At 41.0% G+C, this 72,089-nt stretch overlaps 1 long non-coding RNA gene across 2 annotated transcripts; it reads right to left on the reverse strand.

The window, feature by feature from the left end:
- Positions 1–11,604: 11,604 nt before the first annotated feature.
- Positions 11,605–47,477, reverse strand: LOC147350428 (uncharacterized). 2 transcript variants are annotated; one of them, XR_015148843.1, is made up of 4 exons: positions 47,202–47,342; positions 42,268–42,326; positions 15,355–15,504; positions 11,605–11,911 (listed from the first exon to the last, which is right to left on the reverse strand). It is a non-coding gene; the product is annotated as an uncharacterized LOC147350428 (long non-coding RNA). The 2 variants fall into 2 exon arrangements; XR_015148842.1 differs by lacking the exon at positions 42,268–42,326 and having other exon boundaries at positions 47,202–47,477.
- Between the last annotated feature and the right edge of the window lie 24,612 nt (positions 47,478–72,089).

Raw genomic sequence — 72,089 nt, forward strand, 5'->3', positions numbered from 1 at the left:
TATTGGGTTCTTAGGTCTTTCAGAATTCTTCCCAGCTTCTCCCAAGTCTTTTAGCATTTCACTCACCTTCTGCCCTGGTCTGCTTCTTTTAGCTACTGCTTTCTCTTTTTCACTTCTGAATCTCTCTTTTGGTTGAGATGGTTATCTACAGAGAAACAGAATTTCTTCTAAAGAAAGCAAAAATCTAACTTGCAGTTGTGAAAACTATCTTACACTATTTTTGTATAATTACTTTCATTTTCTATAGTGGAGCAGCTGAGAAAAATTGCTCTAATTGTGTAATTTTCTGCAACTACTCTGGGACAAAAATCTTGGTAATTGGATTTTTTTAAACTAACAAGTTGTCACAATTGGATAGTTCTTAAACTATTTGTGCTTATGCTTCAGAAATTTTCAGTGGATGTACAGTGTATTTTAAATGTTTTGCATCAGCTTGTGGTCTCAAATTTGATTTAACTTTGAATTTTAAAATAGATTGACAACTCTGATTATACATTGTCTTCACTAAATGGACCTTTGCTAAGTTTTGAGTGTGTTCATCCCTACCCCACCCTCTGCTGTTATCATGGGAGCTAAAATCCTGGCGTATTCAGCTCCACCCCCAAGTGGTTCTGTCTCCCAGAGTGCTTTGCTGTTACTATGGAAATGCCTGCTTATTAATCTTGCTGTCCTTTTACTACCAAAGCACCTTTAACTGTCTCAAGCAATCAAGTGACGTTACCTACAGCAGGGAAAGGAAGAAGAAGACTGCTTCCCATCCTACAACTGCAATGCTGATTTTAATCAAGATTTAATCAAGGAGCAGAAGGAACTAAAGCTACTCCAACAGCTCTTTAAAAATATACAAAGCTGGATCTTTCTTGATGCATAGGCACATGCCCTTGTCCATGCCCTTGCTGGAGACTTCTGAAAATGCATACTATGTATCTTTTTTCTGTAGTTACAAATGTAAATATGCTTTTTATTTTTAAAATTTATTTATTTTTTCACCGAAGGATAATTGCTTTACAGAATTGCATTGGTTTTGGCCAAACATCAATATGCATCGGCCCATGGCTATACACATATCCCCTCCCTCTTGAAACTTCCTCCCATCTCCCTTCCATCCCAGCTCTCTAGATTTGTTACAGGTCCCTGGTTTGAGTTCCCTGAGTCATACAGCAAATTCCCATCAGCTATCTATTTTGCATATAGTAATGTAAGTTTCCATGTTACTCTCTCCATACTATGCATCTTTAGAGCTACTTTGTATTTAATATACATTACAAAATAGTACAGCAGAATCAGGAGGACAAGTGATCACTTATTCTTACAGGTAAGAGAATGTGATGCTTTGCCCCAAATGTTCTGAACAATGTATTTTGGGGAACAGTCATGAAAACTACCACAAAGAAAAATGTGCATGCCGATTTGGACAAAAACCTTATCATCTGATAGAACTGGAGGGTAGTAAACGTAAGAGAATTAGCTAATGCTGAGGAGTCAAAAATGCTTTCATAAACTTTACCTCTATTACTTTCAGATTAAGCATCTATGAAACCTTGAATTTAACTGTATGGTCATTTGTTCACAGTGAACATAGGACTTGTAATTGTGGAAGGATTTTCCACGTCAAGAAAATATTTGACAACAAATCTTGGCCACCCTGATCTGAGATGATCACTGTGGAAAGATAACTGTGGCCCTGGTAAATAATATGAGCCCAAAACCTGTTTTTAGAACTAGGTAAAATTGTGTTGGGCTTCCATGGTGGTTCAGTGGTAAAAAAAAAAAAAAAAAAATCTGCCTGCCAACGTAGGACATGCACGTTCGATCCCTGGGTCAGGAAGATCCCTTGGAGAAGGAAATGACAATCTACTCCAGTATCCTTGCCTGGGAAATCCCATGGGTAGGGAAGCCTGGAGGGCTTCATAGGGTCACAAAAGAGTTGGATGCAACTTAGCAACTAAACAACAGAAATTACGTTGTATAAACATACCTGGGGATTTAGCTGAATTCCTGCCACACAAAGAGAATCTGCTTTCCCACTGAAAATAATCAAATCATACTGAAGCTGGGTAAAGGAAGAGAGGGAAGAATCGTGGTGGGGAAATCACAAAAGACTAGATACGTCTTTTGTAAAAACCCACAGGCACAGGAGTGGTTATGACTCAGGTCAGTCTAAACAAGGTTGCCTGTTACTTGAGCACTCTGTTCTAGTGAATGAACAAAAGAATAGGGCACAAAATTTGAGGAAGTTTGTTCAAGTGTCTGATAGGAAAGAATGTATGTTCATAGCCTACTTGCCCTAAAAAGTAGATCTTGGCAACAGATTAGAATAAGAAAAAAAGATCAGATTGGCAGGACTTTTGTCGAAATTATCAGAGAAAACAAAGCAACAACTTCAGCGTTTGAATGTCACCCTAAGCTTCCAGAGTCCTGATTGGTTAAGTCTAAGTGCTGTCAGCTCCTCAATGGTAATTTTTTCCATCCTCTTTTGTATTATTTCCTAGGGTTATCACAACAAAGAACAGGTGACTTAAAACAAATTTATTGTTTCACAGTTCTGGAGGCTGTAAGTCCAAAATCATGATATAAGGAGGGTCATGCTCTAAAATGTATAGAAGAAAATCATTCCATGCCCCTTCTCGCTTCTACTATTTGCCAGCAAACCTTGGCATTCCTTTGACTGGAGATCATCATTCCATTCTCTGCCTCCATCATCACATGGTCATTTTTATATTATTCTCCCTTTGTGTATCCTTATTCCAAATTTCCCTCTACTTACAAGGACATGGTCACTCTGGACTAGGGGTCCACCCTACTCTAGTACATCATCTTAATTGATTACACCTGCAATGATGTCACCCTGTTCCCAAATAAGATCACATCCTGAGGTACAAGTTGTTAGGACTTGGACATATCTCTCTGAGGACACAATTTGACCCATAACACCTTCTCTCAGAAATAGTATCAAGAGGTACTTCCCTGATAGCCCAGTGGCTGTGCTCCCAAAGCAGGGGCCCAGGTTCAATCCCTGGTCAGGGAACTAGATCCCACAAGATTCAACTAAAAAAAAGAAAAACTAAAAAAAAATGCCACAATGAAGACAGAGGATTCCCCACGCTGCAACTAAGACTTGGTGCAGCCAAATAAATATCTTAAAAAAGAAACAGTATCAAGAAAGATATACAGCAAAATTGGTGAATAATTATAAAAGTCAGTTATTGGAAATCTTCATCAGTTTAGGCTATCTGAACCCATTCAGCTTCTTGGAGTACAAATGGAGTCATGCTTATTGAAGTTCAATTTGCTTTTTCACCCAGGAGGATATACACGAGAGAAACATGAAGACAGTGATGATGATGGCAGCCTAGCACTGAATGCTTATGATGAACTGGGTAGTTTTTTATCTACTTCATGTGTTGTTGCTGTTCAGTCTCTCAGTTGCATCCAACTCTTACATGCCAGGCTTACCTGTCCTTCACTATCTCCCAGAGTTTGTTCAAACTCATATCCATTGAGTTGGTGATGCTATCCAACCATCTCATCCTCTGTCACCCCCTTCTCCTCCTGCCCTCCATCTTTCCCAGCATCAGGGTCTTTTCCAAAGTGTCAGCTGTTCGCACCAGGTGGCCAAAGTACTGGAGCTTCAGCTTCAGCATCAGTCCTTCTAAGGAATATTCAGGGTTGGTTCTAATTTATTTAGTCCTTTTGACACTTCATGAAAAAGGTTCCTATTACCATCAGCATTTTACAGATGAGGAAACTAGGGCACAAAGAGGTTAATTTCTTAGTCTGAAGCAGAGCAGCCAGCAGAGATGCCATTTCAGCATCTCTGTTAGTTTAGCCTCACCTTCTACTCTAAAGGCCTCAGTTTGATCACATTGAAGACTAGAGCTTACGGACCTGGAGAATCCCTCGAAAATAAATGCAGTTCCTCAAAATAAATGCAGGAAGGAACTATCTAGCTGGTCTTCTACACCTCTATGTCAGCCCCCATTTATCTTCCCATATGAAAGGAAGGTACATGTGCCTGCCCATATGGGGATTTCTGGGAGGCAATACAGGCGGCATAGAATGGGTCCTCTTAATACTAAGTTTTTCAATATTTTTAGATACAGGAATATGAATTCCTTCCTGAATACAAAAAAAAAAAAAAAAATGAATCGAGGGTCACCAGTCTAAGTACAACATGCACCAAGAAAGTGTTTATTATGGTTATTATTTACCTAGATCTGGGAGAGCCAGGATGACTTATAGCAATTAAGACATCAATAAAAACAGATCTCATTCTCTTGGGATTTCTTGGATGAATTAGAAGAGCATACTGATTGGACTTGTTTGTCCGTCCATGCATTTAATTAGTTCCAGCAGACAACAAAACAAATTCTTTGCTGTATGCTTATCAAATCTTCAGTGTCCTAGGATGACTTTATGTAAAAGCAGCATTCTGCTTTTACATAAAAATTTCATTAGTGGATTTGATCATCATTGGAGCTTCAGTGTTAGGGATAGAAACACATTATATGATGTAAATGATTTCCCATAAAATTTAGAAGCTTAAAATGTGTGCATTCAAAAGTGATGAAACAATAATCAAATTAATCAATTAAGCACAAAGCTTAAATTAAATACAGTCTCCCACCTTAGGTAGAATTACAGCTGTTAGTGCCACTCTCCACATCTTGAGACATTTCTTTCTGGAGAGAGCAAAAATGAAACCTGCTTTCTGTGTGTCTGCTTTCCCTACCCACCATCTAAGGACATTTAGAATTTGATTTACATCCATGGAAGCCCACATAGCATTGCTTTTGATAAAAGGGCACAATCTGCAGTAAAAGATGTATGTCAGTAGGAAGGGTACTTGACCTCAGAGTCCATTTGTCCTACCATGAGTATATTCATCCAGAAGCAGATCTGATAGAATATTGGAATGGCTTATTAAAGATTAGAGCAGACAGCAGTTCAGAGATGAAACCCTCCAGGTTGTGGAGCTCCCTCAGATGCACTGAGCCGATATATAATCCTGCACCCTAATAGCTAAAATATATTGGTCTAGGGATGTAGGGATGAAAGTAAAATTGGCCCCTTTCACCACCACTTCCAGTAACTCACTTCGTATTTGTGCTTCCCATTCCTACAACTTAGGTTTTGCTGGGTTAGAGGTCCTCGTTCCCAGTAGGGCTATCCTTCCACCAGGGAATATGAAAAAGGTTTCACTGAGCCTGCAGCCACCACTGCCACCTGGTCACTCTGGGCTCTTCATGTCTATGGACCAGCAATTAAAGGAAGGAGGTATTAAACTGATGGGAGAAATCTTCCTTAATGATCATGAGGTGCTGGGCTTGCTCTTACATAATGGAGGCAGAGAGGAATATGCCTGGAACTCAGAAGATTCACCGAGGTGCCTCTTGGTGCCTTCCTCTTGATGGTAATGGTGAATGGGAAAGGTAGTGATCACAGCCTAACAAGGGTGTGGCACCTAGGGGGACAGATTCTCAGAGATAAAGGTCTGGATTATTCTATCAGGAAAGCAATCTAAAGCAGCAAAAGTGATGGCCAGGGGTAGGGGAGATCTAGAACGGATGGTGGTAGAGGAGGAAAAGATGACAAGTGTCGATTACAGTCCCAGAACCAGTTGCAGCTCCAGGTATTCTACATGCTTTACTAATTTTTTATATCATTTTAATGAGATTGTGGCTGACCCTGACCTTGAAGAGGTCATGCATGCCACACAGTGGCAGAATGGGCTTGTTGTGAGGCCAAGCAGATCTGAGAGTGTGAATACCGCAGTCAATATGTCTGAGATTTCTTTCAAGTGATGCCTTGAAGAGTCACTGATCCACAGAACATGCTTTTGAGAACGCAGTTTTTGCTTGTATTTAGATGATTTGGTTCTGCTGATTTAAAAAGTGTATTTCTAATGATCCAACTGTCTCCTTAAGTGATAGACACTTATTCCCATTTTAATCTCCACCCCTACTCCCCCCAACCAAAAAAAAAGAAGAAAGAATTTTGAAAGGAGCCAAAACTGTTGTCCCACTCTGGGTACTCTCAACTACTTCGGTATATCTAGAAATCACTCTGCTTGGAGAATACTGGTATCCACATTTAGAAAGCAGACTCTGGCCTCTTAGAATATTATCATTTAGAACCTAGTGTTTTCTTAGGATGTGTTACTACTTTTATACTCATTACAGGGATTACCCTAAAGTGATGGGGTCACTTAGCTGAAAAGTCAACCTTACCCTAGTGAATTCTAACATTTGAAGAGATCAGCGTGACCTTAAAGGATTACAGTGATGTCTGTCTTTCATTTAAGACTTCTGTGTCTCAGTATAATTTGGCTTGTAAATATGAGCTTGCTTGATAAGGGTAGACTGAAAAGATATTGCATTCGTTAAAGTGTAGAGCCAAAAACACATTTCTGAAAAAGGGGGAAAGAAAAAGGACATCTCTCCCCATCTCTCTCTCTCTTTTCCCATCTCTCTCTCCCCCCCCACCCCCATCCCTTTCTCTGCCTTCACCCTCCACCCCACCCCACCCCAGCCCACGTCCCCCTTCCCCCTCTACCCCTCACCCCCACCCCCCCATCTCCCTCTCTCTCTCAACTTTAAATAATTCCATAGTAACTATATATGTATGAATGTTGCAAGCCTTCATACTTCTCTGACTCAGAGCTTAGTGATTTTGGTAATTGTGAGTTGTTTTCAGAACATTACTTCTTCATTTGGCTTTTCTGGCATCAAACTGGATGGCATGTATCCATAAATATATTAATCTGTCTGTGTCATCTTTTTTAGTTTTGCTTTCTTCCTGAATATTAACTCCCTATTTTTTTCCAACTCCTTGCTCATAATAAATTTCAGAGCAAAGCAATATATTACATCTTCCACACAACTTCAAATTCACTATTTCATATCTGTCATTTGAAGATAATCAAGATTCTTTCACTGAAAATGACTCAACAGTGTGTCCTGAAAGAAGCAAATGATGGATTTCTTCTCAAAACACAAAAGTATTGAAAACACTGCATCGAAGACAGTGTCTGAAAAGTAACATTAATTACATCTCCACATACAAATAATATTTGGTTCATCTTTATTTTCTCTAAGTTCAGTAATATTCTTTTTTTCCTCTTTTTTCTTTTTTTTTTCAGCCATGCCTCACGGCTTGCAGAACAGGACCTCAGTTCCCCAACCAGAGATTGAAACCAGGCCACAGCAATGAAAGCCCAGAATCCCAACCACTAGGCCAGCAGGGAACTCTCCAAGTAATCTTAAAACCACCGTTCTGTTGACCCATTACACTCCATCCGATTTCATTTCACCACGCCAATAATTGTAATGATGATACTGGTAATAGCTGGAGTTTATGAAGTGCTCACTGTGCATCAGGCATGGCCTGGGTGCCTTGCATGTATACCTGCAACCCACCACTTCTGTACATCTCTACACCTCCACCTTGATCCAAGCCACCACTGTCTATAGCTTGAGATTCTACAGCAGCCTCCTAATTTCCTTTCTTAGCTCTTTATAATTCGTTCTCCATATAGCAGCTGGAGTGATCTTTTATATAGCATTTTAGAGCACATCATTCAGTAAGGATTGTGAAACTAACAAGCTACCACCAACAGGAAGAATTCGGGAAAGGTCAAAGGAAAGAGGCGATGTCAGTCCATGTGTCCTACCAACCTCCCAGAATCCTTCTCACTGGACTCCATATTGGTTGGGCAATGCACATGCCACCAGGAAGGGCCCTGAGTCAGGATGAATGGCCAGAGAAAAATCAGAAACTAACCCTAATACCATAAACCCCAAGACTGCAAGTCACATGGCAGAGTAGTTCTCCTGGGTTCCCTTACCCTGCTGCTCTCTGCCTGGACACCCCTTCCCAATAAAATCTCTTGCTTTGTCAGCATGTGTGTCTCCTCGGACACTTCACTTCCAAGTGTTAGACAAGAGCACACTCTTAGGCCCCAGAAGGGGTCTCCCTCCTTGCAACAGTCTGTGAGGAAAAAGAAAATACTCCAATCGTGGCATATTCAGTGCTTTTTACCTGGTGACAATATCAAAAGAGATCCCCTGAACGCATTTCAAGAAAGGGTTTGGAGCAATGATTCTTACCTTTTTGGAGGGTGATAAACAATTTTGAAAATCTATTAAAATTAAGAAATTCTATTCTAGGGGGAAAAAAGGACTCTTTACTTATAATTTCAGAAGCTCTTAAACCCAAACTGTAGTTTTGACATGGAGAGAAGAGTTTCGGGGTGTTTTCCTCTGGAGCATTAAAGGGAGTTTGTTGGCTTCTTAGCAATGTAGGCAGGTGTTCTCCCCTCCCTGGACAAGCAACTGAGCAATGATAATGTCCTAAAGTCTGCGCCTTTCCTAATCTTAAAGAGGAAGCCAACTCTTGGTTTCTAATAAATAGAGCTCAGGTTTCAAGGACCACCCAGGCCCTTACTGATGAATCTTTCACCCCTTCATTCAACAAACATTTGTGGGCACCTGATATGAGCCTGTAGGCACTGTAGCAGACTCAGAGGACACTGGAGAGCAAGGTGTGGCCCTTGCCTTGATAGAAGCCACAGACTCACAGGGAAGGCAGATACACAAAGGGATAATTTTACTCTAGAGCACCATGGAAACCCACTTTCTATTCCTGTTGCAGTAGACAGTAAGTATCATTAAATCAGCAGTAGAGCAACGGCACCCTACTCCAGTACCCTTGCTTGGAAAATCCCATGGTGGAGGAGCCTGGTAGGCTGCAGTCCATGGGGTCGCTAAGAGCTGGACACGACTGAGCTACTTCACTTTCACTTTTCACTTACATGCATTGGAGAAGGAAATGGCAACCCACTCCAGTATTCTTGCCTTGGAGAATCCCAGGGACGGGGGAGCCTGCTGGGCTGCCATCTATGGGTCGCACAGAGTCGGACACAGGGAAGGGGAAGGCTGGTGGGTAGCCGTCTATGGGGTCACACAGAGTCGGACACGACTGAAGCAACTTAGCAGCAGTAGCAGTAGCAGAGTAAGAGAAATCCAAGCCATCACTCGGTCTGGCCAAAGAATTTCTGAGAAAGGTCCATAAAACACATTTTCAAATACACTTTCTAGGTTCTGTGATATGATGTGCACAATTCACTTAATTTTACAGACCATCTGGAATGCACAGTGCTGAGGACTCAACAGATGACTTTTGAGTGAATGGGAATAAGGCTTGATGAAACTGCCTTCGAACATTTTGATCTTACCTACTTCTGAGCTGCAGAAGTTATACTTGACTAGAAGCTAGAGGCTCCTGGGGCTTTGGGGAGAGGAGAATCCTTCTTTTAGTTAAAAGCACTTTATACTAAATATAGTGTAAATGTAGAAACAGTTTGTACTATCCAGCTACATTCCCACTCTCTAGCCTCCATAAATGTGAAAAGGGCAACATTAACTGAAGAATAAAATGCTGTGAAGACGCACAGAAGAGGCCTTTAAACCCAGCTTTGAAGGAGCAGAGTACCCACCTGAAGAGTAATCGGGAGTTAGCCAGTTTTTTGAGCAGTAAGTGATAATAATATAGATTGTGTCCAGACAAATAGAAAAGCATATGCAAAGGCACAGAGCCAAAAAAAAAACATTCAAAATTCTGCACTCCACCTCTGCATCAGTGGACTGTCTTTAATCTGGGTAATAACACTGGTTGAGCTTCTAAGTTTCCAAATCAGTTGAGCTACTAGCTAACAGATAGATCCTTTGTGCTCAGTCACTCAGTTGTGTCTGACTCTTTGTGACGTCATGGACTGCAGCCCACCAGGCTCCTCTGTCCATGGAATTTTCGAGGCAAGAATACTAGAGTGGATGGCCATTTCCTACTCCAGGGGGGGTCTTCCCGACCCAGGGACAGAAGCTGCATCTCCTGCATTAAGAGAACCACAGCTCTCTCTTGCATTAGTAGGCGGATTCTTTACCACTGTGTTTCCCTTAATCTGCAACAGAAACAAATGGTTTACATTCTCTTCAGAGTATAACCTCAAATATCTTTGTATTACAATATTGAAAGTGAGAAATAGGCCCTTCTCTTGCTGTTGTTGTTCAGTCTCTCAGTTGTGTTCGACTCTTTACAACCGTATGGACTGCAGCACGCCAGGCCTCCCTGTCCATCACCAACTCCCAGAGTTTACTCAAACTCATGTCCATCGAGTCAGTGATGCCATCCAACCATCTCATCCTCTGTCGCCCCCTTCACCTCCTGCCTTCAATCTTTCCCAGCATCAGGGTCTTTTCCAGTGAGTCAGCTCTTCCCATCAAGTGGCCAAAGTATTGGAGTTTCAGCTTCAGCATCATTCCTTCCAAAGAAATCCCAGGGCTGATCTCCTTCAGAATGGACTGGTTGGATCTCCTTGCAGTCCAAGGGACTCTCAAGAGTACTCTCCAACATCACAGTTCAAAAGCATCAATTCTTCAGCACTCAGCCTTCTTTATAGTCCAACTCTCACATCCATACATGACTACTAAAGAAACCATAGCTTTGACTAGATGGACCTTTGTCGGCAAAGTAACGTTTCTGCTTTTTAATGTGCTGTCTAGGTTTGTTATAGCTTTTCTTCCAAGGAGCAAGTATCTTTTAATCTATGGCTGCAGTCACCATCTGCAGTGATTTTGGATTTCTCTTGCTAAAAGTTTTTAAAATGCTGTGAGACTGTTTCCTCGACCAGCAGTTTACAAATTCAGGGTGCTTATGTTCAAGAGCCTGATGTTTACTCATTAACAGTTTATACCATTCTTTTGTTTAGATGGGCCCAACCACGGATTTTAAAACACTGTTCTGTCAGAGTTTGCAGCACATTCAAATTACTACACTTTCCAGCCAGTTCTAATGTTTAAGTCATGCATTAGCAGGATAAGAGGAAGTCACCTCATTCACTTTATAATAGTAGTCCCTACATTACTTAAAGCACATTTTTTATGCCAAAAATGTTACTACATATATCTCATATAATCTTCATAATAACCCCAAATGGTGGGAATCATTTCTCCTAAGGTACAGATGAGGAAACTGTAGCTCAAAGATATTAAGTAACTTACCCAAGGTCAGACAGCTAGACAGTGGAAGAATGTGACATTTATGCTATTTATCGTTGTATGTAAGACTTCCAGTAACATATTCTAATCTTAAGTCTACATTGGTTTGAGTCTCTTTCATGGATCATTTTAAAAAGTTTCTGAACATTAAGTATTAAGTGTTCCTCTTACTGTAATTAACTTATATAAAAAGGAAAAAATATTGTACTACTGCAGTCTAGTCAGTAAGTACTCCTTGATTTAATTTAAATGTTTATCTGCCTTGACTCCTGCCTCAGATTATAATAAGCTCTTTGAGGCCAGGACTGGGTATCCTTTATGTCTGGTGGTATCTTAAAGAGATTCAGTGACAGTCCAACAAAAATTAGGTCATGAATTTACAATGGGATTTCAAACCACTCTTATGCTTAACATTAGGATTTCTACTTATGTAAAAATTATCTCCTTTTTGTAAATATAATAATAAAAAGAAGAATCTATATATACACTGCAAAAAGAATGGAAGGAATTATACCAAAAAAAAGAATAGTAGTTCTCTTTGGTAAGAGAATTATGGATAATTATTTTTCTTTTATTGTTGATTTTTCTACCATCAATGCATAGTACTTAAATAACTGGAATAAATTATGTTAAAATATTAGATATAAATCAACAATAATAAAAACTTTAAAAGTTTTCATTCCCCTCCAAATGTCATTGGTTTTTGTTTGGGGAAGTTCACCTTCTTAGGACTCTTCATTCTGTTCAACTAATGACAGACAACGACTTTCTCTTGAGTACTTTACACATCCCTTTATTGTCCTTTCTCCTTGGTGACTAGTGCCCAGCACCTCTTGAATTCCTTCAAATTTTCTGTGCTAGAAAAAGGAAAGTCGAGTGAATCAAATGTGTCACTTTCAAATTGGACAATTTTGCAAATAGATTACTGATGCAGAGCTGAATATATCAAACATAGCGAATGACACTTTTGTCCAAGGCTACAGGCTTTCCAAGTTGATGACTGCAGCAACTAAAGTTGACACTAAAATGAGTTGGATAATTTTAAAAGCAAAACAAAGATTAAAATAAGAGAAGTGGGCACCCAGGAAATATCAAGAACAAATACGTTTGTGGTGTTTGTTACCGTCATGGTAAGTTTTCTGTCATTGTTATTGTGGTTGCTATTTATCATTACCAATGATGAATACTACTAGTTAACTTTTTGTGCAAACTGCTTTTTTATCTTTTTTGCTAGTGTAATTTCTATTATCAAAGTCAGGGCTAATGCATGTCAGTGGAGGCTGGGAAGTACTCTTCCAATATGCCCTGTATTTGTAACTTAAATGTCCCACGTCACCAACTAAGTTACAAAATAAGGTCACATTTCTTTTCGTGTCCTAACGAAATGATAGTGATGCTAGACTCTTAAATGCCCACCATGAGAGGAAGACAAAACTTCCTATAGGCTTTTCACGCCCTAAGTAATTCCTGGCACTCTGTACCACTGGTTCATGTTTCATGAGTTAGTCCTAGTGCTTACCTGTCCCTTTTCCCACTCTGCCCTCCAAGCTGTAATACCCAAGCTTTCATGTCTCATTGTGTCATCACAGAATGTGCTCACCCAGGCTGCTCACTCTGTACAGACTCTATCCAAGCACAGACACTTTTCCCTTTCTTGATAGCCTTAAAGGCACAACCAAGACTAGTCAGCAGGTTGGCCACAGATACAGTGAAAGTTTGGCACGTACAGTAGTGAGTGCTAAGAACAGCCTACTATTGCTGCTGCCACTCCTGGAGCTCACAAAGCCCAAGGCCAGTTTCAGAGTCCCTGCCTTGCTCTCAGGGGTCTCCAGTGTAACGGTGGGGTCAGTTCATCTTGAACACCTCTTCCCACCACCTTTAATGGAAATCTCTAGACCACTTTCTCCAATAGTCGTGGGCTCCTAGTCCTCCGGCCCACATAGCAAAGATGGTCCTTTCCTCCAAAAAATTCAAGGCCTACTCCTGTTCCACAAGCATGTCAGAGTGGAAACAGCAGAGACGTTCAGGGAAACCATTCATCCAACTTATAGGTTGAAATTAAACCTCCATGGCTCAGACAGGGCTATCATAATACAGAGAGCACATTTCCAAAAAGTCTGTGTTGTTCATTCTTGATTAACTGCGGCAGGTACAATGCTACATAGTCCCCAAATTTCATTTCCTTTTCCTCTTTGTGAGGATGCAAGAAGACAGTGTTTCCCAGACTCCTTTGCAGTTAGGCTGGAACAACATATCTAATCTGGCCGATGGGCTACAAGCATATCTTTTTCACTAAAACAGTGAAAAAATCCTTGTACAACCCTCTATCATAGTGGTCATAGAAACTAGGTTATCCAGATATCAATGGCCGGGATGCTTGAGTGACTTCCAGTAAGGGAGTCACCCTACAGAATTAAAGTTATCTTGGAGATGTGGTTGAAATAAAAATTTACAAAGTCTTAATTATTTCATAGTGTGCTGGGTTCAAAGACATATGGAGAGAAGATAGACATGTTTCCTGACCTCATGAGCTTAAGAAGTAGTATTTCAAGCTAAGGAGTTTGGAACCTATCTTAAGAGCAACCATGAGAGCTTGAAGGATTTTAAGCAAGGATTGACATGGTCCAGTATTTATCTTAGATCTCTATGAAAGACATATGAAAAAAATATTTAGGAAAAAAATAGTAGCAACAGTAATTCAGGGGAGAGCTGGTTATGGCCTGAACAAATAAGGTAGCAGCCAAAATAAGTGGAGTTTGAAGATGCAGTGGGTGCAGAGAGAAATAGATAGGTATGACTAGTACAATCCACATGTACATGAAAATTTAAATCCCTCTTAGTTTTTTGTTTCAGGAGACTGCTTTATAAGAATCTGTACACATTTTTACAATTTACTAATAATGTTTCAAAATAACCATAAAAGCCTTAGCTCTGAATCTGCACTTCTGCCCTCTCAGCACTACAAGGCCTCTGATGAGGACTGCTCTCTAGCGTTCAGAGTCCTTCACTAGACACTTGCATCTTCACAGCTTAGAAAGCTCCCTGCCTCTGATACAGGAGGGCCTGCAAACTCAGAATGGTGGGAAGAACTGCATATGGGGCTATCAAGAATTGCATGATATTAAAAGAGAAAAAAGTATCTTCCTCTCTCCTCTTCTTATTAAACAAAAACTCTTTAGCTCTTCCAATCAACCAACCTCAGCTCTCTACTTCAACCCCTTATCTTTCTTTAAAACAGAGTGGACCTGACAGGGTGAAGCAAGGAGAAGAACTGTGGCAGTGTGGGGAGGGAGGGAGGGAGGGAGGAAGGGCGTGAGTAGGGAAGATTGGGGGAGGGGGTGCGGGAGTTGGGGGGAGAGGGCAGGAGTGAGACAGCTGGAACTTGACCATGGGGAGCACGGGGCAGGAGTGTCAGGGCTCACCTTCATTTCACTCTATTTGTGCTCCCACCCAAAACCTGGTCTCATCTCCACAGAGGAGTGAGACAGGAAGCAAGGGGGGAGCCAGGCCACTGTGCCAAGGGAAAGCCAATCCCCAGCAGTAGATCAAAATGCATAATAAGAAATTTTAAAATAACAAAAAAAATTAATTTTAAAGACCATCCCCAGAGGTGGAAGTAGAATGGGAAAGAGCCCCCACTTGGCCTCCAGACCCAGCTGACAGCAGTGACACCGGGCGCTGCTTGGTGAAGCCACCACCATTACACTTTCTTTACTGTCAGCAGGTTAAGCGTGGACAGGCCTTTAAGGATCAGCCTGGGAGCCATCCTTCTAAACATTCTTTCAATTTAAAAAAGATGCATCACTAACCTAAAAGCTGACTTTGTAGTGATAAAAACTTAGGAACTGGGGCTGAATAAGCATATTATATCCTATGATATAACCTAGAAAGTTTGGAAACGAAATCAATTTCATGGTAGCTTGTCTATTTGTCACGTTTCTCATTTCATAAAAGGAAAATACAGGCCCCCCATAAGGGCAATGACTTCAACTATTTGAGTTCTATATAAAAAGATGAGCTTCCTCTGTATACATATTCTTAAGAATCCTGATAAATTAGACACTGACTAATGAGAATTTTTCCTTTTATTTTATATATATATATATATAATTTTTTTTTTGCTTGCAAGGGTGGGTGACATGGGATTCCTTTAGATATTGACTGAATCATAATCAAAATATATTTACAAAATTTACATTTATGAATAACTTTTCAGGAACATATTTTCTGAAGAAGTGTGTGTGTGTGTTAGGCCCTCAGTCATGTCTGATTCTTTGCAACCCCACGGACTATAGCCCACCTGGCTCCTCTGTCCATGGAATCCTCCAGGCACGAATAATAGAGTTGGGTTGCCATTTCCTTCTCCAGGGGATCTTCCAAACCCAGGGATCAAACCCATGTCTCCTACATTGCAGGAAGATTCTTTACCAACTGAGCCACCAGGGAAGACCTGAAGAAGGTACAATAACAAAATGTTGCTGGGTGTAGCTCATCTAGAAAAACATAGATCTGATTTAGCAGAAAAGACAGTATATCTGATTTCTACATTTAAGTGCAAGAGATTTTTAATTTGGCTTTTCTTCCCTTTTTGACAGGTTTGGGCTAAAATCTGGAGAACTGCTCAGCCAGTGAGTCTGGACTGGCTAGTGATGAACATGAAGCACTGGTTGAGTGCCTGTCCATAACAGGTCCAATCTAGGGGCCATGGTCTGCAAAATTAATAAGACCTACCCTCAGACTTCCATCTAAAGAAAAAGTTAGACTCTAAAACAATTAATTATAACAATGTCCAATAAGACCATTTCTAAAGGTACAAAGTAGAGTAGCAGAGTATTTATTTTGGTGTTTTGTTCTACAAATAGGAGAAAATGGGACTAAAATGTCTTAAATGACAAGAAACATTCTTTTCATCTGGAAGAAGTTCATGGTAGGCTAATTTGCTGACTCAAAAACTCATTAAAAATCCAAATTATTTCTGTTTTTTCACATAGTCTTTTTTGGCATGTTGACTCTTATCCTCATGACTTGATTCAAATCATCACAAAATTGCTGCCACAGTTCCAGGCATCACATCCTCACACACAAGCAGAAAAAGAAAAGTTTCTCTTACATGTATTTCCTTTAATAAAAAAGGAAAACTGTTTCAGAAGTCTCCCAGCAGTTAGTCAGTTCAGTTGCTCAGTCATGTCTGACTCTTTGCGACCCCATGGACTCCGGTACGCCAGGCTTCCCTGTCCATCATCAACTCCCAGAGCTTACTCAAACTCATGTCCATCGCATCGGTGATACCATACAACCACCTCATCCTCTGTCGTCCCCTCCTCCTCACGCCTTCAATCTTTCCCAGCCTCAGGGTCTTTTCCAATGAGTCAGTTCTTAGCATCAGGTGGCCAAAGTATTGAGTTTCAGCTTCAGCATCAGTCCTTCCAATGAATATTCAGGACTGATTTCATTGGCCAAAACTGTACATCCATTGGCATAAACTAATCACTTGGAGGAGAAATATGAGTCTCTGATTAACTTCAACAAACCATAAATCACCTCTTAGAGCCAAATAGGATTATCCCCAGGGCACAGGCTACAGATTCTCTGATCAGGAAGCAGAAAAGCAGAAAGAGGGGGAAGTAAGGGGAGTGGGGAGAAAGAGGAATAAGAAGTATAAGAAGGGGAAAAAAGGACTTGGTTGTTCAGGAGAAAGATATACAAGCGGCCTAAATGGCAGAGCATCATTCCTGCCTGGAGGCATCAGGAAAATCTTCCAAGAAATATTAAAACAAATATTAAAGGCTGAGGAGGAGTCAACCGCAAACACAGGCCAAACCCTGTGCCTCCATACACTCCATCTAAATTCAGACACTCTTCTTTGTCAAGGCTCAGCCAAGAACCATGTCTGTTTTTTATCTCGAAAAGGGAGAAGGGGCTGCCAACCTCATCGAGCTATTCACTGACTGAGGTTCTTAAGCCATGGTTGAAACCCCACCCAAATCTGTCCACTGCAGAAGAGTGAAAATTGTTTTCTCTTTTAAATATAGAGGGAATTAATAATGACTTTTAAAGTTTTAACTTCATACAAAAAACTCATTACCTCTCTAATTGCTAACTAGTGGCAACAGAGAGCAACAATAACAAAATGAATAAATATACAAAGATAACAGAGTGGGCATTTGGTGATGCTCTCATTGACCATTCTTTAGAGAAACGAGGGCTCATAGGAAGGCAGGATAACTCAGAGCTCTGTGAGCCTGGCAAGTGCTGAGGAAGAGCCCATCAGAAAAAAAAAACAGAGAGAAAGTAAAATGCATACAAAGGCCTCATGTTGTTCCATTTGAACAGAAAATGGTACAAAGATGAAAACAGAGGAGGCACACGGCAAAGCCCAGTAACCTACAGCCCTGCTAAATAGAAAACGCGGAGCCTCACCACAGGGCAATTCCATAAAGCCACTGTGGATGCCATTTTGCTAATTGTGTTTGCTATGACACCAAGTACCGCTTAGCTGGGCTCCCAGAGTGTCACCATAATGGCAATCACTTGCCAGGAGCGAGAGTGATTTTTATTTGATATCCATACAAAGCAGAAGCAAATGAATTACCATAATGAGAAGCAACATAATGATGTGGAGATGTACAAACTGCCATTGTGTTTAATAACAACAAAGCCTTCCCTTTTGAATTAAATTTGCAGGAAGATTCTTATTGAAGCATCATTGTACTGAAACCAAGTTGTTTGAGGGAAAAAAAAAAGACTCGCCAAAGTATTTCAGGCCTATGATCACTAGAAAGGTTGTTAGGAGAATATTTTTCAATTTTTATTCTCAGTAAAATTGACTTAGTTGTAGCACTACACAGCTGCGATTTGTGGAGTAAATGGCAAAGCTAAATGTGCCGAAACCCAACATGTTCCCTGAGCAACAAAGGGATGGAAGGCAAATGTTACAGTATTATTGACAACATTGGTAATGCTTGTATAAGCATCTGCTTCATAAAGGGGGAAAACCTACATTATAAACAAAAGGAGTTTCCAAACAAGGCCTGCCAGCTCAAATTCTGGCTTTGATTTGAATTTGTACTTGTTAGTACAGATTTGCCTCTTTTTACCTTATCCCTCCAAAATAAAAATTTCTCTGATTTGCATTATGGAAACCTCCCCATGACTGACTCCACTTTTTATTTCTCTATGATTATTTTCTGTTTTTCTGATATTCACCTTTCCCACCACTTGATTTTCAACATGAATGAAGAAGGTATTGTTGAACAGCGTGACATTAATTTAAACCTGTTTCCATGATCATCCTGAGGGTACTGTCCCCTTAGACAGAGGCTGGTGTATGAATGCAGTGTGTCCTTCCCTATCTCGCCACACTCCAACTCTTTCAATGCTACCATTTATATCCATTTACAATAGAACATCCTGGTTTCATTAATGCACAAACCCAGAGCCAAACCACGGTCTGCATTAGATTGGGCCAGCCCTGGGCAAAATCTGAGGTTGAATGCTACGGGACTAGAAATCCGGAGCCTTGGGTTCTGGGTCAGCTCGCCACTAAGGGTGAGGGAGGCAAACCAGCTTCTCTGTGTCTGGCTCAGTTTTCCCAGCTGTAGAAGAGGCACGATATCTGCTCCACTCACATTCACAGGAGTGTCCTGAGAGTCAGATCATATTCAAATGCTTTGTAAACTGTTAAGACTATGTCGGTGAGAAACAGCAGGGATCTTTTAGTAAGCCCAAACCACATCCAGAGACTCTTGTAATTGATAAGAATCTATATTTTGGCTTTTGTCCTTTTACCATCCAATAAATATTTATTGAACTTCTCTAACATTATTATTATTCTATAATTTGTTGATGCAAGGCACAATCCTTACTGCTATGAAAACATATGTATATACCATGATGGTCTGCTCTGCAGGAAGCTATACAAAGTAAGAGAGAAGAAACACTGCATAAAAAGACAAGAAACAGAGTTTGTACATAAGCACCTGGGAGCTCCCCAGGTGGTGCAGTAAGAATCTACCTGCCAATACCGGAGACACAAGAGATGTGGGTTTGATCCGTGGGTTGAGAAGATCCTCTGAAGTAGAAAATGGCAGCCATCTCCCGTATTCTTGCCTGAAAAATCCCATGGACAGAGGAGCCTGGTGGGCTACAGTGCATGGGGTCACAAAGTGTCGGACACAGCTGAACACACACACATCAATGGAAGGCAGTACAACAGTGATGGAAAGTACAGGCTTCGGCATCACAACTTCTGGGCCTGAATCCTGGCTCTATCATTAACTCACCATGTGACACTGGGCAGCTTACATAACCTCTCTGTATATCAGTTTCCTCATCTATAAAGTGGAAAGCGTAATAGCTATCTTATGATCTACTTGTGGGGAATAAATGTGTTAACACATCAAAAATTCTCAGAACAGTACCTGGTACATACATAGGATACATTTTTAATGTTAGCTGAACATCAAGACATCTTATGGTACAATTACTGAGAGGGTGAAAGAGCATTAAAGACTATGGTCAAGAGTGGCTCAGGAGTTGACCTAGGGATTAAAGGTTGGGAAGGTTCAGTGGAGGCAAAGTGAAGGGGATGAGGAACTAGATAGTGGGAGTACTCTGGACAGGTCAAATGGCCTGCATGAAGGTCCCAGGCCTGGTTTGTATGAGGTGCCATTGGGCCAGTATGAAGAGAAGGGTCAGGGTTTCCAGGGGGAGACGCTGGGAAGCAGGAACACTGAAATCAGGTACTCTGAGTGGGGTAAGAGCTCATCTCTGCTTACAGGACCACAGCCAGAAGCTGGCCATATTTCAAAGCTTCTAGCACACCTTGTTTCTCTACATACAGACTATAGTTTGAATTTACCTTTGGAAGTATACTGCTTTTGAATTTTGGAGAGGAAAACAGACACTTTAACAGGCTTTTTGGGTCCTACAAAGATAAATCTAAATATACTCTCTCTGGAATTATAAAGTTCTTCATATTGAGATGTTAAACTGTTTTGCATAATAATGTTGAGGCCATCCCGTCAGGCTTGCATAGAATTCACAGGATTATACCTATAGACACCGAGAAAGGGAAGGAGGGAGAAAAGGACAAAGGAAGAGAGTGAGAAGCTAGTTAAAAAGTATGGACACTACTGTGGCAGGAGTGGGTAGGAACTTAGGTTCTGCTGTGCCCTCCACGGTTTTCAGACCCTGTGCCTTAAGCAGATGAATATCTCACTGCAGTAAATGGAATTCTGAAGTTAAAAGAAAACACAGAACAGCTACTTCACCTGGTGTTCTGCTGAGGAAATGCTGGACCTGTTCCAAACTCGAAGGGCCAGCCAGGCTCTACTAGGCTTCGTGAGAAAGGTGGGTCCATCTGCAATGTGGCTCTCCTCCAAACGGTTTCCAAAGTTAAGTCCTTACACAGATTTTTCCTTACACACTGACTTTAGAACCTAAATCTCAGGAAAGATCCAGCTCCACTGTACAAAAGATTGTTTTCCATTGGGTAATTATCCCAACAGATTATGACCATAGGGGAGAGGGGCTAGTGGAGAGCAGGTATGAGGAGGAATACGGACCTTCTTCAAGCCTGTCTTTTGAGGGCTCATGTGCTATGACCCAAACTTCAGCTAGGGAAGACAGCTAACATCAGTCTTAGTGAAGCGAGGTAATCAGGCCCCTGCAAAAAGGCTGCAGACCAGGAACCGAGGTAGGAGAACCACTGGGGATCCTGGAAGGCCGTGACCTCTGACTCTGGAAGGATTCAGATCTAGTATTCAGAGTTCAGGGGTAGAGACTCTACATTATAATTTCTTCTATGATTCCTTACTTTTTAGTGGACTATTTGTTTTTAATCATGAAGCATGATCTAGACTGTTTTGGACCAAGTGGTAAAGGATCCCAGAAAGGAAGCTGGAGCAAAAGCCTCGGGAAGCCAGAGTCAAGAAAATTAGAAAGTCTGTGAGGAGCTAAAGGGGTCCAACCCTAGGACTGTTGCCTATGATCAGGAAGGATGCTTTTCACTGAAAATATTCTACTTTGGTGAATACCTGTCCTACACACGCATGTGTTAAATGGGAATCACTGTACATTTTCCCTGAGCAAAGCAATGAGGAAATTCCTCTCAGAGGAGGCAGGACTAGGCTCCAAGAGAAGGTGTTCCCTTTCCAACAGGAAGTCCTTCAGGAGCGCCCAGAGCCTGCCTCGTCATCCCACAGCACTGTGAGCCCCTCTCGCTCCACTTGCTGCCCATTGTTGTAACTGCCATTCTATTTCTGGGAAGAGAGGACCAAAGTGAGAGACACTATGGACAACAGATAGGACTCGATTACTGATGAGATGACTGTGGAGAAAACCAAACCAAGCAACCTGCTCATTTCCTTGTCTGCTTCCTAGCCCATCCCTCCCCACACACGCTCCATCCCAGTGAAATGTGTCATTATTTCCTAGCTTGAATTTCACACGCCAACAAAAAAATTAGAGCTACTTTATAAACACTGGTCTTACCATGCCAGGCAATTGGCAAGAAGTTACAGGAGTCTGCAGTCTCTACTTGCTTTTTATTGCAGACAGCACATTCCTAGAGACCATGTCATAAAGTGGATCACTGAAAAGCAAATTACATTTTCCCACAGGAACAATGTTATAATTAGAGGCTGTATTCCTGACAAAGGACTTGGCTTCAAGTAAATAGTAGACATGAACAAAAATATTTCACAAAAGCAAAGATTCAAGAACTATAAATCCTTATAGTTGTTTAAAATAATAAAATTTTCTCCAAGTATATAAACCAGGCAGGATTAGAGGGAGTACACACTGATTATTCAGGGACTCCAATGTACCATAAAGTGTACATTAAAACATAACTACTGTGTCATAAATTAGAACCTGAAACTAACTTTAATATAGTCATTACACACTTAATTAACAATGGGAAAGCAGTGAAGTACTGTGGTTAAATGTGGCATTGGATGTTAGGAGATCTAACCTGCACACTTACCCCTGTCTAGGCGGTAAGAGCTTTGTAAAGTCAGGAGCTGGACCAGCCCACGTGGGTAGGTAGGACATGCATACAGCCTGAATCAAAGTCATTTTTACAATTAATTGTCCAGGTTTGGGTTGTCACTTTGAAATAGTAAATCACTTTCTCCAGGTTTCTGTCTCTTCATCCAAACAAGGAGCTGAACTATAAAATCTCTAAGGTACCTATCAGCTCCAGAATTCTAGGACTGCCATTTAGCTCTCTTAGAATTCAGAAGAGTTTCTGGCTGTGCTCAATTGTCACCTTGGTGAAACTTAATTTGAACCTCTAGTATTCATCCCCTTCTGTGGTCCCTAGCCACATCCTGGGCTTGGCCACATGAATGACTTTGGCCAATGGGACTCTGTCAAGCAAAATACAAGCAAAGGCTTAATAAATGCTTGCACAATAGGACTTGTTCTCTTGAGACTCTCCCACTTGGAACCCAGGTACCATGCTCTGAGGAGTCCAAGACTCACAAAGAAATCATATGCAGGAGAACCAAGAAATCTGGTAGACTTCCCTAGCAGAGCTTCCAGTCAACTGCCAGTACCAACTACTAGTCATGAGAGTAAGCATCTTGGACATTACACCCCAATTGAGCCCCTAGATGACAGCAGCCCCAGCTAACACCATGTAGAGCAGAAGAACCTCCCAACTGAGCCCAGTCAACCCACAGAGTCATGACAGATGGTAAAAAAACAAGTGTTTTAAAACACTAAGCTTTGGGGTGATATTATACAGCAATAGCTAGCTGAAATTCTAGGAAACAATTTAAATGGCTTTGAGCTTTTGTAAAAAAAAAATTGTCCAAGGAAGATTTAAAAATGTATATTTTCCTCTATATGAATTTTCCTAAATTGAGAAATATTCAAAATATTCCAATTATATTAAAATAGACTCAAAATACCTTAGTAGTGCTCAATAAATATTTGTAGCAGATTAATATGTTTCCTCTTCCTGAAAAATATTTTTCCTCTTTACTTTCTCTTGAGAAAGTAGAGTTGTTCAATGCACAATCAAATAAAGGTCACAAGGAAATGATATGTGCTATTCAGTCATTCTACTTGACACTTTGTCGACAGCTCTCAGAACACTCTCTCACTACTGATAATCCATAAAAACGATTATCAAGCAAAGCAAAAATTTTAAAATAGGACTGCAGCTTCATGTCTGGTAAGCTAGAATATACTTTTTCCTGATTAAAAAAAAAAAAAAAGCTGTTGGCATTCAGGGTTGGGAATAAATGGGCAAATTCAGACAAAAATGTAGGTTTTCCTAAAGTAAAGGGATGAGACTCACAACTTTTCAAAAATGACTGAAACCTATCAGGGGTGCCCCAGATCAAGGATCAGTGAAAAAGACAAGGAGTCTGCTGAAATAAAGTCAGCATGGGACTGAGAGTCCCAGTAGAAAGGAAGGGGGCCTGCCCTCTATGAAGTCAGGGAGTAAAAGGAATAGTGGTTCTGAATCTGTATTGTGCTCTGGGAAGCAGCGGTGTGAGTGAATAAAAAAATGTCTGTCAAATTGGAATACCTGCTCAACTTTGGCATGAAATTCCTCTGGCCAGTCATTAATAAGGGGTGAAGGACGATCTTTCCTCAAACCCTAAAAAACCAACATGGGGGCAGGACTGCACGGCGTTTGAGGCTTCAGCCACTTCCCTCAGACACAGCCACAGTGTTTTCCCAGAAATGATGACTCAAAAGATTTTTTTATTTCCCTGCTTTTGTTGTGTTACCAGGATCTGCAGCTTGGCAATGCATTAGCTCAAACAGAAATAAGTTCCCAGTGATCATTACATGTTTTCACTCTTAGAGGGGCATGTCTCAGCTCTGGCTCTAGCAGCAAGATAGGTCCTTAGGATACCAAGGCTCCTAAAGTTTATCCCAGGAGGGTAGAACCAAAAAAGCTGGACACTCAGTTGAGTGAGATGGCTCAAGCCATTTAACTGGAATCCAAAAAAGAGATATGGTTTTATACCATACTTCTAGGCTGGTAAAGTAGGTTGCATCCATGTGGGACATTTTGAAACATCTCAAAGATTATCTATGACGTGTATAAGTAGTAAGTAATATTTAGTGAATGCTTCAGAGTGTGGCCAGGTACTGTTTTAGATACTTAACATACATTGGTCACTGAATTCTCATATATAATTATGAGGTCGGGATCTTACAGAGGGAATGAGGCACGAGGAAGTCACTTACCTTTCAGATACACAGCCAATAAATGGCGAGGCCAGAGTTCAGATCCAGTGTGCTCTGAACTAAGCCACATGCACTTCCTCACACCCCCAGCTGAGGCCTTGCTCTACCGAATGTTAGAGGGCAGAGCACAAAGGAAGCTTCACTGAACTTGAAGGTGAGGGAGAACAAACTGTATTTACTGCTCTGCAGCAGCTATGTCAGAGACCTACTTTCTCTGTATCTTTCATTATAATTAATATACTCAATAATATCATCCAGTGAGGATAAAACCTGTTTTTAGCACCCAACCAAACCTAGGACCAGAAATCACTTGTCAATGTCCTCACTGGAGCTTGTCACAGTATCCTGTGTGTGTGTGTGTGTGTGTGTGTGTGTGAAGTCACTTCATTCTTATCCAACTCTTTGTGACTCTATGGACTGTAGCCCACCAGGCTCCTCTGTCCATTAAATTTTCCAGGCAAGAACACTGGAGAGATGGCCATGCCCTCCTCCAGGGGATCTTACTGACCCAGGAATCAAACCCTCATCTCTTATGTCTGCTGCATAGACAGGTGGGTTCTTTACCACTAGCACCACCTGGGAAGCCCTACAGTGGATTAAATCGTATTAGGAGTGTGATTAAATGCAGTAGGAGCGTGGTCCTGCCACAGAGACAAAGCTCAGAACGTCAGCTCTCCACTTCTCCTGGCTTGGTTCGTTAGAGCTCTGAAATACAGCTCCTACATTTTTGGGGTTCTGCGTGTGTATTGTTAGTATCAATTAGTGGCAGTATTTGCTATTGATATATCACTTGATAATTTTAAGTCCTTTTCTTCGGGTGTCTGTGCATGGCTGGTCTTTACAGCCATAGCTCTGTTTGCACTGACATCGCTTGCCCAGAATTATTCCTCCTATGGGTTAAATGATTTGCTTATGGCAGTTGCAGAGGTGCGTGTTAGAGAATACATGATAAGCAATAAAGAGAAAGGAGAGAAAAGGCACCACAGTCTACTGTTTAGGGAAGTCGGTGGAAAGCTCCAAGAACCAGAAGCTTGATTTTACTTGTTTCTGTTTATGATCATAAAAGTATTATTATTAATAAGGTTATTTTACATTTTATGATCCTTTTCAGCTGGAGAGATTCCAAAGGGCTTTGTGAACTTTGCATGTGGCTTCACTGTTCTCATGTAGCCATTGCTCTTTCTTCCCTTACTAACAGCAAAGGCGGTGATGGTAGCAATAATCAATAGATAAAACCAAAATGCAGACACTGCCATCTCTCCCAACTCTGCCCAGTGTTAAAAGGGGGTTAATCTTTGCCCCCATGATCCATTTTCTAGGCAGGAAAAGGTTTTAGCAGCTGAGCAACCATTGGTGAGGGCTGAATTCCTGCCTGTTTGGACCACTGGGGACAATTAGAGCAAAATGAAATTGCTAACATCAATAGGGGAAAGGCTGCAAAGAATCCCAGCTAGAAATCTAAAGATTTGCTCCTATTTGTTACAGTGAAATATAGATTTTATTGCCCTAAAGACACTAAAACCGTAATGCCAACTCTGAGAATGTGAGACACAAAAGAAACACAGGGTAAGGCCCTAAAGAATGAAATTTAGAGGAAATGAGTAGAAGCTTAAAATAGAAAAACCGGGACATGTGTGATGAAAACCAGGGAAATCTCAAGGCTAACAGCCACATTAACAACTCTGATCGAGCAGCATAACCCAAAGTCCCCAGGCCCCAAGCCCCAGAAGCCCAAGCACCTGGCTGAGAGTACGCTGTCTTAGGGGCTTGTTTCCCATTTGTTATTAAGTACACTTCTTGGTGGACCCAGAATCCATTTCTTGAGTATCACGATCTTCTGCTTGAATCAGAAGGAGATTTTTACTTAGCTGGAAATTTTTAAGGCTGTATTTGGTACAATACTAGCTATTGCTAGCTACCAGAGAAGTTCATGAAATATGGGTTTCTTTATTCTTTACTCCCCCTTAAAAAAAAAACAGTGGGTTAGATTCTACACAGTTTGGTTGTACTGTACTTTATTTTTAATTATGTAACATTTATAGCATTTGCCACGTGCCAGATACTGTTCTAAGTGCTTAACAATATCACTCAAATGTCATAATGATGCTATTACACAGGTACTGCTGTTTTGTAAAAGAAGAAATTTACAGATAAGGAAACTGAGGCACAGAGAGGCTAAGTAACTTGCCTACTGTCACACAGCTAATGAATGGTGAAGCAAAGATTTAAACTCAAGGAATCTGAGTCAAGTTCATGTTTTCACCACTCTGCTATTCTGCTTCCCTTATACGTGCTAAATTATACATACAAATTTTGAGTCGCAATTTTCAGTGGAACACCAGGAAAATGTTATCAAAGCAAAGGACAATGAAAAATTATAATTTAGGAAAATGGCGTTAATTTTTAGGTTGCTTACATCAAAATCTTAGTTTTAAAACCATTATCTTAACCTTAAATTCTAAGACCTTTTTTTCCTAAAGGAAGGAGCCATGCATTTATCATGGTGGTGGTTCAATTCTTTTTTAGAACTTCAAAGAAGAGGGGTTAAAGGTATGAAGGGTTTGACATACACAGGAGGATGGACCAGAGTGATGAGCACTTGAGTTCAAATCCTGGCTTGGCCACTTACTATTCATATGAATTTGACCAAAGAACTTAATCTTTCTAGGCCCCAGTTTCCTGATCCATAAAGTGAGGATAATAATATGCCCACCTCATAGGCTATTGTAAGAATTAATTAAAATAGTACATACAAAGTACTTTCAGTGCCTGGCTCATGAAACCTGGCCATGACACTGAGAAACTGGACAGTGGAATATAATGAGAATTAAATAAAAGATCTGAAACAGAGTCACCTCTCCTATGAGTTCTCTGGGGGAACTTATTTAAGGTGCCTGCATCAACGAGAGCAACAGGAGGGCCTGCCCACCTTTGAGGTGTGATCTGCAGTTTAATTTCTGAAATCCCCTCTAAGGGCCCAGCTCAGCCCAGCCGGCCCCTGCTCCCCTCCCTGTACTTCATTCAGACCTCGCTCGGGGCCACAACCCTCACTGGCCACCAGAGTGGAGCCGCTGCTCAGGCTGCCAGGTAGTCCACTGTGAGGGCAGAACAGCTTGGTCTAGAACCAGGGCAGGGATCCGTCCCGGGACCAGGTATCTGGGAGGAGCGGCATGTAGTTCTGCCAGAGCAATACACTCCGTGGTGAATTCTGCCCCTCTGGGAAGGGGACGGCAGCCTGAGGCCTCCAGACTGAGCCCCAGGGATGACTGCTTCTACTTTTGGTTGCTTCTCTTTTCCTTTTGCTTTTAGTTACATAGGTCATGCATGCCTGCTAAAGAAGGACTGTGAAATGATACAGTAATATGGTAAAAGCTCTTCCTCATTCCCACTGCTTATCACACTCCCCAGAAAAAAAGCCCAGATAGCAATGCGGAGAGTTCCTGGTTGTTCTGGACTTCCCAGGTGGCACTAGTGGTAAAGAACCTGCCTGCAAATGCAGGAGGCCTAAGAGATTCATGTTTGATCCCTGGGCCAGGAAGATTCCCTGGAGAAGGAAATGTCAAGCACTCCAGTATTCTTGCCTGAAGAAGCCCATGCACAGAGGAGCCTGGTGGGCCCCAGTCCACGGGGTCACAAAGACTCAGACACAACTGAAGCAACTGAGCAAGCAAGCACACAGCCATACAGTGCTCTCTTTTTACCAAAAACAAAAACAAGGAGTGGGAGGACTATATTGTTGTCTACAGTCTTCTTCACCTTGTTTCTTTCACTTAAAAAATATCACATACACCTTTCCAAGACAGAACACATAACTCATTTTTACCAACTGCATATTCATCCATTGTGTGGAGCTTCAAATTTTACTTACTCTTTGCCCCAATGACAAGCATTTTGGTTTGTGTTGTTGTTGTACAGTTTGATTTTTTTTTTGCCATCATATTCATTGTTCCTGAAAAAACCTTCATACAAGTATACAAGTATTTCTGCAAGAAAGATTCCTAGAAATGCAACTGCTGGTTCCTAATATGTGGGGGGGGTTTTATTTTAATATGTGCTCAAAATTTAGAAGAACCATTTCCTAAATAAAATGCAAACACCTGCACTGATTGCTATCAAAAAAAAAAGGTGACTGGTGAGAATTTTACACTTCAAAGGAAGAGCACTGATGAATATTTCTTTGTTTTAACATGATGTTCTTCTTATTTAAATAATTTTCTTAAAACATCCTGGTTTGAAGAATACAATATTAAGATATACCATGAAGCACATCACAGTTTGTAGTTAAAACTTAGGAGATAAATAAAAGGAAGACAAATAAACCAGTTCTAACGTATTCTGCTCAATAATGATATGTGCTCAAACCTCTTCACTGCCTGATATTTCCTGCAGTCGATCTCACTGTCATTCTAAGTGGTTAAGTCCCAGATCACCTTGAATCAGCATCTTTAGACATGTAGGTTAAGCAACTGAATTTTCAAATGTTTCCAGGTGATTCTGAAACATGGTGAGATTGAGAACATAGCTACAGTCCTCACTAATTTGGTAATTTCTGAAAGTTTAGCAAAAAATAACAATCTTTCAGTGGCATTGAAATGGTTTTTAAAAGTTAAATAACAAAAGAATAGCAAATTCTCTAAATTTTAAATGGATTGAATTTATAAAAAGAAATGCAACTTCAAATATTTTTTGTTTTAACTAATTATCATGCAATAAATAGTTATTTACATCACATAAATTAAAGAGAACAGAGTAGTGGTTACCAGGGAGGTAGAGGAGGGGAGAGGACAAAATCCCAAAAAAAAGGGTAAAGGGGAGCAACTGTATGGGGATGGATGGAAATTTTTGGTGGTGAGTATGCGGGAAGGTACAGAGAAGTAGAAACATAGTGTTGTACATATGAACTTATTTAAGGCAGTAAACCAATGTTGCTTAGTCACTAAGTCATGTCCAACTCTTTGTAACCCCCGGACTGTAACCCGTCTGACTCCTCTGTCCGTGGGATTTCCCAGGCAAAAATACTGGAGTGGGTTGCCATTTCCTTCTCCAGAGGATCTTCCTGACCCAGGGATAGAACCTATGTCTCTTGCATTGGCAGGCATATTCTTTATCACTGAGCCACCAGGGAAGTCAGAAAGCCAATATCTATTGGTAATAAACCAAATAAATATGTTGTTATTCAGTCACTTAGTTGTGTCTGACTCTTTGCGACCCCATGGACCGTGGCATGCCAGGCTTCCCTGTCCTTCGGCATTTCCCAGAGCTTGCTCAAATTCAAGTCCATTGAGTCAGTGATGCCATCCAACCAACCAGATCTCTGTCATCTCCTTCTCCTTCTATCTTCAATCTTACCCAGGGTCTTTCCCAATGAGCTGGTTCTTCAAATCAGGTGGCCAAAGTGTTGGAGCTTCAGCGTCAGTCCTTCTAATGAATATTCAGGATTGATTTTCTTTAGGATTGATATTTGATCTCCTTGCAGTCCAAGGGACTCTCAAGAGTCTTCTCCAACAGCACAGTTCAAAAACAATTCTTCGAGACTCAGCTTTCTTTATGGTCCAACTCTCACATCCATACATGACCACTGGAAAAAACATAGCTTTGACTAGACGGACCTTTGTCGACAAAGTAATGTCTCTGCTTTGTAATACACTGTCAAGGTTTGTTATAGCATTTCTAAGGAGCAAGTGTCTTTTAATTTTGTGGCTGCAGTCACCATCTGCAGTGATTCTGGAGCCCAAGAAAATAAAGTCTGTCACTGTTTACATTGTTTCCCCATCTATTTCCCATGAAGTGATGGGACTGGATGCCATGATCTTTGTTTTCTGAATGTTGAGCTTTAAGCCAACTTTTTCACTCTCCTCTTTCACTTTCATCAAGAGACTCTTCAGTTCCTCTTCACTTTCTGCCATGAGGGTGGTGTCATCTGCATATATGAGGTAATTGATATTTCTCCCGGCAATCTTGATTCCAGCTTGTGCTTCATCCAATAATGTATGTACATACACACATATACACACACATATACAGTTGCTGTGACTATACCCAGAGCACAGTGTCTGTGACAGGCAGATGTATGATTCTAGAGAAATCAAACAATAGAATAAATTGGAATATTGAAGAGAAATAAGAAGGGCAACAGAGCCAGGCAAGGTTAACACATACAGTGTGAGCAAATAGAAGTTTTTGAAGACAAGAAGCCATGGAAAAATTCTTTGGAAGGCCAGGTTCTCTCTGAGCTTCAATTTTTAGGGACAGATTGGCACTACCCAAGGGAGAGGCAGATAACAAGACTTGGTAAATGTTTATTATTAGGGTGGTAGTGCAATTGCATCCTAAGAAAAGACGACATAATAAGAGATTATCAGCACAGGAGGAGGTCAGGCCAGCAGCCAGCTCCAGCTTTTATCAAGAGCCAGCAACGATTCATAAAGTCACAAAAACTGACTGTGGAACAGGGACTTGGAAGGGACAGATACAGAATTAAAACCCAAGTCCTCCTCTGCACAAAGTATGAGTGAGGTGACATCTATCTTTTTCTTCCACTAGAATCTTTGTGTTAAATGAAAAGTCAGCTATTTTAAACCAACAAGGGAGATTTCATGCCAGCGGGTGCAATGTAATTGCTTCTTTTCCTAACAGTTAATTAGCACTCCACATTTCAAGTCAGTTTATATCCTGATATATAAAATCCAGTGATTCCTAGGTGGTTAAACATTTAGAATTGTATTTTCCAATTGTGTTATAAAAACAGCATTCCACACTTCTCCAACCTTTTGACAAGATTAGGGTGTGGTTCAGAAACTTACATTCAATTTAGTTCAGTTCAGTTGCTCCGTCGGGTCTGACTCTTTGCAACCCCGTGGACTACAGTATGCCAGGCCTCCCTGTCCATCACCAATTCCCGGAGTTTACTCAGACTCATGTCCATCACATCGGTGATGCCATCAACCATCTCATCCTCTGTCGCCCCCTTCTCCTCCCGCCTTCAATCTTTACCAGCATGAGGGTCTTTTCCAATGAGTCAGTTTTTCGCATGAGGTGGCCAAAGTATTGCAGTTTCAGCTTCAGCATCAGTCCTTCCAACGAATATTCAGGACTGATTTCCTTTAGAGTGGACTGGTTTGATCTCCTTGCAGTCCAAGGGACTCTCAAGAGTCTTCTTCAACACCACAGTTCAGAAGCATCAATTCTTTGGCACTCAGCTTTCTTCACAGTCCAACTCTCACATCCATACATGACTACTAGAAAAATCATAGCTTTGACTAGGCAGACCTTTGTTGGTAAAGTAACGTATCTGCTTTTTAATATGCTGTCTAGGTTGGTCATAACTTTTCTTCCAAGGAACAATCATCTTAATTTTATTGCTGCAGTGATTTTGCAGCCCAAAGAAATAAAGTCTGTCACTGTTTCCATTGTTTCCCCATCTATTTGCCATGAAGTGATGGGACCAGATGCCATGATCTTAGTTTTCTGAATGTTGAGTTTTAAGCCAACTTTTTCACTCTCCTCTTTCACTTTCATCAAGAGGCTCTTTAGTTCTTCTTCGCTTTCTGCTATAAGGGTGGTGTTATCTGCATATCTGAGGTTATTGATATTTCTTCCGGCAATCTTGATTCCAGCTTGTGCTTCATCCAGCCCAGCATTTCTCAGCATGTACTCTGCATATAAGTTGAATAAGCAGGGTTACAATATACAGCCTTGACGTACACATTTCCCAATTTGGAATCAGTCTGTTGTTCCATGTCCAGTTCTAATTGTTGCTTCCTGACCTGCATACAGATCTCTCAGGAGGCAGGTTCGGTGGTCTGGTATTCCCATCTCTTTCAGAATTTCCAACAGTTTGTTGTGATCCACACAGTCAAAGGCTTTGGCATAGTCAACAAAGCAGAAATAGATGTTTTTCTGGAACTCTCTTGCTTTTTCCATGATTCAACGGATGTTGGCAATTTGATCTCTGTTTCCTCTGCTTTTTCTAAATCCAGCTTGAACATCTGGAAGTTCACGGTTCACGTACTGTTGAAGCCTGGCTTGGAGAAACTTACATTACCATACGTAAAACAGATAGCCAATGGAAATTTGCTGTGTGTCTCAGGGAACTCAAGCAGGGGCTCTGTATCAACCTAGAGGGGTGAGGTGGGGAGGGAGATGGGAGGGAGGTTCAAGAGGGAGGGAACATATGTATGCCTATGGCTGATTCATGTTGATGTTTGACTGAAAACAAGAAAATTCTGTAAATAAATTAAAAAAAAAAATAGGGTGTGGTTATGAGGCTTAGAAAATCCATTTGGTAAATACCCACAGATGCAGTCAACCACATTTTGAAGAATGGAGCAACACCTGGGATCCTAAACCTAGAAAATCATGATCAGGACAAGAAAATAGACGGTAACCTCATGGATTTCAACATCCCTGATCCTGGTCAAGACCAAGCTTCAGAGATTCCAAGATGGAATAAGTGAAGAACTCAAAACAAGCTAGTCAAAGACTCTGCATTCAACCTAATTTGAAGAATTCACCCAAAACCAAAGGACTCTGTGTAATATTAAACAAAGCAACACAGAAATAGAAATATCCAGTATGATTTTCCAACAACCATCAAGATAGTGATAGCGACCCTTTCACTAGGAGAGAAAATATTCCTGCCTATAGCTCCTTCAAGGATATGTGTTCTGTAACAGCCTTGCTACCATGACATCAAAGTAATAATTCTAATGGTAAAATCACACTTATTGTTTCCCTGAAAGGTTCTCAAAATCTCCTGGGCGATTGTGCACATTTTGAAACAAAATTCTAGGTTCACTACAATATTTTCCAATAAATATACATCACCTTGACAAAGTCTTGGAAGCAAAACACAAGAATAGAATAATGCTGTCATAAAATGCTTAGGAATTCCTGAATTAGAAGAAGCTAGTTAGTATTTCAGAGAGCACCAAAGTTAAACCCTCTTGGTGGAGGATATATGTGGAAGGAAATATACACAGTAAAGTTACATAGACACCTGCTTCTGGGAAAGAAACAAAGTGGCTTGCAGGAAGAAGAAAAGTATCACCACAGAAGCAGAGAACTTTGAAGGTAAAAACAAAGGTGACTCTGATGTACAAAGCAGGAGGGATCCCACAAGTGCACACAGTAAAAACCTGTTATAATATTTACTAAGACATAGAAAAAAGAAAACAGACAGTGAAATTCAGCTGGTGTACATTCTAGACAATTCAGCTATGCTACTCAGTATTGATTTCTAGTTTTTATTCCAAGACACTTCAGCTTCTTTGTGGTGAGAGCTAAACAGAAATTAAACTAAAAATTGGACCAAAAAAATTTTAACAAAATCACACAAATAGTGATTGTTTTTGCTCCTTAACCCATGCCCACACTGGTTTCAGTGAATGCCCCATACTTGTTTGCTGGACTAATACCCCAGGAGAAAAATTAATCTGGATTTTTTTTTAACTGTTCCTCTAATTTGACTAACCATAAGGCTCGTTTGCAAACATCAAGATCTGGATTGACTTTCCAATCCTCACAGTTGCCCAGACTTTCAGCATCCCAACAGTGAGTGTTGGTCCCCTTTCAGGTGAGAGCCTACCTGATAATACTTTTCTGACTCTCAGACCAGATTCTCATTCGACTTTTGTAGGATGGAGAAGCCAATGCAGGAGATATAAGAGATATGGGTTCGATCCCTGGGTCGGGAAGATTCCCTGGAGGAGGGCCTGGCAACCCACTCCAGTATTCTTGTCTGGACAATCTCCATGGACAGAGGAGCCTGGGGGGCTACAGTCCACAGGGTCGCACAGAGTTGGACATGACTGAAGCAACTTAGCACACATGCATAAAGTTAATTAGAACATGATGTGGGTAAAGAATAGGAATAGAAGACAAAACACTCCAGAATCTCATTCTGCTCGTCTCCCTTTAACATCAAATACCTGGTAGCTCAGCGGTTAAAGTGTCTGCCTGCAATGCGGGAGACCTGGGTTTGATCCCTGGGTGGGAAGATGCCCTGGAGAAGGAAATGGCAACCCACTCCAGTATTCTTGCCTGGAGAATCCCATGGACAGAGGAGCCTGGTGGGCTACAGTTCACAGGGTCGCAAAGAGTGGGACACGACTGAGCGACTTCACTTTCACTTTCACTATAGATTTACAAAGATGCTCTGTCCTTCTGGGTCAGGGGAAAGCAGCTACTCATCACCAACCTGGACTGATAATGGAGGAGCAGCAGTGACCAGCCTGGGCAGAGGACATGGCTTGAACATAACATCCTTCCTCTCTCACATCATTGCCTTTCAGGGTCCTCCTGTTTCCAGAATGGTAGGGTCCCACATGTTAATTCCCACTGGGTTTCCAGCACAGCCAGCCAGACTTTATTGGGGAAAGGCACAAAAGGGACTAGCAACTATTTCAATCTTATCCTCCAAGTGAACATTCTTTTATTCCCTTTCCTTTTGCATTATCGTTGCTACGGTACTTTAAACTTCTCCCATCATTAAGCCTTCTGAGTGAAATATTGAACTGATTAATGTGGCATTTTCCACTAAACTGTTTCAGGAAATGTTGCACCTTACCAGTGGGATGCTTTTGAATAATGTAATCTCCTTAGTATAATTAAAACTAAGTTCTGAAGTTAGTACCTTTTCTCCCTGGAGGCACTCATCAAAATGTCAAGTGTTCCTTCTAGTAGAACTGCAATCCCATAATACAAACAAATATATTACCCACCGCTCCTCACCAGCAAGAAGCCCTCGCTGCATTTTTTGTCACTTCATTTCTAACCTGAGCTAGCAGCGTAAGAAGTATGTTCACGAAGCCACTGTGACCCCAGTACTCAGAGCAGCATTCCACGCTATCTTCCCAGTCTACAATTACTAATATTTCTTTTGACAATTTGTCTTCAACAGATGAACTTTTTGTTGTGTTGTTATTTACGTGTAAAGAACAGTGTGGCTCTAAAAATCACTTGCTCTCCTAAGGCTTTCCACTTAGTTTCAAAGGGAAAAAAAAAAAATCAGGGACACAGTGCCCTCTTCTGGCTGAGAAGCAAGACGACCGTGAAAACCTGAATAGCATTTTCCCGGGTTTTCAAAGACTACTTGGTATATGGTGAATAAAAAATAATCAGCACTGTTGTTGAAGTTTGCAACCTTATTCTCTCTAGGGACAAGATAAGGTCCAGCTCAGAGGGCTGGTCCCAGATGCCCAGCTTTTAGGAGCTCTGGAGGGAGGAAGATAGGTGGACCATTCCCCAGGGAAGATTTGAAATTAATGACAGAAATTGGTGTCAAGAGACCCATCCTTCTCTGGAACAAATACTGAATCCAAGACAAGGATAAGTTCATTTTAAAAGTTCAGGAGGCTTCTCTTTGAATAGCTATCAGAGAGAAGTTGGTATTTCTTGCTAATTACTGGTTTTCTCTAGAAAAATCTGAAAAGGCTTGAAAGGTTTCCAAATAGCAGTCTATTATTTTTCTATGATTATAATTACTCTAATAGTTTGCTTCCCCAAGATCATATTAGAGTCTCTGCCAGAGCCCACACTGGCCTTTGAGGAGCCCCAACCCCAAACGAAGGGGCCCTGCCAGTCTCCATCTGGGAAGAAGATGGGAGGAAGTGACAAGGAAAGCACAGACTGTAGGAGACAGAAGGAGCCCAGCAGGACTTTGAAAGAGAAATATTCAATGCTGGAACGTGCTTCTTACCAAATTTCATTCTCTAGAAAAACATGCTTCTTTCCAGTCTGAAGGCCAGGCTGGCTGCCACTTCTCTTCTCTATGCCTGCCAACTAGTCATTAGCAAACAATGAGTGACAGGGCGTCTGAAACGAAGAAGGATATGGGCATGCAGCGGCAAAGGGAATGATGGGAGGGGTCACAGAGGAGAAATTAAGTATCAGCTGGAGGCCGCCCTCTTCACTAGGAGCTTCAGGATGAAGAGAAAGGTGAGGTCAGCAGAGCTGTGGAGAAGGCAATGGCACCCCACTCCAGTACTCTTGCCTGGAAAATCCCATGGACGGAGGAGCCTGGAAGGCTGCAGGCCATGGCGTCGCTGAGGGTCGGACCCAACTGAGTGACTTCACTTTCACTTTTCACTTTCATGCATTGGAGAAGGAAATGGCAACCCACTCCAGTGTTCTTGCCTGGAGAATCCCAGGGACGGGGGAGCCTGATGGGCTGCTGTCTATGGGGTTGCACAGAGTCGGACACGACTGAAGTGACTTAGCAGCAGCAGCAGCAGAGCTAAGGAATGCCTATCACACAGCTCGGCAGAGGCCACAGGATGTGTATACAGGGACACATGTACACTTGGGGATGTGTGCGGCTTGGGGTGTGCAAGCCATGGCAATGGCTGGGGGCAGAATATTTTCTATACCTGACCAGTGACAAAAATTCCTCGAGTGAAAAATTCCAGAAAGTAGTTTTCAGAAGACCCAAGTTAAAGCTCTTTGGATGACAAGTTTTACAAATCCTCTTCAACATAACTCAAGCAAAAACAAGAATTAAAAGACTCCTGCAGTGCCTCATACTCTCCAAAGTCAGCAATTACAACGGGGGCTGGCCGCTTGTATGCCTGGAGCCAGGAACTAAAAAGCAGTTAAGAAAAGAGTCTCTGCTGCCTGCCTACCTCTATTCCTCCAGGGTCATGTGGCTTCTCACCCCCTATTTCTTTCTTTTCTAACTTCTGCTTCCTGTATATACAGCTGGGGGCCACAGTCTCAGAGATTAATTGTTCTCAATTCCAATGACCTATAAAATGCATAACTAGCATCATTCATTCCAATTCTAAATTTCAAGGAAAGACAATTTGCTCTATCCTGCTTAGGTTCACCTGTTTCCTAAGCAGCCACGAAAAAAGGGAAAGGTCATGCACCATAATCATGGCTGTTAGGATTCACCCTGGGAAGACAGTTCCTAGAGAAGAGGATGATGGACTGGAAAGAAAATCTAATGATAAACATGTTCTCACTTTGACTCTTTAGGGCCTTCAAGCTGAAGTGGTTTTATAAAATGGCTAACTAATAAGCAATTTTTTTGGAAAAAAAATTGGCATTTTTGCCTGTTTCTGGAAGCTTTTGAAAAGGATAAAGGGAGGAAGGGGCACTGTATAGTATTCTACTATACAGTGGAACAATAACTGACTTGGGAGCTACTCCTGGCTCCACCAAACTATATGTGAACTGATAATGTAACTTCCTAACACAGTTTTCTCATCTGTAAGAACTGCTAGTAGTTACCTGTCTATGTTACAGGGTTGGAGAAGCAGGAGATGTTCACATAGGAGAGAGAGGAATTAGGAGAGTTTCAGTGTTCCATTGCTTATAACTATAGGTTACATAGAGTTTTGGGACTACATTACAGCTGCCTACAAGAAAGAAAAACATGGGAGTTGTTCCAATCACCATCAGCCTCATCTGGAGGAACTAAGCTGTAAGTTTTTGGAGACTTAAAGTTTTCTAGAGCTGAAGCAATTGCTAAGAAAATCATGTATTTAATAACAAGAACTAGGTGAAGATTGATATCAGTGGGTGAGACAAGGAAGCTCCCACTGACACTCATTGGGTCAGAAATGTGCAAATTCAAGGCTGGTGTGTAGGATGTAACCCTTTGTTCAGCAAAGTGATTCAATGAGACTAAAGTAATGCTTTATTATATTGATTTAAGGTTTGTTACTCCCAGGGACAGGGTGATAATCTGCCCAGTCCCTCTGGATTCAGCTGACTTTCCCTGGCCCCGTATTTCCTTTCTCCCCCGACATTCTTCATGCATCCCTTCTTGAAGATGCATGCTCAAGAACAATGACTTTCCCAGCAAAAAGACCATTCTTTTGGCAAGTGTATGTTCCCCAGTTTGTTGTGAGACCTGATTAGATAATGGATATAAAAATGCTTTGAAAACTGTAAAGCACTACACAGATGTAAGTTACTATAATTATGATGATTAACAGTGTCATAAAGGGAAACCATTAAATCACTCACACAAATTGACACATGTATCCAGTACCTAAAAGTCATCAAGCAGGGCGCCTAAAGCAATTTGACCATCTTCCTCTCCTTCCAAGTTCCTTTCCATTAAGCTTTTGCGGGTTTGTGCATCCACAAAAATCAGAAGATATATTTGGCTCCAGGCTTTTGCTCTCTCACTGAATGGAGGAATGCCTCCTTTGATTATTCCAAATTCAGGAGAGGGAAAATGTACATCCATCTTTGGGACACATACCATGCTGCCTACCAAGTGTTCCAGAGAAATGACAAATCAGAGCTGAATTCTGGTTTCTTCTTCAAGCTCCCTGCAGCCAGGATTGGGAATGCAAGTGTTGAAGAGGTGAGAGAAAGAGCAAAAGAGACAGAAAGGCAGAGATGAGGACAGAAAGGGGCACAGTCAGAGACAGGGACTACTCTGTGTTCAATGGGCCTTCTTATGGCTCTACAGAAAGTAAATGAAAGAACAGCAGTCTTTCCTGCAGCAGAGTGTTATGAAGGGCCCTGAAGTACAACAATCTTATTCCAAAAATAGGTAAGCAGCACAGAAGAGTCACTGTCAGCTAAGAAGGATTTAGTTCAAAGATTGCCATTTTTGAGCAGTAAACAGACATCCAAATTGAAGGACTCTGGTGAAGGACAATGAAGGCTCTTCTAGTCAATTCATGTGGGTGTAGGTAGAAATTGGAAAACAGTCTGCTTAAGTGAGTATAATAAAGTAGATCCTTTGACAATATGCAAAATTTATATTTCATGAAATAAAAGCTGATGGAACTGAAGGGAGGAAAGCATAATTTGTTACTGGATATGAAGAAGATATGAAGACTGGAAAAGAGAGGTCTTAAGCATTTTGGGAAGAGATAATGTTTGCCAGTTCCTAAATGTTAAGTTTGCAAAGTCAAAACTCAGGAAATCTTTTCCCTTGGAATCCTTATTTGTAATTAGAGTTTGCTGATTAATAGAATTCTTTTTTTATTTTTTCATTTTTATTGGAGATAGAGTTGCTTTACAATGTTGTATTAGTTTTTGCTATACAACAAAGTGAATCAGTTGTAAGTATTCATATATCCCCTCCCTCCCACCGCCCCCCATCCCATCCAACTAGGTCACCACAGAGCACCAAGCTAAGCTCCCTGTGCTGAACAGTAGTTCCCACTATCTGCTTTATATCTGGCAGTACACATACATCAGTCCCCAACTCCCAATTCATGTCTGCCCAAGTCCACATCTGCAGTTCTTAAAATGATGGCCTTCTATTCAAACTCACTAGATTCACAGTCATGACCACTGTAGACCCCATGTCCAAAAAGACATACCTCTTACTAAGATTAAAAACAATGATGAATAAATGGAAAAACAATCTTAAAGAATCATATTTTGAAAAATAAAAACACATGTACTTTACTGTACTTTTTAATTGGACTTTTAAATATTAGGATTATTCTATTCCTTATTTTCCTTATAGCTTCTAAGAACGTAACTCATAGCTCCTTCTCACAGGAGTAGTGGGGAAATGATGAAGTTCAGAGTCAGAAGATCTGAGTTTAAATTCTAGTTCTATCTAGTTGTAAGACCTAGAGAAGTCACTTAATATAACCAAGTATATGAAATCAGAGTGATGGTATACCTCCACACTACTTCAAGGAGTGAATAGATAGTGAACAGGCTAGATAAGAATACTGGATGCTTGGGGCTAGACCACTGGGACGACCCAGAGGGATGGTATGGGGAGGGAGGAGGGAGGAGGGTTCAGGATGGGGAACACATGTATACCTGTGGCGGATTCATTTTGATATTTGGCAAAACTAATACAATTATGTAAAGTTTAAAAATAAAAATTAAAAAAAAAAATTAAAAAGTAAAAAAAAAAAAAGAATATGTATGTTTAAGAGTGTTATAAACTATGCAAAGTCTTACACAAGTAATAAATTTTAGAGATCACAGAATTACAATTGGAAGGAAACTTAATATCAGCTTGTCCTAAGATTTTTAAGTCCTTTAAGATGAAAGAACTTAATTATTGCAAGCTGTTATAACAAAGTACCACAGACTGAGTGACTTGTAAACAACAGACATTGATTTCTCACAGTTCTAGAGACCGGAAGTCCAAGATAAGGGCATCAGCACGGTCAAGTTTGGGGCTGCAGATGCCAATCTTTTCATTGTATCTTCACATGGTAGAAACGAGCAGGAGAGCTCTCTGGGGTCCCCTTTTTAAAGGTACAAATAATCTCATTCATGAGCGCTTTATTTTCATTACCTATGTACCTCCCAAAGGTCCCACCTCCAAAAACCATCATTTTGGAAGTGAGGATTTCGACATATGAATTTTAGGGAGAAACCAATGTTCAGTCCATAACATAAAAGTGAAAAAAGTGTTAGTCGTTCATTTGTGTCTGACTCTTTGTGACCCTATGGACTGTAGCCCACCAGGCTTCCCTGTCCATGAACTTCTCCAGGCAAGAATACTGGAGTGGGTAACCATTCCCTTCTCCAGGGGATCTTCCTAACCTAGGGAGCAAACCTCTGTCTCCTGCATTGCATTCTTTACCATATAAGCCACCAGGGAAGCCTGTCCATAACAGACCTTTTCTCCAAATAAAATCATACGTAACAAATAAACAGCAGAGCTGTTCTTTTAAAGCAAGGAAGGAGAGGGTACCAGATCTCAGCTACATTTATACCACAACCAACCCCAGTCCCACAGTCCAACTGATACTGCCCCAGGGGAGAATCAAGCATTTAGGTATTATTCAAAGCACAAATTTAAAACTCACTGATATTTCCCAACCTCCTTAAATTTCAGTTGAGGAAAATGAGGTCATGGAGTGGGTTACAATCAGTTCTTCTATGAAATATGTGTCTAAAACACCAACCAGTTTATGCATGTTTGACATACAGGGGACTTATATCAGTAAAATATGGATATTATATTAGGTTATATAGAGATTTTTCTTAGGCAAGGGTAGCCAGAACAACAGGAGGAAATAAAAGGAAAAGCTCTCAACTCTGCTGCACTACAGGCAGGAGCCCTTTCAATTCTATTTAAAAAATAAATAAATATGGGCATACCTTGTTTTATTGCATTTTGCTTTATTTTGCTTTGCAGATACTAAGCTTTTTACAAACTGAAGGTTCGTAGCAAGTTTGTGTTGAACAAGTCGGTCAGCGCTAGTTTTCCAAGTGTTTGTTTACTTTGTGTCTTTGTGTCACATTTTGGTGATTTTGCAATAATTCAAATTTTTTCATTCCTTTTATATTTGTTATGGTGATCCATGATCAATAATGTTTAATGGTACTACTGATTTGACTTATTTTTAGCAATAAAAGTATTTTTAATTAAGGTATGTACTTTTTTTTTAGATAGTGCTAATTAAAAGACGCTTACTCCTTGGAAGGAAAGTTATGACCAACCTAGATAGCATATTCAAAAGCAGAGACATTACTTTGCCAACAAAGGTCCGTCTAGTCAAGGCTATGGTTTTTCCTGTGGTCATGTATGGATGTGAGAGTTGGACTGTGAAGAAAGCTGAGCGCCAAAGAATTGATGCTTTTGAACTGTGGTGGTGGAGAAGACTCTTGAGAGTCCCTTGGACTGCAAGGAGATCCAACCAGTCCATTCTGAAGGAGATCAGCCCTGGGATTTCTTTGGAAGGAATGATGCTAAAGCTGAAACTCCAATACTTTGGCCACCTCATGCGAAGAGTTGACTCATTGGAAAAGACCCTGATGCAGGGAGGGATTGGGGGCAGGAGGAGCAGGGGATGACAGAGGATGAGATGGCTGGATGGCATCACTGACTCGATGGACGTCAGTCTGAGTGAACTCCTGGAGTTGGTGATGGATAGGGAGGCCTGGTGTGCTGCGATTCATGGGGTTGCAAAGAGTCGGACATGACTGAGCAACTGAACTGAACTGATGTACATTTTTTTTAGATAATGCTATTGCACAAACAACAAACTATGGTATAGTGGAAACATAATTTTTACATGCACTGGGAAATCAAAAAAGCTGTGTGACTCACTTTATTGCGATATTCTCTAAGTTGCTGTGGTCCAAACCCACAATATCTCCAAGATATGCCTGCAAAATGAGGTACCAAAAAATGGTTTTCAGACTGGGGTAGGAGGCACTCCTTTCTGTAACCACCTTAACAGTAGTGTCACTAGCTCAGAGTTCCACTTCCAATTACATTATCTCAGTGTTCTCATGTCAGCGTTTCCACTGTGTTGTTTCTGTGCTTTTTAAATATCTCTTAGTGGCCTCTGGCCATGCAAAATGCCTGAGCTTTGCCAACAATCTACAAGGATACTGTATAAGTCAACTCAGGCTGCCACAACAAGCTTTTCAGGCTGGGTGGTTTAAGAAACACGATGTAAACTGATTAGAACCAACTAGATCCAAGATCGGAGAAGACAATGGCACCCCACTCCAGTCCTCTTGCCTGGAAAACCCCATGGACGGAGGAGCCTGGTAGGCTGCAGTCCATGAGGTCGCTAAGAGTTGGACACAATTGAGTGACTTCACTTTGACTTTTCATTTTCATGCACTGGAGAAGGAAATGGCAACCCACTCCAGTATTCTTGCCTGGAGAATCCCAGGGACGGGGGAGCCTGGTGGGCTGCTGTCTATGGGGTCGCACAGAGTCGGACACAACTGAAGCAACTTAGCGGTAGCAGATCCAAGGTGATGGACTAACCTTCCACTTGACCTTGAGCCTCAGTATATGCTCATTGTAACACATCAGCAGGCTAAATGATACTCCCCAGGTACCATGATGGTTCCAAGAATGACCACAAAAGGTCAAAAAGTGGATGGTGGCCCAATTCCTGGAAATCCCCACGCCTTCCCCAAAATACTGGGCTACTCCTCCCACTCATTAGCCTATGAAATTACCCACCCCTATAAAAACTGACAACCCCATAACCCTGGGACCTCTCCTGCCTCTCCTGCCTCTCTTGCCTTCTGAGACAGCCGAAACTCTGTCTATGGAGTATGTTTCCTCCTTGAATAAACTTTCTTTCACTTTACTGTGGCTCACTCTTGAATTCTTTCCTGGGCAAAGCCAAGAATCCACACTTGGCGACCATCCCAGGGGCTCAGATGTGACCCGGGATATGTCCATCCTCTCACACCCCACTTTCTTTCCTGCAACATCACAAAGTTGGTATCTGGTGAGGCCTCTCTTCCTGGCTTACAGAGGGCCACCTTCTCACTATGTCCTTACATGACCTTTTCTCTGTGTGAATAGAGCACTCTCTGGTGTCTCCTTACCCTTCTTAAAAAAACACTCATCCTATCTGACTAGGGCCCCACGCTTATGACCTCATTTAACCTTAATTACCTCCTTAAAAGTCTATCTCCAAACATGGTCACACGGTGGTTTAAAGCTTCAAAGTATGAAACTGAGGCAGGGGGTAGCCACAATTCAGTCCATAACAGACATCAACTATGTTTCTGTTAGTGTTCCTCTTACTGTTGCATCAGTTTTGAGTGGTCTAAATATTTTCCATAGGGTTGAAAAGATATTTTTAAATGCCTAATGCTGGCAAAGATTTGAAGAAATAGTCACTCTCTTAGATTTCTGGTGATAAAATAAAACTGGCCCAAAACTTATGGATGGAAATTTAACACATAGCAAAAGTCTAAAAATTCTGCATATCGATTCAGACATTCCATTTCTGGCCATTTATCTTAAAGAAACACCAAAGCTCAGCTTCCAGGATATTTACCAAAACATTAGAATTTGGAAAAATTGGAAAGTACTCTAAATATTTAACAACAGGGGAATGGTATAGCATACGATGAGGTTTTCCTGGTTGTTCAGTGGTAAAGATTCCATCTGCCACTACAGGAGACGCAGGTTCAACCCTGGGTCAGAAAGATCCCCTGTAAGAGGAAATGGCAATCCACTTCAATATTCTTGCCTGGAGAAACCCGTGGACAGAGGAGCCTGGTGGACTACAGTCCATGGGGTCACAAAGAGTTAGACACAACTTAGCAACTGAACAACAACATGCATGCATGGTTAGTTGTGTCTGACTTTGTGACTCTATGGATTGTAGCCGACCAGGTTCTTCTGTCCATGGAATCCTCCAGGCAAGAACACTGGAGGGGTTGCCACTTCTTCCTCTAGGGAACAACATACCACATGATAAAATTTTACAAAGCTATTAATATAATAATGTAAAGCATGGAACATGGAAATACATTTAATAGAACGAAAGTAAATTAAAACTATGTAAATGATAAAAGAATATAAATTATGAATAAGAATATATATGGGATCCTTTTTTATTAACATATTACACTGCAGGTTATAGGTATAGGAAACATTAAAAAATTACCTCTGGATAGTAAGATTAAGACTGACATTTATTTTCTTCTATTTACTCTTATTTTCCACAATTAACAAGCATCACATTTGTAAAAAGGAAACACACACATACACACGTTTGTGTTTAAACTGTTAGAAGAATGAGAACTAAAGGTAAATTACAACCTTTATCTAAAATGTTCATGTACATCCATCACCCATTTCTTAGAATTCTTTGCATGCTATGAATTCCCTAAAGAATATTCTCCTTCTTTCAGATGAAGAAGCAACAGAGGGTTTATGAAAACAAAAATTTGTTTCTAGTAAACAGTCCTTACTAGACAACCAATTATCATGTATTCCTTTAGTTTCCATGTTCCCAACAATCTGGAAAAGAAGGGGGAGAACCAACAATACAGCTTAACAGTAACATTTTCCTAACAGAATATTTTCTGCCATTGTCCACAAGTTCAGTAGCTTGAGAGGGCAAGGAACATCCTTAGGAATGATCTGAAAGGTGATTTTAAACATCAGCATCATTCTTGTCAAGCAACGACAGTGTTTCCTTGGGAGACTTGAACAGTTCCTTCAGAGTGGTTCAGGTCTCTGAGGCAAATATGTATCCAGGCTCCATGGTGGAGAGTATTTGCCAGTGAGAATATCAATTCTCAGGTACACAGGCAGTATGTGTTTTGCTACAAATGTTTTCCCAGTAAACAAGAATGGAGCCATCAAGAGAAAGAGAACGCTAATTTTAAATCAATTAAATTCAAACAGAAATGCTTCCTTTGGGTGTAGTTGCCTTTTAGTAAGCATACTAATTTTGGAGACTTGTGTTATTTACCCACAAATTGTTTCTGAAGTAACTTTGGTATTGAGAAGTTGAAGTCAAACCCATCTCTCCCACAGCTCTCTCTCAATCCATCAACTATTGAGGGTGGAATTTAATGGGGCCATTCTTGTTTATCGCCTTTCTCCAATCAATACAAATGCACACTCAATCACTGTTGCATAATACAGCATTCCTGTGCACTGTTCATTGACAGGAAAGGGGATGCCCAGAAAATCAGGAATCACGTGGTTCTGTGGGACCCTCTTCCAGTCCATATTAGGACCACTAGTCAGAAGAAAATGTATCAAGATCAGCTCCTCACCAGGATGTAAGTCTGGGCAGGAGAATGGCCTCTCCTGCCCAGACTAATCTGGGCTCTGACCAAAAGGAGGCAGACTGCCCTAGACCTCATTTTAAAATATGCCTCTGGCCTTGACTGGCCTCAACACTCAGGCCACAGGAGAAGAAAGAGATAACAAAGTTTGAGTCCCTGCCAACCCAGCTCAAACAAAAAGAGGATCACAGTCTCAAGCCTACACAGAGAAAGTAGTTGTATCACTTTCAAGAAAAGAAAAAACTCTCAAAGATGACAACCATAGTCCATTGCCTAGCCTCTGAAACAAAGAGATCTAAGGCAGTACATGGAGAAGGAAATGGCAACCCACTCCGGTGTTCTTGCCTGGAGAATCCAGGGGACGGCGGAGCCTGGTGGGCTGCCGTCTGTGGGGTCGCGTGGAGTCGGACACGACTGAAGCAACGTAGTAGTAGTAGTAAGGCGGTACAAGGATCCCAGCAAATGGTTGCTCACCTTCCAGTGCATGGGTCACTTAACACCAAGTGCTTGGGTTTAAATTTGCTGTCATTGTTTTTTATTGTTGTCTGGGGTGAATTATTGGATTGAAAGCAATTTGGATATTGTCTCCTCCATGGGGTTCTGCAGCCAAAAAGTGATTGATGAAAAACAGGGGTTTGGGATGAGTGATTCCAACACAGCCTTCCTCAAAGCAATACAAATGATAAGGCTGTTACTTGGGAAAACAACAGCCGTAAGAGTGATTTCTTTGTCTCCGATGGGGAAGGGTGGGCATAAACACTAAGTACAGTTCATGACATTGGGGAATGACAGATGAGAGGATGCTGCAGTTTTGTTTCCTCATAAGGATTTCTCAATGTTTGCGAAGCCATATTTTTATACAGTCCAGGAGGCAGCAAAATAATTCGGCTGTAGTCCTTAACATTGGGACAGGACTTTAAATTTTACCAAACACTTCAATACACATTATCACAATTATCCTCCAACTCACACTGTGTTTAGAGAGGTAAATGACTGGCCTCAGTTTACCCAGTCAAGAATATTTCCTCAGATACACCTCCATGCCCACTCACAGAGTGAAAATCAGAAGTCTAGATATCTGTTAATTGTTTCTAACCAACTATTTAATGAACATGTGTTACGTATCAGTAACTTTTCTATGCAATGGTATTATTAATAATAAAACAGCAATACTTATTTGAAAATAAGTATTGTATGACTGAAACCTGGCAACATTTTCTAAATCTTGTCAGGATAAATTAAAAGCCACAAGCAAATTTCAAACCTCCAGGAAAAGTAATTTCTCAGCTCCACTTGAACCCAACAAAAAAAGCAACTACCAACGGAAAGACCGTCCCTACACACACTCAATTATCAGCCACAGTCCAGATACAAGGTGATCCAACTTAACGTTTTAAAGTGAAGAGAAATAGTCAACAGCAAAGCCCATTAGCAATCCCCAGAAAATAAAAACAGAATCTGGTAGTAAAGTCTAACCTCTTTATCCTTTGTGCTTCAACTACTTCCACTTGCTCATAGTGGGGTCACATGCAGAAGCCTCATACCCAGCACTTCAGAACTCGTCAGCTTGGTGAGCTACCAGGACGCCCAGATCCAAGATGGCGCCAGCAGCAGTGGGCCGTGTGCAGAGACGCTTCTCCCGCACTGCAATCTGGAGCCTGAGTAGCTACAGCTGCGCAAGCGCTGGGGCGAACTCTGCCCCCTCTCACACACTCTGAAGTTATCCTTATACAGCAGCCATGTCCCCACCCCACCACAGGCCTGCGGGAAGAACATTTGCTCCAGAGTGGGAACTCCCACCTCTCCATCCTCTGCACAAAGCAAAAAACCTTCCTCTGTTTCGGAACCAGACCTGGCCTTGCTCTATTGGCTCAAACAACAGGCAGGGTGGGGGCGGGGGGCGAGGGTAGCAAGAGGACCTTTGTTGAGGCTCGACCTGGAAAGGTTGGTAATAAAATCTCACTTTAATCTTGGACTTCTGTTTATAGATATTTCTGCAAAAATTATTTACAAATAACAATACTGGTTTTCATTTGTGGGTTGTATTGGTGACTAACAAGGGCTTTTACGTATGTAATCTAATTTAATCCTCATTCTGCCCTTAAAGACAAGTAGAGATGAACATTCTTACCACCTGACACTGGAGCCCCACTGGGAAGGTGAGCACTTTAAGAGAGAGATGGAGTGTGGCCCTGGGAGTATACATTACACTCTGAGTTGGCAAGCCTGAGCTTGAATAGTCAGGTCTACAACTCGCTGGTATAAAGGTCTTGAAGTAAGCTTCTGAATCTCCTTGATCACCAGAAAAAATCTAGTGAATTTAATGAAACAGGCTAGTTACTTCCTCTCTCTCAACCCTGCATCCATCCATCTAAATCTGTGAAGCTAAAGTTACAAGTCTACAACTATTTTTCCCAGGCTCCCTTGCCCAAGACTTCCTATTTTTTTAGCTTTTATTTTTCAATTGGTGAAAAATTGCTTCACAATTTTGTGTTGGTTTCTGCTACACAGCAAGGTGAATCAGTCATAATTATATATATATATCCCTCCCCTCCCTCCCCTCCCCCCTCCCCTCCCCCCTCCCCCTCCCCCCTCCCCCTCCCCCCTCCCCCCTCCCCCCCCTATTAATTTCTCCTGATAGGAAACACTGGTGCAAGATCAGAAGGTAGGAGCAGAGGAGAAGCTGTTCTTCAGTGATCTGGCAGCATCTTTGGAGGTGGCTATCTCCCTTTGTGAGTCTAGCTCCTACAGTGGGGCTTCTCTTTATGATTCTAGCCCAGCAGCAACTGATGCTCCAGGACTCCACAAACCTGACCTCCTCCCTTTTGTTTCCCCCAGCCCTTGGAAATGGGACTGATTCCTGAAGTTACTAGTTTCTGGATATGACCTCTTCTTTTTAATTGTTCTCCCAGCACCTAATTCTATTTCTTCCTATAACTCACCCAAAACACATGTAACCAATTTCTTGTAGTAAATTTGTTTAAACTATCTAGAATGGGTTCAACTTTCTGAATGCACCCTGAGTGATACAGGAAAGAACCCAGCACAAGAATCACCACTTATTTAATGTGCAAGCATCAAAACAATTAAAATTAGAAAGACTTGCCAACATTATATATTGGCTCCACATGCAGAATCCACGCCCATTGCCCTACACTGGAGCTTTGTGTTAGGAGTGTTGGCTGTGTCTCCGCTCACAGAATGCTTTTAAGTATCTGGAAGTTTAAGATTCTTTTAATGATGCATGCACTAATTTAATGTAATTTCCAAAACAGGGATGATAAAAATACTGACCTACCGCTTAGAACTGGTTGGAACAACTAATTAGCTCTCATAAAAACACTTCAACCACCTAAAGTACCTCATAAAAGTTTATTATGAGTAGTAATGCTAATAGTTAAACATATAATGATGGGCATCAAATGGGCATGCTCCACAAGCTCATGGTGTTTTAAATTCTCTTTACGATCTAGCTGTTGTCTAGCAGTTCATATGTTGAAAGCTCTTCACAGCTGTAAATTAGTTAATCCCCATGACACTCACTCCTGAGAGATAGGTCAGTATTATTTTGTATTACTATGGCAACAAAATCCTATGTAAATGCCCACTGATAGAAGTTGGAGATGAGAAACAAGAAAGGTTAAGTGACTTGTTCAAGGCCACACATCAAGTACGTGGCAGGGTCAGCTTTAAAATGCAAAGGTGCTGACCCCAAAAGGCACTCCAGTCTACCTGATCAACGCTAAGGGAATTGTTGACTTTCATTTGCTTAGGAATTCAGCGAAACAGAAAATATCAATATGGTCTACATCTGGGAACAAAATATAAACAATTATAATTTGCAGGCATGTAATTAGATGACCATATTTTGTTAGTCCATCAGTAGCAGGCAGGGTAGTATGAATTCTGAAGACAGAGCATTTGGTCTCATAGCCCAGCTCAGCCTTGGCCAGAGACTTGCTGCCCAAATTTGGACAAGCTTCTTCACTTCTCTGAACCTCAGTTTCAAAGACTAAGATTAGAAAAAATGAAGTTAATGATGGATTTCACTTTATATGGGTACTGTGAGGATTTAAAGTACAGCACCTAGTGTGGTGAGCCACACGGTCCTCAGAGGTCACCTCTCACCGTTGGACACGACTGTTGGGACGGTTGACCATCTTTGTGCCATTAGTTGCACAGAGACGATGTCACTGAGACAAACAGAGACGCCTTTTTGCCAGTCGGTGACTCTCAGTACCCCCATTCTATGGCATATAGGTTAAGGATGGGTTCTTGTATGTCTTGGGAGCCTCTCTCAGACTCACCCCTTGGCTACATTCTCAGAAACTGAAATATTTTGACCCTGCAAAAGGCCTGGCCACAATACAAACTGGGGGACCCAAAAAATGGCCTCTGAATGGCACACTAGCTTTTGCCAAAAGCAGGGCAAGGACTCAGAATTTCCTTATGTTCAGTCCTTCATGGCCCTCAGTCAGAATCCGGACTTGAGGGACTCATCATGCTGCATGTGTCTTTCTGTTGCCTCCCTATCTCCTGTCCCCCTCTGTCTCTGCATCAGATTTCCTAGATGACCCCTACTTGACCTTTCATATCCACATAATCTCTAGGAAAGAATTCTGAGGTTCCCTTTGGTCCAGGTCTTTCTCCTATATTCAAAAGCCTGAAGGATTAAAAACTCCCCTCTATGCTTCAAAACCAGATCTTTTTGCATATCCAATTAAAAACAACTAGCTTGTTAAAAAGACTGCCTAAGGAAAAGCTTGAAGTTAACCCTTTCCATGTCTCTGAAATACACAGCCCACTTTGCCTGAGACCTTGGCCTTGGGCAAATTAGAAGTTCAAAAAAAAAGCGGGGTGGGGGGGGTGGTCAAAGAGACATTTTAAATATCAAGCAGAAAACTGTGAGATCTCTTTCTGTCTGTCTGGATTTATGTATGTCTCAGTGTGTGTGTTTTGGGTTTTTTTTTTTTAATATTGCTGAAGTTGTAAATGAGTTCTAATTTAATTTGCCTAAAGAAAAGTAAGCTCTTACAAATCAGACAATTCTAAATACAAGAGAAATTAACCTAAATGAATATCAGATTCACGTGAACTGGGAAATAGTCAATATTAAATATTGTATTAATGTTTTTTTCCTAATCTAATATAGACATGTCTAAGAGTCATTAACATTAAGCATAATATTTTCATTGTGCCTAGGTTTATTATAAGTTAGATATTGTTATATCTGTTACAAGTTTGTCAGCAAGGAAAGTACCTCAAGGGAAGAAACTTTTCAAAAAAAATGCAAATGAGATATGAGCTTTTGGATAAACTCTATTAAGAATAATTATACTTTGAAATGTCTGTCTAAACAGTCTCTCTAGATTTTGGTAACCTGAATTTCTAGGGTAGTGCTTAACTAAGTGATGGAAGTTTATTGAATAGCTAGGTCATTTCCAAATAAAATAAGATCCTGAAACATTCGCTACTTAACACTAACTTCTTACACAGAAACTAAAGAGATTTTGGACTACCAATGAATAATGTTTGATGCCATCCTGAGATGTTCTCTAGAATTCTTTTTAGAAATTTTCACTGGTATTTATGTTCACCAATCTATAGAATGCTAATATAAAGGTCAGTTTTTGGTTGCTTAAGGAAAATACGATGTGTGTTTTCAGTAAAGAAGGTATGAGGAATGAAATTACATTTTATGAAGGGAAAAGGAAGTAGGTCTGCCTTACAGATGGCTGTTTCAGGATGGGAGAACAAAGTAATGGGTACAGAAAGTGATAAGGTTTGATGGAAAGTGCACCCCAAGGAAGGAGTTCTGTGCATAAATACAAGCTTTCTTGAGATACTGAACTGCCTTTGATAATGGATTTTAAGTTTCTTTACCTCTGAAGTAATGTGTTCTATGTTCTTTGAAATCTTCTTTGTTACTTTGGCTAAGTGAATGTATAGTTTCACAGTGATCTATGTGATTCTATCTGACTGTTATAAACCCTTTTGATATTTATCGACAAAACTTCCTAAATAACTTGACTTCTAGCTAACTTTGGGATGCTTCAGAGGACCCCTGAGACATCCCAAAGAGCCATTAAACTACCTGGGTTCATTGGACATTCAGTTACATGGGAAGTACTGTGGAAGTGGTGATAAAATCTTCTCAGGTTATACTGTATGGTTGATGTAACTAATATAGATATCCTAAAATTATGTGGAATTCATATAGATCTGATATGCCCTGATAAAATGTTGTCAGTTATAATTCTAGTTACCATGTTAAAGTGTTACAAGTCACAGCAGTGACCAGGTTACTTTGTCAGTTGCAGTTTAATTGGATTTTAAACATGCCTTCTATGGTTTCACTCTGATGCCTCTGCAAGAATACTGCTACTTCAAGATTTATGGAAAAGACTTTCCTAAGATTAAGCGATAAACAAATTTTGTTTGTTTGTTATCTGGTAAACTGGTAAGAGATTGGAATTTAGTCTACTCGCTATGTTAAGAGAATAAAGCTTTCTTAGGATGAAGCTTTCGACAACAGATTATGAATTTCTTTGCCTTTAAGTGATTTATATTTGTTTTTAAAATCTTTTGTTACTTTGGTAAAGAAGCATTATTTAAAATTATGGTACATGTAGATGAAGTTCATTTTGCTTCTACAAAAAATAAGCCCTCATGGTTAGACTTTTGCTATTCTAATGTCCTTAAAACATGGCAACAGTCCTAAATCGAGGAATTAAAAATGGGTGAACAATAGCTGTAAATCAAAGAGTCAGGGCTATGGGAAATCCAGGATGTTCGCATGGCTTTTCCCGGCTCCCTGACAAACTTCATTTTTATTTGATGGGTTAAAGCCTTCCCTGGCTACAGGGTTAATGCCCTCATAATGAAAAAATCATGTTTCACTGAGTATTAAGTTTTGTTAATTGTTAAACTAAGATTCTAGGATTGTCAATTAAGGTCTAGTGTTTACCAAGACTCACTTCTGAGATATTTCCTTGTTGTTATGTTACATTGCTAAAAGATTTAATTAAGTTATTAAAAAGGACACTCTGTTTCTAAAGCTTATCTCAGTAACCAGTCTTTAGATAGAGATCAGATGCTCCATGATGTATAACCAGGAGATTAACACCAGGCTGTAGTTATTTAACAAACGAAGCCAGATGACCTGGGGTATACTGGGCTCTACCTAATGAAAGTTCTTGACTTATAATCCTTACTCGTGACCTTACTAATGACTGCTAGCTGTAATATTTTCTATGATGCTTGTTTCAGAAAATAGTTTCTTATGTTACCAAATGTGTGACTGAGCCTGTGATAAAATGCTGATATGCAGTTCCATATGAAATCAATGATTGTAATAATCTAACTCTAGATATGGGAAGAAGCAACAAGAGGGAATATTTTCCTGGACCAAAAGGCTAGTAAGACAGGTATGGTCCAGAGACTTCTGCTACTCACAAGGCCTGGTCCAATAACAGCACACTGGCCTGTCAATGGAATCTTTGTTAAACCTGGGAATGAGCCTTCCCAGCACCTTGGGACACAATGGCCATGAAATGCCCCCAAAGCATGGTCAACTATGTGGTTGTGAAGGGACCCTGATGACTGGAAGTTAGCACTTGCCAGCTGCCTCTACAAGGATTACTTCATGACCACTGCAAGCTGCTGACTTCAACATCCCCTGAAAGGAATTCAGGGTGGAGCTCAGAAATAAGGCACTCTGTGCTCTGGGAAAAACCCACAAGAACCAGCCCTCAGATAGTCAGATAAGCTTTCAGGTAAAGATTTTATGAGCCCAAATTCTTGCCTCTTCTCGTGCCTAGAGAAACACTAATGTCACGAACCAATGTCTGGCCCTGGTTCTCCTGGCTAGCCCTTGAGCAACTTTTTCTACTTCTATTAATCTTTGGGCCACATACCTTTAACTTTCTTGTTAAGTTTGTTTCTTCTAGAATACAACAAATCTCCAAGTGGTAGTATAACAAGAATATTCCCTGACCAACAGACACCTTGACAATGCTGAAACAAGTCACCTTATCATTCCATAGACTCTCATCTCCTGCTGTAAATGCACCCTGACAGAGAGCAGGCAAAGGAAACCCAGAGCCCCATGATGCCCCTGTACAGCCTGAAGAAGCCAGAGCAGTCATCACCCCTTTTCCTCTGAGACTGGGTTCCCAAATACCTGAGAAGGGAAATAGGTAGTTAGACATGAGCAGGGTATCAAAAGGGGCCAAAGAACTGGCCCTAAAAATAAAGAGAGGGAGTAGTGTGGTGACCCAAGGATGAGACAGCAGATAAAACCAAGGAGGGTCTTGGAATGAAGGAACAGAAAAACCAAACCCTTATCGTCCTTCTCTCTCCCATATTGTAACTATTAATGGATTTCAGGTCCTCCTGAAGAGTATAACCTGTCTCTCCTCCTTCCCCATAGAGAGAAGATATCTGCCTTACTCTCCCCCCGCCCCCACCACTCAGTATATGTGCCTCATCCAATTAGCAAATGACCCACCAGACCCCTATCCCACTCCTTGTACCCTGGGTATAAAAATGGACTAAGGACCCCTGTTCAATGTCAGTTCTCCCTTGAGCTGGCTCACTACTCAAACAGCGTCTCCCACTCTAATAAACTTTATTTCCCTCTCATTCTGTCTCATGTCTGGAAATTCTTTCTCAGCCTGTGCCCAGACCACAACACTTAGAACAAGGTCAAGTAGATAATAAGCATTCAGTGTCAGCTATCGTTAGATGCCTAGGCCCTATTGCTTTCCTATAATGTATCAAGGACAGAGATCTTTAAGACACAGACTTTGCCCACAAAGAGCTTGCAAAAGAAGAGTTTTGTACAATGTGTAACTTGCCAAAAGACACAGGGAGCATGGGTGACATGGGACCATAAGTGTTCAAGGCTACATGTTTCGAAGCAAATGATGTAATTCCTCAATTCTCTGATAGGGAGTGCTCAGTTTGCTCCTTCCTTCACCTGCCCTTGGATTCCTGTTTCCTTTTAATTAACTTAATTTACACTTCTGTAAAAAGACAGAACACAAGTCACTAAAAGGTTCCACGTGTTTGAGAAAGTGCCAAGGATACTGAGAGGGGTGCAGGGTTATTTCTGACTGAAGTATTTTTGGCAAGAGAGGGTACTTAAATTTGGTTTTCAGAGGTAAGTCTGGTTTTAAATCCTCCAGACGGCTGTGAGAGTTAGCAAGGGAGGTTAGGAGGGTGGGTGAGGGGGAGTGGGTGGATAGAAGGAACAATGGGATGCTGCTGCTGCTGCTGCTAAGTTGCTTCAGTCGTGTCTGACTCTGTGCAACCCCAGAGACAGCAGTCCACCAGGCTCCCTCGTCCCTGGGATTCTCCAGGAAAGGTCACTGGAGTGCGTTGCCATTTCCTTCTCCAATGCATGAAAGTGAAAAGTGAAAGTGAAGTCGCTCAGTTGTGCCCAACTCTTTGCGACCCCATGGACTGCAGCCTACCAGGCTCCTCTGTCCATGGGATCTTCCAGGCAAGAGTACTGGAGTGGGGTGCCATCGCCTTCTCCAACAATGGGATACTGCTGCTAAGTCACTTCAGTCATGTCTGACCCTCTGCAACCCCATGGACTGCAGCCTTCCATGCTCCTCTCCATGGGATTTTCCAGGCAAGAGTACTTGCCTGGGGTACTAGAGCTTAGCAAATCTTCCCTGGTGGCTCAGAGGTTAAAGTGTCTGCCTCCAATGTGGGAGACCCGGGTTCGATCCCTGGGTTGGGAAGATCCCCTGGAGAAGGAAATGGTAACCTGAATCCCATGGACAGAGAAGCCTGGTAGGCTACAGTCCACGGGGTCACAAAGAGTCAGACACAACTGAGTGACTTCACTTACTTAGAGCTTAACAAAGGAAGAATGGAAGGATGTTAATTGAAATCTCTTATGATCCAACAGCTGCATTGGCCCCTTAAATTATTTCACAAAACCATCACAATATTGTAAAGTAATTATCCTCCAATTAAAATAAATTATTTTTTAAATTATTTAACAAAGGTCACATAACTGATAAGTGTCCCTGCTGGAACTCAAATCAATTCACCTCTTCCAACCTTGAGGCAATGGAAAAGAATCCTTCGTAACTTTGAGTGGCAAACATGACACAAAGTGGAACTTTTGCAAAATTGCTCTGGGTATAGTATTTAGAGAGGACTGAACAGACAATCCAAGAAAAGCCAGGGAAGGGAGTTTACAACATGTGAAGAATAATGAAAGCTGGGTAAGAATGATGATGTAAGATTGAAAGAGAAAGGAGTGATGGGAGAGTTGCCCAGTGATTATCAGCTCTAGTTACATAATATTTAGAATCATCTGGAGATGTTTTCAGAACTGCTAATGCACATGCATGAGTGTGTGCCCAGTCGCTCAGTCCTGGCTGACTATTGGTGACCACATGGACTGTAGCCTTCCAGGCTCTTCTGTTCATGGGATTTCCCAGGCAAGAATACTGGAGTGGGTTGCTTTCCTTCTCCAGGGGATTTTCTCGATCCAGGGATGGAACCCATGTCTTCTGTGTCTCCTGCATTGGTAGGCAGATTCTTTACCACAGGGAAGCCCTACTAATGCACATGCATGCGTACTAAGTCACTTCAGTTGTGTCTGACTCTTTGTGACTCTATGGACTGTAGCCCATAGAGCTACAGTCTGTCCAAGGGATTCTTCAGGCAAGAATACTGAAGTGAGTTGCCATGCCCTCCTCCAAGGCATCTTCCCAACCCAGGGATTGAACCTGCATCTCTTGTGTCTCCTGCACTGGCAGGTGGATTCTTTACCACTAGCGCCACCTGGGAAGCATATCCTCATTGACTATTATATATACAGTAGGTGGAAACAAAAGAATACCATTTATTTGAGTTTATACTAAAAAGAAACCAGATAAAGAAGCTTAAATTAGAAACAGGGAGCTAATGGCACTTTTTTTATTGTAAAAACAGATATCATAAAAGTTACCATCTTAACCATTTTTAAGTATACAGTTCAATAGTGGTATGTATACTTACATTTTTGTGAAACATAACTTTAGAACCTTTTTTCATCTTGGCAAAACTGAAATTCTGTACCCATTGAACAACAATTCCCCTTTACCCCCAGACTCTAGGAAACACCATTCTATTTTCTACATCTGTGAACTTTAGACACCTCATGTAAGTAGAATCCTATAGTACTTGTTCTTTTGTGGCTGGTTCATTTTACTTAGCCCAATGTCCTCACGGTCCATCCATGTTATAGCATGTGACAGAATTCCATTCCTTTTTAAGGCTATTGTGAATGATATATATCTCATTTTATTTGCCCATTCATCTGTCAGACATCTGAGTTGCTTCCACCTCTTGGCTGTTGTGCATTGTGCTGCCGTGAACATGGATATGCAAATACTCTTCAAGACACTGCTTTCAATTCTTTTGGATATATACCCAGAAGTGGGATTGCTAGATCATATGGCAGTCCAATTTTTAAGTTTTGGAGGAAACACCATACTGTTTTCCATAGCAGTTGCACCATTTTACAATCCCATTACAAGAGTACAACTTCTCTATATCACTGCCAACGCTTTTTATTTTCTGTTTTATCAATAGTAGCCACCCTAATGGGTGTGACTAATGGCATTTTTAAAAGGTATAAGGAGATAATCTCTAAAACAAATGTGTGTGTGTGTAATTTTATGGGGAAGCAAATGAAACAATTTGCAAAGAATTAACTTCCAAGATATACAAGCAACTCATGCAACTTAATACCAGAAAAACAAACAACTCAATCAAAAAGTGAGCAGATGACCTAAAGACATTTCTCCAAAGAACACATACAGATAGCTAATAAACACATGAAAAGATGCTCAACATTGCTCATTATTAGAGAAATGCAAATCAAGAGCACAGTGAGATATCACCTCATACTGGCCAGAATGGCCATCATCAAAAAATCTATAAACAATAAATCCTGGAGAAGGTGTGAAGAAAAGGGAACCCTCTTGCAATGTTGGTGGGAATATAAATTGATATAGCCATTAGGGACAGCAGTATGGAGATCCCTTTAAAAACTAGGAACAAATCTACAGTATGACCCAGTTATCCCACTACTGATAATATACTCTGCTGCTGCTAAGTCACTTCAGAGGAAACCATAATTCAAAAAGACACATGCACCCAACGTTCATTGCAGCACTATTTACAATACCTAGAACGTGGAAGCAACCTAGATGTCCATCTCAGATGAATGGATAAAGAAGCTGTGGTACATATATACAATGGAATATTAGCCATAAAAGGAACACATTTGAGTCAGTTCTAATGAGGTGGATGAACCTAGAGCCTTACAGAGAGTGAAGTAAGTCAGAAAGAGAAAAAAAAAAATACCGTATATTAATGCATATATATGGAATCTAGAAAGATGGTACTATGAACCTATTTGCAGGGCAACAATGGAGATTCAGACATAGAGAAGAGACATGGGAGGGGGGCACAAAGAAAAGGGTGGGAAGAATGGAGAGAGTAGCATGGAAACATATACATTACCATATGTGAAATAGATAGCCAGTGGGAATTTGCTGTATGACCCAGGGAGTTCAGACCAGTACTCTATGACAATATGGAGGGGTGGGATGGGGTTAGAGGTGGGAGGGAGCTTCAAGAGGGCAGGGACATAGGTATACCTATGGCTGATTCATGTTGATGTATGGCAGAACCAACACAATATTGTAAAGCAATTATCTTTCAATTAAAAATAAATATATTTAAAAATAAAAGCCTATATATATGGTCAGAATGGCCATATATATGTAAATATATATATAATTCTATATATATAGATGGGAAATATATATATATATAAAATTCTAATGCCAAAGTAATTTAAAAATGAAACATTATGTAAAGAAGCATAGCAAATACAACATAAAAATAATAATAACAAAATAACATGGCAGAGTTTAGGCTAAACATATCAACTTTATCAATAAAGATGTATAAGGCTTAACTCGTTTGTGAAGATTCTCTATCTGGATCACAAAGAGCCAACTAAATGCTCTATTTAAGAAACACTGTTAGGGACTTCCTGGGTGGTCAAGTGGCTAAGACTCTGTGCTCCTGATACAGAGGGTCCAGGTTCGATCCCTGGTCAGAGAACTAGATCCCACATGCTACTATTAGAACTTGGTTCAGTCAAATAAATATATTAAGTACTTTTTTAAAAGAAAGAAACACACTTAATACAAAATAATTCAGAAAGGCTAAAAATAAAGAGCTGGGCAAAGATATTCCAGGAAAATGGAAACAATAAAAAAGCAGGGGTGGTAATCCTGATGTCATCACAAATATTCTTGGTAGAAAAGTAAAATGTGTTGTATGTTAAATTCCTGATTTGATAATGGCACTGTGGTTATGAGAGAGACAGTTTTTATTCTTAGGAAATACATACTGAAGAACTCTTGGGGTGAAGAACTTACTCTCAAAGGGTTCAGAAAAAAATAAAAAGAGAATGTTAAAGAAAATGGTGCAAAATGTAAACAATCAAGAGTATATGGGAATTATTTGTACTTTTCTTGCAATGTTTCTCTAAGTTTGAAATTGTATCAACCTAAAAAAAAATTTTTTTTTAATAATATTGAGACCTGACTCCCCAGAATTTCTCACATTCTTAGTCAGAACTGTGGTACTTTTTAAAGCTCTCCACGTAATTGTAATGTGCATTCAGATTTGAGAGCCAGTAGATGAATCCAGCCATGGAACTTGATAACTGACTGGATGAATATGGTAATAGAAATGGAGAAATCAAAGAAGACTATGGTAGGCAGGAAAATGGCTCCAGATTCTTTTACCTAGAACCTGTGGATATTACCTTATATGGCTAACGGGACTTTGCAGATGTGATGAAATTAAGGAGCTTGAGATGGAGATTATCCTGAATTATCTAGGCAGACTCTATATGTAACCACAAGTATACTTATCTGAGGAAGGCAGAAGGAGATTTGATCAGAGAAGAGGAAATAGGAATTTGACAGCAGAAGCAAGAGACTAGAACCACGCAGCCATGAGCCAAGGAAGGCCTGAAGCCACCAGAAACTGGAGGAGCCAAAAAACCAGATTCTCCTAGACCCTCAGGAAGGAACCAGACCTTGATTTTGCAATTTGATTTTAGCCCTCTAAAACTCACTTCAGAGTTCTGGCCTCCAGAACTGTCAAAGAGTAAATTTGTGTTGTTTTAAGCCATTCCCTTTGGGTAATTTGTTAAAGCAGCAAATAGAAGACTAAAGTGAAGACTTAAAATGTTTTAAAGGTAAAGGGACAAAGATGTGCCATGAAGGAGGGTCTGACTTTTCTAGCTCAAGAAGGTGAATGAATTTTACACCTACTCATTTTCTGAACCCCGAAAAAATGGGAAAGTGTATAATTAATGGATGAGACATTTCAAGAAATTCCTGGAAGATGGGAAGAGGATGGGAGCATGCTGATACATGAAACAGTGATATAGATCCACATCCCAAAACATCTGACTCAGGAAGCTGCAGAGGAAGGAAAACCTAACCTGCCCAAAGTATGCCCCCATAAGGCTCTGAAAAGTTGTTGCTGAATCACGCAAAGATGCCAGACGGCAATCACCTTGGCCTCCGGAGGAGAAGAATTCAATCCGGGGCCAGAGACAAGGTTTGATCGCTCAGAGCTTTTGTATAATAAAGCTTTATTAAAGTATAAAGGAGATAGAGAAAGCTTCTGACACAGACATCAGAAGGGGATAGAAAGAGTACCTGCTTGCTAGTGTTAGCAATGGAGTTATATACTCTCCAAAGAATCCAAAAAATGTCTGGAGGTTGTAAAGGCCTCACCAGACCTACTCCCATAATTTACATTTTAAGATAATAGAATTAGCCAGAAGGTTTAATCCAGAGACTGTCCTCAGGCAGGATACATAATCCTAAAGAATGTAGAGGGAACAAAAGTTTGTCCTTTCTTCCTCCCTGAGAATTCCAGACCCATCTCTCCTTGGTGGCTCAGAGGTTAAAGCGTCTGCCTGCAATGTAGGAGATCCGGGTTGGATCCCTGGATCGGGAAGATCCCCTGGAGAGGGAAATGGCAACCCGCTCCAATATTCTTGCCTGGAGAATCCCATGGATGGAGGAGCCTGGTAGGCTACGTTGCAAAGAGTCGGACACGACTGAGCGACTTCATTTCACTTCTGTACTTGGGGACCCCCAGACTTCTTATCAACCTACCTAGGAAATGACTCTCTCAGCTCCAAGCTCAGAGTGGGCAGTTAAGCAGTTAAGAAAGAGGGGGACGGTCAGGTGTTGAGTTAACAAGGAGATCATTTGACGGTCTAAACACAAAATGGGAAATCCTTTGCATTCCTATACACTAATAATGAGAAAATAGAAAGAGAAATTAAAGAAACAATTCCATTCACCATTGCAACAAAAAGAATAAAATACTTAGGAATATATCTACCTAAAGAAACTAAAGACCTATATACAGAAAACTATAAAACACTGATGAAAGAAATCAAAGAGGACACTAACAGATGGAGAAATATACCATGTTCATGGATTGGAAGAATCAATATAGTGAAAATGAGTACACTACCCAAAGCAATCTATAGATTCAGTGCAATCCCTATCAAGCCACCAACGGTATTTTTCACAGAGCTAGAACAAATAATTTCACAATTTGTATGGAAATACAAAAAACCTCAAATAGCCAAAGCAATCTTGAGAAAGAAGAATGGAACTGGAGGAATCAACTTGCCTGACTTCAGGCTCTACTACAAAGCCACAGTCATCAAGACAGTATGGTACTGGCACAAAGACAGAAATATAGATCAATGGAACAAAATAGAAAGCCCAGAGATAAACTCACGCACCTATGGACACCTTATCTTTGACAAAAGAGGCAAGGATATACAATGGAGAAAAGACAATCTCTTTAACAAGTGGTGCTGGGAAAACTGGTCAACCACTTGTACAAGAATGAAACTAGAACACTTTCTAACACCATACACAAAAATAAACTCAAAGTGGATTAAAGATCTAAACATAATACCAGAACTATAAAACTCTTAGAGGAGAACATAGGCAAAACACTCTCAGAAATACATCACAGCAGGATCCTCTATGACCCACCTCCCAGAATATTGGAAATAAAAGCAAAAATAAACAAATGGGACCTAATTAAACTTAAAAGCTTCTGCACAAGAAAAGAAACTATAAGCAAGGTGAAAAGACAGCCTTCAGAATGGGAGAAAATAATAGCAAATGAAGCAACTGACAAACAACTAATCTCAAAAATATACAAGCAACTCCTACAGCTCAACTCCAGAAAAATAAATGACCCAATCAAAAAATGGGCCAAAGAACTAGACATTTCTCCAAAGAAGACATACAGATGGCTAACAAACACATGAAAAGATGCTCAACATCACTCATTATCAGAGAAATGCAGATCAAAACCACAATGAGGTACCATTTCACACCAGTCAGAATGGCTGCGATCCAAAAGTCTATAAGCAATAAATGCTGGAGAGGATGTGGAGAAAAGGGAACCCTCTTACACTGTTGGTGGGAATGCAAACTAGTACAGCCACTATGGAGAACAGTGTGGAGATTCCTTAAAAAACTGGAAATAGAACTGCCATACGACCCAGCAATCCCACTGCTGGGCATACACACCGAGGAGACCAGAATTGAAAGAGACACGTGTACCCCAATGTTCATCGCAGCACTGTTTATAATAGCCAGGACATGGAAGCAACCTAGATGTCCATCAGCAGATGAATGGATAAGAAAGCTATGGTACATATACACAATGGAGTATTACTCAGCCATTAAAAAGAATACATTTGAATCAGTTCTAATGAGGTGGATGAAACTGGAGCCTATTATACAGAGTGAAGTAAGCCAGCAAGAAAAACACCAATACAGTATACTAACGCATATATATGGAATTGAGAAAGATGGTAACAATAACCCTGTATGCGAGACAGCAAAAGAGACATAGATGTATAAAACAGTCTTTTGGACTCTGTGAGAGACTGAGGTGGGGGATGATTTGGGAGAATGGCATTAAAACATGTATAATATCATATAAGAAATGAATCGCCAGTCCAGGTTCGATGCAGGATACAGGAAGTTTGGGGATGGTGCACTGGGATGACCCAGAGGGATGGTATGGGAAGGGAGGTGGGAGGGGGATTCAGGATGGTGAACACGTGTACACCCGTGGCAGATGCATGTTGATGTATGGCAAAACCAATACAATATTGTAAAGTAAAAAAATAAATAAATAAATAAAAAATTTAAAAATAAATAAATAAACACAAAATGCGTGTATTAGGGAGTGTCATCTCCCCTTTCCTCTCCATTCTTTCTACATTCAGCCTAGCATCCTGACAAAAACTGAGATTTTTAAGCAAAGTCTTTAAACTGAATAAATACTGATTGGAAGAAGCTAAATTTCTGTGTTGAATGTCTTGCCCAGAGATTTGTCCTCCTCATGGTGGCTCAGATGGTAAAGAATCTGCCTGCAGTGCAGAAGACCAGGGTTTGATCCCTGGGTTTGGAAGATACCCTGGAGAAGGGAATGGCAACGCACTCCAGGCTTCTTGCCTGGAGAATTCTGTGTACAGAGGCTACAGTCCTTGGGATTGCAAAGAGTCCAACATGACTGAATGACTAACACTTTCACTTTCATTCTGACCTGAGGAGCAATTCCTGGCCTGCTCAGCCCAGAGCTAAGCCACAGAGAATGTACCCAGGACCTGTACAGTGACCAAGCAGAAGACCTTCCTCCATAAAATCTTCTGAGCAGAGGAAATCATTTTCTTTTCAATATAAATGGGCAATACAAATCCATTAGAAACTCCGGGGCTGGGCGAGGGGAGGCAATAGAAGCAACAATCAAAAGATGTTTGACAAATTCATGGCTCACTTATGAAACATTCTACGACTTTAGGCAATTGTTGTAATGTAAGGGAAGAGAACTTTTTTGACCTTGAAGCTACAACAATTGTATCTTAAGTGGCCCAGAGGGTGTTTCATTGGGCTCGTAAGGAAGAAAATGCAATCCTAACATACAATTTTGGCTTTGCCATGAACAATATTCACATGGTTTTAATAATGCCAGTTCTATTCTTTGGTTTTCAATCTATAGCAAAAGTTCATAAGAGTTCATTATGGTTTCAAGACAGTTTTAAATGTTAACCATGTTAACAAAGTAAGAATTAAGACATGGCTGAGATGAGATGGGAGCTGGCAAGGGAAAAATGGAATAGAGATAAATAATGAAAAGGATAAAATGGGAAATAGAGATAAATATAGTACCTAATATCACAATGTTATCTAACAAAATAACTAAAAAATAATACAAAGATGAAATACTCTAAGGATAGAGAGATGAGGTAAAATACAAGTGAACTAAGTCTTGGTCTTCCATGGTTAAGTTTTAACATATATTGCCTAATTAAAAAAAAAAAAAGATCAAGAAATAGAAGTATACTACTTAGAGGTACGGAGCAGTCATTAGGAGACTTGAACTCAAAGGCCTCAACTTAAGAGGTCACTTCTGATGAATGGACTGGGATGGAGAAAAGAAAGTTGAAATATTACTGCTTTTTATCCTACACTCTCCTATGTGGTTTTTCTTTTTACCACATGCATGTATTTCCCTAATAAACATAAGTTTTAAAATGATAAAGTACTAGGGATATAGTAGATCCTCAATTATTGGCAGGGAAGTCAAGATAGAAGGGCTTTTGAGATGGTCAAATTGCTGAAGTCAGACTCTGAGTGGAACCGGTGAGTCTTCTGAGGAGAGATTTCCAACAAGATGCAGAGCTTTAGAGAGCAGTCTAAGCCAGAGATCCTGTTGGGGCCTCATTCACACAGACCAGCAAACTTTTAAAGTGACGGTAAGCATGAGCGCTGCTTTAGTCCCCTTGGCTCTTTCCCCAGACAGGCTTCTGATGGCACTCCCCATGCTGCCCATTCTCCCTACACACACACGCACACACACACATGCACACACACACACACAGTCTCTCTCTATTGTTCTACAATGTGCAAGGCCCTTCCCAAGTGTCACTTTCTTGAAGCCTTTTCCAATAAGTTCAGCCCTTACCGATCTCCCTCTTGCTGACCTCCATGGGGCTCAATACTGTCACACTTGATAATAGCCAGTAGGTACCCAATGCTTGTGGGGCTGCTTCTCAGGTGGCACAGTGGTAAAGAATCTGCCTGCCAATGCAGGAGACCCAAGAGATGTGAGTTCAATCCCTGGGTTGGAAAGATCCCCTGGAGAAGGAAATGGCAACCCACTCTAGTATTCTTGCCTAGAAAATTCCGTAGACAGAGGAGATTGGCCAGCTGTGGTGCACGGGGTCACAAAGAGTCAGACACAACTGAATGACTGAACACACACACACATGCACGCACGCCATAAAAGTGAAAGCGAAGTCACTCAGTCGTGTCCAACACTTTGTAACCCCATGGACTGTAGCCTGCTAGGCTCCTCCGTCCATGGGATTCTCCAGGCAAGAATACTGGAGTGGGTTGCCATTTGCTTCTCCAGGGGATCTTCCTGACACAGGGATCAAACCCAGGTTTCCCGCATTGCAGGCAGATTCTTTACTGTCTGAGCCACTAGGGGCTCACACACACCATATGCTTTACTAATTGTCTGGGTGTCCTAACTCCTTCTTCCCAACCAGATCATAAGTTCCTTTAAAGGAAGAAGCTCTGACATTCATCTTTTGCTCTTCTAGAGAACCTAGCTCAGTGTTGTGATTCAAATAAGCACTACAACTCTAATTATAGCAGAAAGTGGTATATGGAGTTCTCATTTTAACTGAAACAAGTGAGTTGCCTTCCCTACCTCGCATCAAGCTCCGAAGTGGGTAAACAAACACTTCACTCGTCGGGTTTGTAGCATGGTCTGACTGCTGGGACCCTGCGCAATGCCAGTCACCCTTTTTTCTCTGAGACAGGCAGCCTGGATTGCTAAGAGTTGGGGACCTGTGGAAAAAGAGGCACCGTACCACAGCTGCCTTTTGTTCCGGCACATACTGCCCCTCCTAAAGAGCAGAATTGTCCAGAGAGCAGGCGTGAGTCCATACCACAAAGGTCAGAGTGGGGCACGATATATGACTTACCATTGCTGCCTAGAGAACCGGGCTCCTATGGGGAAGCGCACAGGCAGGACTTAATGTGATCTAGAGGGGGAAGGCAGTTTTCTGGACATCTACTGGCCTCACCTCCACCATCCCTCCCTGGCCCCCACCAACTCTGCATACAGATACCACTGCCTAAAATATAAATTCTTCCAATTATTTTAGTGTCTAAGCCAAGGTCACTTCCGTTTATTCATTTTAGCAGACTTCTTTCAAGCTCAGGTCAAGACCTCTGCTCTCAAAGGAAGCATGCCAACGTTTCTTCCCCTGTTGCCCTTCACATCATGGCAACCACTCACAACACGTGTTTATCCAGAAAGCCCCAGGCAGCCAACATGCTCAGACAAGCCGAACAGAAAACTCTACTGTGTGCTGGAAGATGAAGTTTTTGGCGTGCCCTGTGGCCCTGAAAATAACAATGGTTTTGCTGTGACGATGTGTTTACCTTCAAAGCTTTGTTCCCACAAGAGTACAGAAATACAGACTCACACATACTCCTGACTTCACTTCTTTTCTCCCTTGTTCATGAAAGAATTCGCAGAAGACAGGACACGCCTGGTTGTGTCCGAGTGAGAATAATTGTATCACTCTTCCTCTGACTTCCTTCGTGATTTTGACAGAACGGTCTGATCAAAAGGGACACTTCCAAGGCAATAAAGAAACCAAGAGTCAAGTTGCTGAGAATGATTAAATCACACCTTTTAACCATTCCTTCTGTGTTGCCGCACTTTTCCCCAGAGCACTCCTGTAATTGTGCTATGACACCATTTATTATTTACAATTGCCTTATTTTCTTCTGAGACCAGGCTTTGTTTAAAAGTCATTCAGGTCATACTTCAACTAAGGGTCAGCTGAAGCTTCCATGTAATCCACTCTGTGTCAAATGTCATTATGTTACAAGCCCCAAAACCAACACATAAGGAAATATATTCACCTAAATTCAAAGAAGCTGTGATATCTCTTAATGGAACCTAACTCTCTACAAGGACGTGTCAAAGAGAAAGAAGCAGCAGTCACACCGTTTACTCTGCTGTTGGGTGTACATGACACTCAACTCTGGCATACGAGTATTTATGTATACTTTGTGCAAGCCTTGCTAATTGTAATTATGATTGCTCACTACGGTTTCCAAGGTAACAGTTGTCACTGCAATACTTCACTGCCAACTCGATTTCCATTCTCCTGCTGATATAACAAATATTATGTGACACTTTAACTGAAAATATCTGTAAATGGGCGTCTGAGTGTGATGTGTTTCTTTCAATGGGAAGGAAAACAATTATTAGCTCTTCATTATTCTTCTCAGTGGCACATTTGATCAGTGATTACTTCAATTTTATATTTAGAAATGAATGAGCCAGGGTCCCGTGAGGCCTTAGATTTGGAGGTTCTGGATTCTGATTCCGCCGCTCCCAGCGACCTCAGTTCAGTCTCCAGGAGCTTGTCCAGACATTGTGCCACAGCAGCGCCCTTGGGTATCCTGTTCCTGCCCCTTCTTTTCTCAGTTTGCACTTGTCATGTGAGCATCTTTTATTCTCTGAGACAGGCAGCCTGGCACGATGAGGGGTAGAGCCTGGAGGAGAACAGACAAAGCAGGTTCTCTTCACTGTGGCTGCCTTCTGCATGACTGCTAAAGAAGAGAATCATTCCAGTTAATGGGTCAGAAATACCTTGTGAATAGGAGGTATGCCTACAATTGTTTCTGGTAAGGGTCAGGAAAAAGGAACATTTCCTCAGCCCATATTGCCCTCTCCAGTCAGGGGTCTGCTCAAGGATCTCACTTCCTGCCTTGGCAGGAGATGTCTGTCTGACATACATAGATGCAGATACACACTGTGAGTGCATGCGTGTGTGCTCAGTAGTGTCTGACTCTTTGTGACCACATGGACTTATAGCCTACCGGGCTCCACTGTCAAGGGAATTTTCCAGGCAAGAATACTGGAGCGGGTTGCCATTTCCTTCTCCAGGGGATCTTCCCAACTCAGGGGTCAAACCCATGTCTCTTCCTTCTCATGCGTTGGCAGGCAGATTATTTACCACTACGCACCTGGAAGCTCTATACACAGTGCATCTCCATTTAATGTGAATGTTTACACAATCCATGAGCTCAGACCACTGCTGGTATGGGACGATGCTGGAGCCACTCTGCTGGCCAGCCTTTGCCATGTTTCCAGTCTCTCCCCTGGAATGTCTCCTGGTTCCTAAACCACTGCCTGGCGCTGACCTGGTGTCGTATCCTACTGGCTTAACTTTCCCATCCAAGATGCCAAGCTGAGCCCACAGCTGAGCCAACCTCTGGCAACTGTGTATGTTCTGCCTCCTGGTCCCCCCAAGGCAAGTATGATCACCTCTTGTCTCAAACTCTCTGTTCAGTTCTTCATTCTTTACTTCACATGGTAATCTCCTGTAGCTCAGAAACCATGCCTCTCACCTTCTCTCTACCCTCCCATAGGAACGAATAATTGGTCAATTTAAAAATTCAATATCAACAAGCATTTCATGTCCATGTATAAAACAGTTCAAAGAACAAACTGAGTTTGAGCATCTTTAATCCTCTGAAAGCTTCCCTTGTATTTTCATAAGATCACATTATAAAATAGTGTTCAAAGCAGTGCTTCACAGCCATGGAAGACCAGGAACTCCCTTATGGAGTTTATTAACTATAGAGATTATACATAATCTGAATCGGTTCTGTGAACATATTTTAAAAGTGTTAGTTTTATTAGGAATAATGCTCTCATCAGTTAATCCTAAAGGAAATCAGTCCTGAATATTCACTGGAAGGTCTGATCCTGAAGCTGAAGCTCCAATACTTTGGCCACCTGATGCAAACAACTGACTCACTGGAAAAGACCCTGATGCTGGGAAAGATTGAAGGCAGGAGGAGAAGGGGGCAACAGAGGATGAGACGGTTGGATGGCATCACCGACTCGATGGACATGAGTTTGAACAAGCTCTGGGAGTTGGTGATGGACAGGGAGGCCTGGTGTTCTGCAGTCCATGAGGTCACAAAGAATCGGACACGACTGACTGAACTGAATTGGATGCTTACATCGGAGTTATATGTTTTAAAAGACTCCTCTATCATTTTACAATGCAGGCTAAAATACTTGTTCACAAAAATGTATCTGAGATAAGCCAGTGGTGGGTGGAGAGAGTTGGCCGGTGGCACTGGTGAAGCAGGCTTGGCATGAATTAGTGATTATTGAAACTCGTCAATGGCACATAGGGGTTCACTGTATGATAGTCTCTACTTTTAAGCTTGAAATTTCATGATAGAACGTTTTTAAAACATATAAAGCAAATAAAGCAAAATAGTAGTGATTATTAAGTCTAGGTGAGAGTATGTAACCTCCCAAAAAGTGAGGAACTACTTTGTACTTTCACATACATCTGCAAGTTATAAATAATAAATTGTTTATAGAAGAGAAAAAAACCACAGATTCCCCAAACCCTAACCTCTTTTGCTTTTTCTGTACCAAAATCTCTATGGGTAGAGTGTGTGTGCAGACTAAGTCGCTTCAGTCATGTCCAGTTCTTTGTGATCCCATGGACTGTAGCCCGCCAGGCTCCTCTGTCCATGGGATTCTCCAGGCAAGAATACTGGAGTGGGTTGCTGGGCCCTTCTCCAGGGGGTCTTCCCAACCCAGGGATTGAACTCAGAGATCTCTTACGTCTCCTGCATTGGCAGTCAGGTTCTTTACCACTAGTACCACCAGGGAGACACATGGGTAGGGTATAGGCAGGTATATTTTTAAAGCATCAAAGATTAGGAACCTCTACTAGCTCTTCATTAATATAATTTTAGTTATGTGTATTACTTGAAAGTAATTACTTGAAAGTATTACTTGAAAGTAATAAATCTGCATTTCTGACAAAATATTTTATATCTTTAATATTTATTAATTTTGACAAACTTTACCCTACCCTCACCTATATGCAGTTAATACAAACTACCTATATGCAGTTAATACAATACAAATTGTGACTCCTCTGAGTGAGTCACAATCTACTTAGAAAATAATGAATGCCATCATCTTTATTACTCAATCATTAAATAAAAATGGAAATATACTGCAATTGACTTTGGAAAGGATACTTACTGAACACATTCGTAGGATGATGCTATAGTATATTACTCTAAATATAAGCATTTTCCTTTAACAGGGAGAGAAATATTAATTATCTATTAAATCTTAATATATTTGTATTAGTTTCTTGTTGATGCTTTAACATATTATGACAATTTAGGGGTTTAAACCAATACAAATTTATTATCTTGCCATTCTAGAGTCAAAACTCCAAGACAGATCTTTTTTTTTTTCCAAAACAGATCTTAAAGAACTAAAATCAAGGTATCGTCAATGATGTTTCCTTCTAAAAGGTGTCCTTGTGCAGCTTGCAGAGCCTGTCCCCACTCCCTGCCTCGTGGCCTGGTCACTCTGACCTCCGCTTCTGTCATCACATCCCCCTCTCTCACTCTCACTCTCCTCCCTCCCTCTTCTAAGGACCCCTGGAGATTATACTGGACTCAATGGAATAATCCAGTATCATCTCCCCATCTCAGAATTCTTAACTTAATCACATGTGCAAAGTCCCTTTTGCCATCTAAGATAATACATTCACAGGTTCAAGGGATTAGGACATGGGCATTTTTGGGGGGCTTATTCGGTCTACTAATATGCTCTATTATTTTGCCCCTCTGGCTGTGGTAGACAGACATTACTGCAATAATGTTATGTACAGACCATCCCAAACAACAGTTTATGACGGCAAGCATGTGCCTTTCTCAGTCGAGGGTCGCAGAGTAGCTGGAGTAGCTCTGCTTCAGGCTGAGAGTTAAGGGCTTGGCTCCAGGGTTCAGGCTGGGTTTGTGTCTGCTCCACAGTTTCATTCTGGGATCCAGTCTGAAGAGATGGTGGCTATCTAAGGCATGCTCTTCTCTGCACAATCACAAAAATGCAAGAGACCAAGCCAGACCTCACCCGTACGTTTAAAGCCTCTGCTTGTATTATATCCATTCCAATTTCATTGACCAAAGCAAACTGCTTTGCCAAACCCAAAATCTGTGAAGTACGGATAAATACTTCTCCCCAGGGGGAGAGGGAAAAGAGTGAATATTTGCTGAATAGGAATTCAATTCCTGCTCATTAGGTGTGACACGATCAAGTTGAAACTTCTCAGTGATTACATACCTTCAAAGTGTTTTGAGCTTTGACAAATCACTGAAATAAGTACATAACCTCACTGTGACTCCTTTTGTCTCCAGAAATCTCACTCATCTAGAGCATGGATGGAAAAAAGAAAGTACGAAAGAAAGGCTACTGAGCATCGAAACAGATAAATGAAAGTATGTAAACAACTCTATAAACAATTTACTCTTACTTTACACACAAGGCTAACAATTTTGAACACCTAATATCTGTGTGTGTGTATTAAGTCGCTTCAGTCGTTTCCAACTCTTTGTGACCCCATGGATGTAGCCCACCAGGCTCCTCTGTCCATGAGATTCTACAGGCAAGAATACTGGAGTGGGTTGCCATTTCCTCCTCCAGGGGATCGTCCCCACCCAGGGATCAAACCCATGTCTCTTATGTCTCCTGCATTGGCAGGCAGATTCTTTACCACTAGAGCCACCTAGGCCCACAATAAAATAACACCCTTCTTTCCCTCAAAAACTGTAGAAGCCAAGAAGGAAAACGTAAAATATGGAAACCAAATCTAAAAAGCAGCTCAAAAGCATGGAATTATTTGATGTAGAGGTAAATAAACAGCATCACATCAGTAAATCTTAACCTTCTAATCCATCAGCATTAAAAATGATTGGACTGGACAATAAGATACATGAGAGAAGGGGTCTCTTCCATCTTGTTCACCACAGTATTCCCATTGTCTAGGATACTGCTTTGCATGGAGTAGGAATTCACTAAATAGCAGTGAAATTAATGTCCATAAAGATTTTTTAAATTCTCTTTATCATGTTATATGTAAGATGACAAAGAAGGTTTCTCTCTGAGCAAGTATCTGAACCGACATGACTTAGCTGAGAAGGTCATGGAGGAATCAGGGGAAATTCTATTACAGGACTACAGGGAATTCCCTGATGATCCAGTGGCTAAGAGTCCACACTCCCAATGCAGGGGGCCCTGGTTGGGGAACTAGATCCCATATTCTGCAACTAAGACCCAGTG

The sequence above is a fragment of the Bos grunniens genome, chromosome 20 (assembly GCF_055505025.1).
Source record: "Bos grunniens cultivar Pamir isolate PY7600 chromosome 20, Bosgru_T2T1.0, whole genome shotgun sequence".
Classification (NCBI taxonomy): Eukaryota; Metazoa; Chordata; class Mammalia; order Artiodactyla; family Bovidae; genus Bos; species Bos grunniens.